The sequence below is a fragment of the Podarcis gaigeae genome (assembly GCF_964106915.1).
Source record: "Podarcis gaigeae genome assembly, chromosome: 8".
Taxonomy (NCBI): Eukaryota; Metazoa; Chordata; class Lepidosauria; order Squamata; family Lacertidae; genus Podarcis; species Podarcis gaigeae.
In genome coordinates this window covers 50936059-51008147 of record NC_139684.1, presented here as the reverse complement: position 1 = coordinate 51008147, position 72089 = coordinate 50936059, and the positions used below count along the sequence as shown (strand labels likewise).

Sequence of the window (72089 nt, the reverse complement as noted above, 5' to 3'; positions counted from 1 at the left end):
TATTTCTTTCAGGGTCTTGACAGCCAAGCTCTTAAGTTTAGCAGAAAATGTTGTCTAGCTTTCTCTCATTTTCTTCTGGAACTGGGTGAAAGATCACCCAAATCGCTGCTGTTTTCTCCTGGCACCTTGCCTGGCTTTGCATGTGGGACTTTGCCACTGATGCCCTATAGGGAGGGCACTCGGGGCAAAGTATCCCATCAGTTCACTGTCCCAACTAGAACTTAAATACTAATATTGACTTTGGAGATTGCATACAGTTGGCTGCTTCTGGGGGACTGGAGAAATAAACTGGAAGAGCCGTTCAAGCTCAATCGCCCAATATATTTCTCATATTTTAGCATACAGGATCTACACATTGTAGGAAAGTGGATACAATCAGGTTAAGTGATTCAAATGACATCAGTGACTAGAGATGCTTTTCAACAGCCAAGGTTGTCAATGTCGAAAGAAAGTATTTCTTCACACTGTGCATAGTTAAACTATGGAATTCACCCCCAAAGGAGGCTGCAATGGCCACCAACATAGATAGCTTCAAAAGAGGTTTGGACAAATTCATGGAGGAGAGGGTTCTCAGTGGCTGCAAGCTATGATCTACCACCATTGTCAGCTGCAGTATGCCTCTGAATGCCTGCTGTTGGGAATCACAACTGGGGAGAATGCTGTAGCGCTCAGTTCAAGATTATGGGCTTCCCACAGGCTGTCCACCATGAGAACAGGATGCTGGGCTAGATGCACCGTTAGCATGATCCAGCAGGCTTATCTTAAGGTCTTAAGGCTGGTTCACCAGTGCAACCCAATCTGAGGACAGCATACTGGCCTCAGTTACACACATACTTGTTACTACTGTAATGCTTTCAATGTAGGGTGGCCCTTAAAGGCAGTTCAGAAGCCTCAGCTAATGAACACACAAAATATAGTCACTAGAATGCTTGTGGGGACTGGGTAATAATAATAATAATAATAATAATAATAATAATAATAATAATAATAATATTTTGTTTATACCCTGCCCATCTGGTTGGGTTTCCCCAGCCACTCTGGGGATATTAAAATATTAATATTAAAATATTAAAAATACATTAAAACATCAGTCATTAAAAGCTTCCCTAGTTTGATTTTTTTAAAAAAAGTTAAAACAAAGGAATTGTTTGCTCAAGCATTTACTAGAACTCCCTCTTACCTGCTCAGTGGCTCCCTGTATGCTGTTTTATTGTATTTTCAATGGGATTTTAATGTATTTGATCTTATGTTGTACACTGCCTTGATGCCCGGGAGAAAGGCAGTATGTATATATTTAAAAATAAAATAAAATATTGGTTGTTTCCAATGTTAGTCATAGAGTCGACTTATTGAATTTAATGGCTGAGTCACTTAGGTCCATTTATTTATTTATTTATTTATATAGAATATTTATTAAGATTTTTTAAAAAAATATCACAATAAAAATGAAAAAAAAAGAAAATAACAAAAATACAAAATAAAAATAATTAAAAACACACAGATTTTCCATTTACTACTTTTCCTTTAACTTATTTCCCGGACCTCCTCATACCTCCCTTTTTTGTATTCCACTTCGAATTGTTGGTTCAGCAAATCCTTACCCTTAGATTTTTACCTGTTTATAACCTTTTTTTTCATATCTCTTAAAACATTACATTAATGGACTTAGGTCCATTAATTTAACTAGATACTATCCATCAAAGTAGTTCTGTTATGGCAAGGGTTTCCATTTGTACCAATGGAACCTTCCCTCCCCTTCCCCTCCCCACATCCTAGCCCCAGATTTGATGTGCAAAAGGGGTTGGAGGGTGATCCAGAACAGATTTAGGGATGGGGAGGGGAAAACAAGGAAAAGTTCCATTTTGTAGTCAAAAGTCCTTGCACTAATGGAACTCTTTCATTGGATGCTGCTCAGTGGGTCTACTCTGGGTAAAACAGTGCTGGATGCAATTCTAAACAGATATAATCAGAGATCCCTGGCACATTCTACTGCGTTTTCCACTTCATCTATCCAATATTTTATTGTTTGCAGATGTGCACCATTTTTGGTTACAGTGCTTCTAGCTGCCTCTGTTCAAAGCAGAGACAAAGAAGCTCATCATTTGCCGTTGAAAAGGGGCAACACCCTTTCCTCCAGATAATTTGAAAGACTGTTTAACCCTCCAGCCCTTCTTTTGAGGAGAGAGAGAAAGGAAAACAAAAAACTTCCTGGATTTTGTCAGGAACATGTTGTTTTATGGACTTAAACGTGTTCAATCACACCTTCGGAGCAACACGTTTTGGGCAGCAGCAAGTTCGCACCACTCTTGAGAATTGCATCATTCACTTGGCTTGGTCTCCTGACTAATTAAAATATAGATGGTGGTTAATCCTCAAGTTAGCTAGCAAGAAACACACCTTGGGTACCTTGGGGCCTGAATCGGTGTTGGAAATGCCATGAAAGAATTAGTGCAGCCATCCTGAACCTGATGCCCTCCAGAAGTCTTGGACTACAAACTCCCAGGACAGAGCCAGGCAGAGAGGCCTGGAGGGGTGGATTTGGCACCTGGGCCCGAGCTCTCACTACCCATGTTTTAAAGGTAAATGGACCCCATGACCGACTCGGGGGTTGTGGTGCTCATCTCACTTGATTGGCCGAGGGAGCTGGTGTACAGCTTCCAGGTCATGTGGCCAGCATGACTAAGCCGCTTCTGGTGAACCAGAGCAGCACACGGAAACGCTGTTTACCTTCCCGCCGGAGTGGTACCTATTTATCTACTTGCACTTTGACGTGCTTTCAAACTGCTAGGTGGGCAGGAGCAGAGACCGAACAACAGGAGCTCACCCCGTCGCGGGGATTCGAACCTCCGATCTTCTGATCAGCAAGTCCTAGGCTCTGTGTTTCAACCCACAGTGTCACCCGCGTCCCACCCATGTTTTAAGCAATTGCAAATCAGAAATCAAAGCCTGTCTGTGATAAGTGCTAATCTCAGCATGCTTTTTTGTTTTGTTTATTTTGCAGGACTGCAATGATACGTTTCTCATAAGGCCCACCGAATAAGAGTTTGGTAAAACGCCTTTGGCCTGCTAAGCATCTATAGTGTTCACCTTATTCTCCCTGATGGCAGGGTTGACCCTGCTTGGTACCTACCTGGTCCACCTGCATGGTAGGACATGCCCTGCTTCTCAGTTTGTCAACCAAGAGTGCCATGTCTTTCCTGGCGCCAATACCTCATTTGTTGTTCAGAGAGGGGCAGGGAAAATCCAACATACACTTTGAAATCCAACCGCCTAATCAAAGGTCAGTCCTGGAATGCCGTTGGAAAGATGTGTTCTTTTCCTTATCGCAAGCTGCTTGTTTATAAATACAAGAGTTCAAGGCAATGCAGTCCTGAGAACTACAAGTTATCTTAACACACCTGCCCTTATAGGGAATTGAATTAGTTTTGATGCCCTCCTCCTTATTGTTTTAATAAAGTCAGGTGGCACTCATAGCAGTAAATCAGATGAACATCACAGGGCCACCTTCCTTCCTAACTAGGAGATGTGCTGAAGTTAATTTACTAACATTGCCGAAAGAGCTGGCACATGCATCCCTCACTATTATGCAACAGCTTGATAAGAGTTATTGATTAACTGTAGAAGGTAGAGCCAGGTGCTTCTTATTAATGCTATTTTTTGCTAGTGACATGAGATGATTTCATGGCTTGGCATGCTTTCATGGTAAGGAATGAACTCTTGGTCCTTTGCCTATTTCCTTCAATAGCCAGGGTCAGCCAGTCAGTGGAATGGAACATTTGGTTAGAACAGCCTTCGTGAATGTTCAATTAGAGTAGCCTTTGCCAACCTGGGGCCCTCCAAATATTTGGAACTATGTTACGTACTGAGTTGAATAGGATCCAAACTGCAGCAGTCTGATTGGTCCTAGAACAATAGGATTCAGAATGCAGCAGTCTGATTGGTTCTAGAACAATGCAGCAGTATGATTAGTTGGCAGGAACCACCCAATCATGCTCCAGATAGCAGTGAATCCACAACCTGATTGGCTTACAGTAGAATTCCGGAATTAGCCAATCATGTGCAGCCCATTGTGTAAATAATGTATATAAAGCAGATACTTTGAGGGGACATTCATTCATTCCTCCTCACCACTATGAGCTGAATAAAGAGCATGAAATCACTTTGCGACTCTGAGTATATTTCAGACTACAATTCCTATCAGCCCCAGCCAGCATGACTGCTTGGAGGTATAGCACAAAAACATCTGGAGATGGTACCAAGTTTCTGAAAACTGAATGTGGACACATCAGATACAAATAAATAAATATATTAGTATCCACCCTCCTTTTAAGAACAGGAGAGCCTGGTGGATCAGGCTAAAGGCCCACCTAGCCCCACACTCTGTTTTCACAGTGGGCAACATTACTCTCTCCATTTAGCATTCCCAGGATCTCTACCTCTGCCAGTGGAGCTAGAACACTATTCTCCACGGTTTTGCTTAATTCTCTTTCAAAGCCAATCATGTTGGTGGCTGTCACTACCTCTTGTGGGAGCAAATTGCACAGTTTAATTCTGTGCTGTGCCTAGTTTTACTTTTGAATTCTGCTTGTTTGTTTGCTTGCTTGCTACATTTCAATGCCACCCACTAACTGAGGTCTCATCCACACTTCTGCATGTCCTGTGTCTAGGAAGCACAGGTCGAAGAAGAAGAAGAAGAAGAAGAGGAGTTTGGATTTGATATCCCACTTTATCACTACCCGAAGCAGTCTCAAAGTGGCTAACAATCTCCTTTTCCCCTCCTCCCCCACAACAAACACTGTGAGGTGAGTGGGGCTGAGAGACTTCAGAGAAGTGTGACTAGCCCAAGGTCACCCAGCAGCTGCATGTGGAGGAGCGGAGATGCGAACCCAGTTCACCAGATTACGAGACTACCGCTCTTAACCACTACACCACACTGGCTCCCCCAAGCAGTTTTCCGCTTGGCCCACACTTTCTAGGCACTGATCCAAGCCATTTCCCATTGCCCTGCTCCCTTTCCAGTAAAAATACATTCTTTAGTGCTAAATTGGAGCAAATGTTAACCTGGAGAAAACTTAGTTCCGCCCATCCTACCCGAGGAAAACCATGGTAGGAATTGTGGATACAAAACAGAATCAGAAAAACATTAACATCTTATAAACCAGCCATAGACAAAAAGCACAAAATGATGACAATCTAAAGGTCAGTATAAACAGTGTAAAACCAGAAAAGGGAAAAGAAGTTGCTGTAATAACTGAAAAAAAACCATTTAAAAATCAGTTTTAGCTATAATAAATTGTCAATTAACAAATGACTTTTGTATATCCTGTGCTATTCATTAATCAACATCTTCAGGCATATTTACAGATTTTTAAAAAGTTGTAATTGCTTCCCTTATCTTCTCTTTGACTGTCTAATCTACTAATAAACTTACATATAATCACCACCATTTATATTTCCTGCATTCTGCTAAGACAAACTTACAAATCGTATAGTCATGATCAAAGAGTTCCTGATTTCACATACTTAAATTATCTTTGTTGACACAAAAATATAATCTTTCCTTGAATATGATCTGTAGATCTGCAAATAACATATATCATCCATTGCAGCTAGATAGGGCTGAATCGTTTAATCACTCCTGACACAGTGACTCAGCAGAATGTTGTGAGTGAATGAGCTACTTCTCTGCACTTGTTGCTTCCTAAACTAGGTGGTTTAGGAAGTAGTGTGCTCAGAACAGGATGCTAAAACTAGGTTGTTAAAAGAGCGGAAGCAGAGAGAATGACAGCAAGGCCATTCCCATCTCTCTTCCAGTGATGCAGCAGTAAATTTTGAAGTGTGGAATCTCATCGCCAGAGCCGCCAGAGCCAGGGCCCCAAAGGGAATCCAAAAATACACACAGCTATAGGAGTAAGTGTCACTAATTTCAGTGGTGCTTATTTCTGACTGCATGGGTTCAGCTTGTCAAAACACATGGAGCTTCAATAAAACATGTTTAGTAAGCTAAAATGCAGTCTTTAGATTTGAATTACACATGCCCAGAGGTGTTAGCCTATAAACTGCTAGCATGAAGTGGCAACCTCATCAAAGAAAAGGAAAGACGTACCCAGCTTCTGTTTCATTATTTATTTTCTTCATTCTCTGACTTTCTCTATGCTGAATTGTACAAACAATAGTAAAGCATGAAAACTTTGTTATCCCCTTAATTGCGTGCCATGAGAAAGAGTTATCCTAGGACTCAGCTAGATTGGTAGAGAATAAATGTTTTATGGAAGTGAGAGCTGGACCATAAAGAAGGCTGATCGCCGAAGAATTGATGCTTTTGAATTATGGTGCTGGAGGAGAGTCTTGAGAGTCCCATGGACTGCAAGGAGATCAAACCTCTCCATTCTTAAGGAAATCAGCCCTGAGTGCTCACTGGAAGGACAGATCGTGAAGCTGAGGCTCCAATACTTTGGCCACCTCATGAGAAGAGAAGACTCCCTGGAAAAGACCCTGATGTTGGGAAACATGGAGGGCACAAGGAGAAGGGGACGACAGAGGACGAGATGTTCTCGAAGCTACAAACATGAGTCTGACCAAACTGCGGCAGGCAGTGGAAGACAGGAGCGCCTAGTGTGCTCTGGTCCATGGAGTCACATAGAGTCGGACCCAACTAAATCACAACAACAACAAAAACAAAAATGTGTTGTATATGCAATATAACACTGTGACACCAGATGGCACTGTGGAGTCCAATCTTTCTCTACCAGATTTCCCTGTATGAGTTTACAATGTGTTTCACTGAATCGCTTCTTTGATCCAGTCCTAGTGCTCTAAGAGTTGACAATCATCAGACTTGCTATGGAAAAAATCCTGGAACTGTGTCCTCCTTACCCCAGTTCCTGATCCACTGCCCTGTTCCATCCTTGGACACACTCATAGAAGAGATGTTGTGCTCTTACCCCTAAATGAGGTTTCAGTATCATGCAGAAGGCAGCACGTGAAAGGGATCTGCATCCTTCCTTTTCTGAGCATGCATCAAGGCCCCTTTGCCTTCTCCAGTTTGCTTTGCCTGACACTTGCTGCATTTTTCAGAGATGGTGGCGTCATGCCAGCCATGATCTTATCTGCAACTCTCATCCTGAGATATGACTTATGACTGCTGCAAGGTCACTTTGAGAAAACACGAACATGGATACAATCTCCTTGACTGCTATTAACCCTGGCTAGTCTGGGCATCGTGGAACAAAGGTTTTCTTGCCTCCATGCATAAACTAGCTCAACAGCCCCAAACTGTGAATAGCCCTCAATTTAAACCCTTAATACTGAAGTCTTCTTGACTGTGTACTAAAGGAGACTGACGCACTTGCTGCCTTTTTTAATTCTTTCTGTACATAAGGAGAGCCCTGCTGGATCAGACCAAAGGCCCATCTCATTCAGCATCCTGTTCTCACAGAGGTCAACCAGATGCGACACCACTCTCTCTACTTGCCATTTGCAGCAACCAGAATTCAGATGCAACCTGCTCCCAGCAGTGGAGGCGGAACATAGCCATTGTGGTTGCTGCCATTGATAGGCTGAATTTTTAAGTGGCCGTCGCTACTTCCTGTGGAAGCAAATCCCAGAGTTTAACTAAGAAGTCCTTTCCGTCATCTGTCCTCAATTTTCCAACATTCAGCTTCATTGGATAACTCTGCAGTCTAGTGTTAGGAGAGAAGGGAGAATGTCTACTTGTGTCTCTCTTTCTCTCCCTGTTCAAATCCTCCACCACTAACTCTTTTTTCCTGTGGTGCATTTGGCTGGATCCCTGGTTCCCCGTCCCAAACAAAGAGCTAGAAAAATAAATACTAAATAAATAAATAAATTTTTTATTTATATCCTGCCCTCCCCAGCCAGAACTAGGCTCAGGGTGGCTAACATCAAAATATATAATACATTAAGACATAAAATTCAGCAATAGACTGAAATACAGCTTAAAATCAGCTTAAAATCAAAATAAGATCAGTAAGCCTGCTGTGATTGTCTACATTATGAAGTTCCCGGTGGAAAATGTCATTGTGCGGCCAGTTGCTGCAGGGGAACTGTTGCAGTTCCCCAAGGTTTCTTGCCAGCCACCTCTAGGATCCCAATCTATTGTCCCTCTTCCCAAATGCAAAAGTATGCCTCTTCTACTAAGTCTTTAATAATAATAATAATAATAATAATAATAATAATAATAATTTTTATTTATACCCCGTCCTCCCCAGCCAAGGCTGGGCTCAAGGCGGCTAACAAGCAATAATAAAAACAAGTTGAATGAATACAATTTAAAAACAAGATTAAAATACAACATTAAAATATTGAAACATTAAAATATTAAAATGCAGCCTCATCACAGGAGGAGAAAGGAAAAAGGAAAAAGAAAGAGGGGGAGGGAATCAAATTGGCTCCAAGCCAAAGGCCAGGTGGAACAACTCTGTCTTACAGACCCTGCGGAAAGAAATCAGATCCTGCAGGGCCCTGGTATCATAAGGTAGAGTGTTCCACCAGGCCGGAGCCAGTGTTGAAAAGGCCCTGGCTCTGGTTGAAGCTAATCTAACTTCCTTAGGGCCCAGGACCACTAGGGTGTTGCTATTTATGGACCTTGAGGCTCTCCATGGGGCATACCGGCTGAGGCGGTCCCGTAGGTATGAGGGTCCTAGGCCATAGCATTTATCCAATGCTCTCAAGGTAATGCAACAACATTCCATTCCTGGGGAGTGCACACCTACACAGTTAAGAGTAATCTCTAGGTGTTCAGCCTGCAGCAACACATCAGAAGCGATGGTGATCTTTATGGCCATTCACATAAGTAGCATGTCAGAGGAGACAATGCGGATCCAGCTGGTCGCTGCTGGAAGGGTTGCCTTTGAACATATAGCCTGGTGGGACAGTGTTGCAGAGGAGGGAGAGCTGAAGCAGGTAGTCGTTAACAATGTTCTGTGAGACTGGAGGTTTGCAATCACTTCAACCAGCTTTTGGAGTGGAAGAGCTAGAAGCACTGATAAACTAGTAACTGTGACAAGAGTATTCCTGCTCCATGTGGGCAAAATATGAGCATATTTCACATTCCCCACTTCCCTGGCAGTTAGGAAGTTCCACTTCTGCTTTATATGGTTAATTTTCTTCTGAGGACTTATCCACACTTAACTTTCCTTGGTGCCTTCCAAGCATGATCCACACTTTAAAACTCCCCTCTTTTTTGCTCATGAGCTTTCCTTGTGAAAGCCCACTCTTTAAAGCTGGATTGGAGCAAATGGCAATCCACAGGAAACTCGAATTGCTGTTTGCTCCAATTCAACTTTAAAGAGAGTTTTCACGGGAAAAACTCTGGAGCAAAAGAAAAGGGCATTCGGACACAGAGTTTTAAAGCACACAGTAAGTGTGCGTAAACCCTAAGAGAAAGGGGAACTAAGAAACTGGGGATTTGTGATGTTTATATATATACACAGACTGAGCAGGTGGTAATCAAGTGGGCACACAAACTAGCAGTACTAGTTCCAAAACAGCAACAGTCCTCTGAAATAAACAATATGCCGTTGCCACTTCCCAAGAGTGGCAAGAATCTTGTAAGAATCAGGCACAATGTCCTCCAAACAAAGTTAAAACTTCCTCTTTTCTTCTCTCTTGATGCATATGTGGTGCCACTCATAGCCAGCTAGGAGAGAAGGTCACATCATATTCCAGTAGGTAGATAGAATGCTACCTTCCCTCCTAACTGGCTTTGACTACACATTAATTAGCAGTCGCTATATGTATTATGTCACTCTGCAAAGCACTATCTATACCGATAGCGCCATACATTTGTATCTAAATAAAAATCACATGTAACTGTGTACAGCTGCAACTGGATTCAATGAGGGGTGGACATACTAGGTTTATTTCCATTTGTTTGCCCCAAGTCCATTTGGTTCCATTTCCACATTAATCTGTCAGTTTCTTTTTTAAAAAATCTGAATGAAAAATTGTGTGTAAATACATATTTAATTTTTAATTGTACTCATTTGTTGTCCCCATATATATTTTTCTAAACACTGCTTTGCATGCAGAAGGTCCCAAGTTCAATCCCCAGCATCTCCAGATGGGGCTGGGGAAGAATCCTGCCTGAAACTCAAGAAAGCCACTGCCATTGATTGTGCTAGATGGCTCAATGGTCTGGTTTAGAATCAGACAGCTCCCTATGTTCTTATATTTTCTCTCAAAATACGAATTTCTAAGCATAGTTCAACAAAGTTATGGTGTGAGTTCTGCTCACACAACAGAACCTCTCCTCCAACTGCAACTGTCCCCCCCCCTCCAAAGCTGCTCGGGGGTTTGTGGGTGTGTATCTGTGTGTCTATCTATCTATCTATCTATCTATCTATCTATCTATCTATCTAATCTATGTATATCTATATCTATCTATCTATCTATCTATCTATATCTATCTATCTATCATCTATCTATGTATCATCTATCATCTATCATCATCTATCTATCTATATCTATCTATCTATCATCTATCTATCATCTATCTATCATCTATCTATCTATCATCTATATCTATCTATCATCTATCTATCCATCTATCCATCTATCTATCATCTATCTATCTATCTATCTATCTAGCTATCTAGCTATCTAGCTATCTAGCTATCTAGCTATCTAGCTATCTATCTATCTAATCACTGTGTCAGAAAATTTAGGACATTCAAAAGCCAGTGTGTAGCTAACCTTGCATTCACCTCTCCTCTTCAACCTCACTCAGTCTTAGCACGATGAGGGCATGGCCAAAACTTGGCTCTTCGAAGTTGTACTGCTCTGAGGCATAAGCACAGCTCCCCTCCACCCACATCAAGATGGATTTCATTTAGATACTGGAACAAAAACAAAGTCAGAACATTGTATAAATAAGTCATGGGTGGGATAATACCAAATGACAGACGGTTTTGTTCTTACAAGCAAGCAATGGCAAGCCGCTCCTATACACAATGTCATGACTGCGATGATGGAAATTATGTAAGGTTCCTTAGAAATGTAAGGTTCCTTAGAAATTATGTAATGATCCCTTGGAAATGCAAGAGGTTGATTCCACCACAACGTGGCTGGTCAGGGTAGGCAGAAACAGCAAAAATACTGGAGAGAGCATTAGGGGATCTTTGATCATTCCCATTGTACAGGATCTGCTGGAATCGGTACCCAGAAACCTTTGGGCCTGCTCCCCTCCTTGTGGCCTGGTAGGGCCCTGTACTGGTGTGTGTGCTCTGCTCTGCTGCTACCGCACCCGCATGAAAAAAGCCTGGGCCAGCACTGTGAGCAGCAAGGGTGCCATCTGGCTCCAGGTGCCATTTTGATTTCCCAGAATGCAGATCGGCCTTGAGGCATTGTGGGAAATTAAAATGAGCCCCTGCTATTTTGGAGCATTGTGGGAAATGGGAAATGTCAATTACCTGGAGATGCTTAGAGCGCCTCTGCCTCAAAGGCTGATTTAGGGCCTTTGAATTAAGCTATTTATTTTGGGATCAAAATTTGAGTAGGTGTTTTCCCCTCACCTACTCAAGGGTGAAGTTGATTGAACAAACAAATGAAGTTAAAACAACATCCATGGAATGCTCTTGCAAGCCAACTATCAGATTAATATTGCATGCAGCATCGGAGACTATCATACATGGATGGCTGCATCTCTTGCGGGTCAGCTATCGGAAACAACTAAACTAAATATTAAAAGAGATAAAATAGGTGAGGATAAGAGGCAAGCATTTATTTATTTTTACAAATACCCACGGGAAAATAATAGTTGCAACAGTACATTTAGATCAAATCACCTCTTCCTACAGATTACAATGATATTCTGCAGTTATGGACCACAGGTATGAAATTTACAGCATGTAATGCCTTAAGAGAGAATATTATGAAAATGATCTACAGGTGGTACATGACACCAGTCAAGCTTGCAAAAATTTACCATTTGCCCGATAATAAATGTTGGAAATGTAAAGAAAATGAAGGTGCATTCTTTCACCTTTGGTGGACATGCCCAGGAATTAAGGCTTTCTGGGAGATGATATATAATGAAATGAAAAGGGTATTGAAATATACCTTCCTGAAGAAACCAGAGGCCTTTCTCCTGGGCATGGTCGGCCAATTGGTGTTAAAGAAGGATAGGGATTTTTTTATGTATGCCACAACAGCAGCAAGAATACTCATTGCAAAGTATTGTAAGACACAAGATCTACCCACCCTGGAAGAATGGCAGATGAAAGTTATGGACTATATGGAACTGGCGGAAATGACTGGCAGTATCCGAGACCAGGGAGAAGAGTCGGTGGAAGAAGATTAGAAGAAATTTAAAGACTACTTAGATAAATACTGTAAAATTAAGGAATGTTAGAATGATGTCGGAATGCAGTTAAGTGGTTTTGGCAGTAATGTTATAAAAGAGTATGTAAAAATGGATTGTTATTAGGTGAGAAGGTAAAGTTACAATACATTAAGGTAAAGGATTAAGATAAAAACAAAGAGGGAAAGGATTTGCTGAATTAACTAATTGAACTGGAATACAAAAAAGGGAGGCGTGAGGAGGTCAGGGAAACAAGTAAATGAAATATAAGATATGAAAAGATTGATTGGTTTTTAACTGTTTTCTTTTTTTGTATTTTGTATTTTTTCTTTGTATTTTTGTATTTTTTTTTCTTCCTCTTTTTTACTTTGTAACCTCTTTCTTTCTGTAAAACTTTAATAAATATCTTTTTTAAAAAAACAGATTACAATGATATTCTGGTTGACCAAATAATCCTGCAATTATTAAAATTTTCTCTCGACAGAATCTCAACATGTGAAAACATTCCATTACATAGATGGTCTCTGTACTCCGTTTAACCAAGTTTTAATACCGGACCTATTTCAAATGTAAATTTAGGATTTACGATTCAGTACATGCTATATTGAAGGATGGTTGGCTGGTTCTTTTTCCGTATTAAGAGCACAATTTTTACTCAGCGCTGGCTCTGCTATTAGGCAGAGTGAAGCATCTGCCTCCAGCGGCTGATGCTGGGTAGTGGCAATGAAGCATTGGAGGGCAGAGCTGTATGTGCCACATGGCTGGCCCAGCTCCCCCTAAGAAACTGGGTCTATAAGTCCCAAATCACCAGTTCCCAATGGGCCAGAGTCCTCTAGCCTGTCCCAGTTGCCACCTTCCATCCTGCCAGGCTCCTCCTCCGGATGAGACTCTGCCACATCTGCAAACTTTCCTGGTCCTCCCCCTCCCCATTGGGCTGCTCCCTCCAAGCCATCTCCATGGGGCCATGGCAGTGACCCTAATTAGGCCTGTGGGCTAGAGGTTCCCCACATGTGTGGCATTAGACTTCCTTTTCAGTTTAGGATGCACAGGCAGGTGTGGAAGATGTGGCATGATGGGAGGGATGTGTGATGTGAACAAAAACACACAGGCATAACCCTCAGCCCCTTCATATCCATGAGATAAGCTGAGCCTCACACCCATGGAAATCACAAAGAAATTTGAAAGCACTGTGCAAATGTGCTAGGAAGAGAAAATAAAGCTTTTGTGAAATCTGAGGACAGGCTTCAGTACAGCATGACCTCAGAACCAGCTCTGTGAGGCCTCATCTAGATTAAATGTACTGGACAGGCACACAATGACAGGTGTGCCGTACCACTTTCTGACTGCATTCTTGGCCCAACGCCAGACAAACCTGTTTTCCTCAACAAATGCTGAATTGGGTCCAAATTCTCTTTCTCCTCCTTTTAAAAACAGTAAATTAACTTGCACAATTTCAGCTTTTGCATTTATTTATTTTTATTTTTATTTTAAATATAGGTTATTACTGGACATAAAATGACCTTTGCGATCTCCATGAGCTGAGGTTACTCATGCCTTTGATATCTAGAGCTTAGGTCTCACCAAGATGGTAAACTTTGGGATGGGGCTGCACCATCTGAAACTGCAGGTGAGGGGTTGTGGCAGTGGATGCTACTTCATGCAGTGAAAATCCCCTGCACATAGGAAATGAGCAATGTCAGGCAGAAAAGGGCAACCACAATTATTGGGAGGTTAGAGCAACTGCCCTAGGAGGGAAGGCTCTTTTGCTTTACGGAGGGAAAGTCAAGGAAGGTGGTGGTGGAGGAGACCTCCGTGTGTAAATTTTTGCATGGTGTGGAGAAAGTGGAGAGAGAATCCCTGTCCTGCTGTACTTTAATACTAGAACCTGGGGGATCATCCAATGAAGCTGGATTTTGGAAGATTCAGGACAGACAAAAGGAAAGACTTCTTCACGCAGCTCACAGTTGCTACCACCAGGAGCAGCAATGGCCATCAACTTGAATGACCTTAAAGTGGAATCAGGCAAATCTGTGGTGGAAAGATATCAATGGCTGTTAGTCATGATGCCTACATATTTCCTCTAGTATCAGAGGTGGAACGCCTTTGAATACTAGTTGCTGCAGAACACAAGAGCTACTTTTACCCAGAACCTTTAGAAAAGCAAAATATGTACATGTCTCTTTCTTCTCTTTCTGTCTCTTGAGGCGGAGAGAGGTTAACTTTCCCAACCTTTGCTTTTACACGCATGTGCATCACAGACAAGACAAGCTGGAACTGCAACAAAATGCTGTACTGTGGAGTTGCAACACATGCCAACTAGGCAAAATCACTCAAAGGGACTGTGGAGCAAGGCCAGTGGGTGGGGTGAGGCTTAGGGAAAGAAGATGGCTAAGAGAGAGTCTTGAGGGTGGGGGCAGGCAGCCTGCCCTGTTTTGCCACCTGAGGCGAAACAGGAAGGTGCTGCCCTGCACTTGAACCACATACGCCCCTTGCCAGCCCCACCAAAGCCTCCTGGGGGGGGGGGGGCACAGCTGCAACTTCCAGGCCACTTGAGAGCCCCATGATATTGTGTAGAGGCCTCTGCACAGGGCTCTTGCCAGATTTTGCAGGGCTCTCACAAGATCTTGCTGGAACCCAGAAACTGCAGTAGTCGCTTCTCCTTGCAACTGCGTTTTAAACTACCAATGTGTGTATAGCCAAACTGTCAAGACTAATGTTCAGCCCAAATCTACCCCCTTATTTCTGGAGGCCATTAGATCTCTGTGGCTAGTTGAAGAGTGTGCTAGGGCCCCATTCAGCCTTCTCATTACCAGGCATGATGTTTAACAATAGTAGCTTTATTATAATTATTCCTTACATAACACTGTCAACGTAAATGGAGCTTTTTAAAGCTCTGTGAGCAAATAGGACAGGCATCTGCTGAAAACAGTTTGCAATCTAGATTTTGATGCTTGGGGAGATGATGGAGGGGAGAAGGGGGAGAAATGAGTGTCACAGTGGATAACAGACAGAAAATGCCATTCCCCGGGTGCGGATGGGGGCTCAGATTGTGATGTGGATTAAATTATTAAATCAATGGCTTTGCAGAAAGGGAGGGAACTGAAGAAAGAGAAGCAAAGCTTCCAGAGTGAAATCTCCCAAAACAGAGATAAATTTGTGTATCAGCTATTGAATGTAAGCTGTTTGAGGCAAAGGCCTGCCATTCCTCTCTCCCACAAATATAACTCTGCAAAGTGCAATGTACATTGGTAGTGCTGTATAAACAAGTCAAAGTCAAAGTCCTTTGAAAGTGTTTACACTTGAGAATGAAAGCAAACATACCAACAATGATATTCAATTTTGTAGCTCTATAAGGTGAAATGCAGCCAATGAACTGCAAATAATACAACGTTTCCATCTTTACATATAATCTTCTGGAGAAGGATATTTGCCCTGATCCACAAGGGAGATACATGCACAAAGGAAACTTCTGGTGTGTAGATGATGCAGATACTTACCATGTATCTTAGCGCTCATCTGAGCCTCATTGAATAGGCTGGATGGTACTTTTAAATGAATATGAGAGGTGCCTCTAGCAGCTCCACATACAAGCACATTGTGCTAACCCAAATAGGATGTTGCCTGAGTTGTCCAAGGTGGCAATTAGGACTCTGTTCTTCATTGATCCCTTTCCTATCTGCATGGCAATTTCCTATGCTGGGAAACACTTGTTGTGCCCTATTGAAGTTATGCGATAGTGCTCCACATGGATTTATTTTGTTCTCTCTGCTGTTCTGCATTGCATCAGGGATCAGGAACCTCAGGCCCATGGGCCAAATGTGGCCACCTAGACCTCTCTATCTGGCCCTTGGGATTCTGCACAGGCCACACCCAGACCTCAGACCTCCCTGGCCCTGCTCAGTGCCTTCCTCTGGCAATTTTACCTGCTGGAAATGGGTCCATGAACTCTGATAATACACCTTGCTTGCCTGGATAAAGGATGAAGAATGGTGTGCATCTGGGCACAGCCACCACTGGCAAATGGCCCCCAGGAGAGACTGTGGCCCTTGGTGTGAAGCAGGTTATCCACCCTGATCAACAGAAAACTTTTGAGTGAGATCATTCAGCTTTTTGGAATCACATATAACCTATAACTTGATGTAACCCAAGTTTATTGCAGGCTTGGTGAGGGAGGTGGCCTGTTGAGAATCCCAAGTCAAACAGACAGGCTTGGGTGGCCATATTTGGTCCCTGGGCCTGAGGTTTCCTACCCCTGCAGTAATGGATTGGATGAGGCCATTAAACTGAGGTTAAATTTAGAAAGGTCAGAGGCGCTGCTGGTGGGTGGTTCAGACAGGCTGGTGGTACAGATGGTGGTAGGTGGTGGTCAGCCTCTTCTGGACAGGGATTGTACTCCCATTTAAACTGGATTTGTTTTTATAGCTTGGAAGTGCTGTGTCAGATTGTGAGGGTAACCTTGGTGCAAATCCCCACTTCTCCATGACACTCAATAGGGGCCCCAACAGCGTTCTTCACAAATCTACCTAATGAGACTCAGGCAAGATAAAGAGATGGGAAAAGAGGACACCATGTTGTCTGTTATTTGCTCCTTGAAGGAAAAGTGAGATCAAAAGTTGATAAACAAATAAACCTTGGAAGGTCCATGGTTTCTACCCTTGGGGAACATTTATCCTCCAGGGCCAGCTAGTCAATTGTTAACAGAGCCAGGAATAGGGAGGGCTTTAAGGTGAATGTGGCAGACCCACCACATCACTCCATCTAAGTTTAGAATCAAAGAACCATAGAAATGTGGAGTTGGAAGGTACCCTAAGGATCATCTAGTCCAATCCTCTGCAATGCAGGACTTTTTGCTCTGTAGAGATATGCTAAAAGAGAGAGAGGAAACAAACACCCTTATTGGAAATAATGCCTTGTTGAAGTACAAAGATCATGAAAAACTGACCTACACAGCTGCAGTCATTGAGGAAAGCCAGCTTTGGCAAAAGCACCATCTTCCTCAGGGCCACAGAAGCAGGTAATGCAGCAAGCCAGGCAAAGAACTTCAGAAGCACCACCAAAGCACCCAGCTAGCTAGGCTATTCAGGGGAAAGGGGGGATACTTGGAAATACTTGCTTGGATCAGAGCATCACGGGGTGAGGAGCTCCTATATAAGCTCACAGAATGAATTGCTCTCACCTAGGGATAGATGATGTCGATTTTGGTTTCTCACAGTTTCTCATTTTTTCGGTGTGAAGTTCAGCTTTCCATAATTCTGCTTCAGTTTGTGAAGATTCTTTTTTTAAAAGCTCTCCATGAAAATTCATCAGCATTTTAGTTTTTCTTCAGATCTATGCATCTTTTGTTGGCAATTACAATAGGCACATTTTTATTTTATTTTTGCAAAGCAATGTATCACAGTACAATGTGTCACTGCCTGTTATTTTCACTAATGTATATATTTGTATGCACATTTCACTCTGGTAGACACACTTGTGTACATAATACTTGGCTGGTTGACTGCATTGCAAAATCTGGAGAAGCATGACTTCCGAAAGATGGTTGTGTATGGTTTCAGAAAGCTTCCAAAACATGGGTTCACGTGTTGTTTCGGAAAGTGCTAATTTGGTAGGTTTGCCTTTAAATGCGAACTGAATTGGGCTACTCCTCCACCCCTATTTTCATTCTGCCTCTGCTTGACTGACCTGAGGGCATTGACAACAACTCTGCCTCAGTGAAGCAGGAACATTTTGCTTTTTCATAATAATAGAAAAGGTTTCCTAATCTTGTTATGTCACTGAGTGCTCCACCCTTTTGTACTGTGCCATGATTAGGATTTCAAGGAACTTGGCTTTGCCATGAAAGGAGGCAAGCAAGTTATGTAAGACATCAGAGTCTGGTTTCTTGGTTAGGGATGACGGAGCAACACTTGCTCCCATGACAACCATGTAACCAGACACCTAGCGGCAGGGAGCTGGACAAAAGCTTCTTCAGAAATCTTTGGGGTGCGGCTCAAAGATGGAGCTCCGAGGTCAGCTGAGTACTCCCTTTTGTGTTTTGTTTTCCTAGCAGCAGCACTGATGCTTGCTAAATCCAAAGCATGATAAAGCTTGTATACAGAGAAGAGCCTTTTCTGCCTCAAAATAAGGAGAAGTGGTGGAGGTAAAGAATTCACCGCAACCATGCAAATACTGAAGCAGTAGCATGTCTGGGACCATGCAAGGACTTTCTTTCAATCAGGAAACTGGCCCACCTAGCTCAATATTGTCTACACTGACTGGCAGTAGGGATTTCAGGCTGGAGTTTCTCCCAGCTGTATCTAGAGATGCTGGGAACTAGGCCTGGGACCTCCTGTATGCAAAGCTGATACTTTACCACTCAGCTGCTTCCCTAGTAGGCACCAAGTTCAGTCCTCTAACACCTTGCCATCATTTGCATTGGGACTTGAGAGAATCTGGTCTTAGAAAAAGATGTCAGCAAAAAGAATTCAACCTGTTTACTTTAAAATACAAGACCAGAACATTTCATTTCAACTCTCCCATTTGTTTGGCTTTCCACGGTGACCTCGTTCTCACTGAGGTTGTCGGCTTCTGTCTAAGCTGTACACCTTTGTGCTAATGATGGAGGCTCCAATGACTGAACATGGTTCAGTTTAATAATAATAATAATAATAATAATAATAATAATAATAATAATTCCCTAAACTTCTCTAAACAGGGCTGCCTTCTGGTGTCTTCTGAAAGTCAGATAGTTGTTTATTTCCTTGACATCTGATGGGAGGGCGTTCCACAAGGCAGGTGCCACTACTGAGAAGGCCCTCTGTCTGGTTCCCGGTAACCTCACTTCTCGCACTGAGGGAAATCCCCAGAAGACCCTTGGAGCTGGACCTCAGTGTCTGGGCAGAACGATGGGGGTGGAGACGCTTCTTCAGATATACTGGGCCGAGGCCGTTTAGGGCTTTAAAGGTCAGCACCAACACTTTGACTTGTGCTTGGAAATGTACTGGGAGCCAATGTAGGTCTTTCAAGACCAGTGTTATATGGTCTTGACAGCCACTCCCAGTCACCAGTCTAGCTGCCGCATTCTGGATTAATTGTAGTTTCCAGGTCACCTTCAAAGGTAGCCCCACATAGAGGGCATTGCAGCAGTCCAAGCAGGAGATAACTAGAGCATGCACCACTCTGGCGAGGCAGTCCGTGGGCAGGTAGGGTCTCAGCCTGCATACCAAATGGAGCTGATAGACAGCTGCCCTGGACACAGAATTGACCTGCACCTCCATGTACAGCTGTGACTCCAAAATGATTCCCAGGCTGTGCACCTGGTCCTTCAGGGGCACAGTTACTCTATTCAGAACCAGAGAGTCCCCCACACCAGCCCTGTCCCCAAAACACAGCAGACTCAGTTTCCCCCAGAGCAAACAACACCCACTTGGTCAGCAGCAAGACTGCCTACATGTTACCCATATAGATGATATATAGATATATAGACACACCCCTAACATGGTTAAAATCCTATTCATTTTTTGATAGCATCTTTCTTTCTTTTTTTTACAACACCTGAACACAAGGGCTAATGAAAGGGCAGGCAGATTAGTCCATTGAGAAAAGGAGAAAGAAAAAGGAAACAAAACTGACAGTCTTTCACTGCCGCCCAGTGGTAAAAAAAAAATACAGCACAATTTAAAGAGTTGCTTGCAAACAATAATTGAAGTTAATGGGGTTGTGTGGGCTCATTGGAATGAATGGGCATTACTCACTCAGAGCCATCATTTTCAATGGGCTTCCTTTGATTTCAGGCTACTTTCCCTTTGCACCTCATCCACACTGAAGCGATCCTCAAGCTGACCAAAGCTACTTCAGCGTAGAGGGCTTGGTGTCACTTTACAGAGGGTTGGACTGGCCCCCTTGGTGACTGCTAGGCCAATATCTGTGTTCTCTTACACCCATTGTTTGTTTTGATTTTTCATTATCTAAAGGGTAACTGATTCACCATTTCCTTTCCTCTACAGCAGGTCAGTGCCTTGTCACTGCCTGCCACCCCAGCTAAGGAAGGCACGTTTCAGATAGTTAACTCTTTATCGACAAGTGAAGTACTTATAACAGCTTCCATAGTGCTCTGGATACACACATGCATGCATGCTTCTAGCGTCTAGCCAGCTGTCCACAGGTCTAGGGCCTGTGGAGCAGTTGCAGCAACAGTGGGGCCCTGCCCCTCTTCCAGCTTAGATACCCTCCTCTGACAGGTCGCACCCATGACCTGAGACTTCTCCTGCATGGAAGTCACTGCTGCTCTTCTCTCTTCAAGCTCCTCCTGGTTCTAGGAGACAGCAGGGCAGGAGAAGGTAGGGAGTTGACTGCTCCTTCTCTTGCCTGAATAGCTTCTTCTTCCTCCACCACATCCCGTGTGGCTTCCTCCATCTCAGACTGCCCTGACTCTTCCTCCTCCCTCTGGCCTGGCTCCTGCCTTGCAGGTGGCACCAAGCCCCATAAATCACTGGGCCCCTCTCCTGGGTCACACTCCTGGCCCCCTAACACCCCCACATACCGTTTTTTTCCATGTATAGGATGCCCCCATGTATAAGACACCCCTACTTTGGGGGAACGCAAATTTAGAAAATGGGCCTATGCACTATCCGTATATAAGACACCCCCAGATTTTTAACCTTATTTTAAAGTTAAAAAAAAAATACATGGAAATGTATGGTACTCTTTAGAGCCCTGCCAGTATCCCACTGGAGCTGTCTGGCCGGTGTCAAGTACAGGGGGCAATGCATTACCCCCAAACTGAATGAGCTGCTCACATGATGGGTTTTAGCCAGGTAGTGGGGGGACCTGTGGGCCTCCAGACATTACTGGACTCAACTCCCATCAGATCATGAGGATGGCACATGGTCAGGGATGATGATGGGAGTTGGAGTCCAGCATTGTCTGCATATCATCTGGAGGACCACTGGTGCCCAACTCCTGATCTAAACTAATCTAAAAAGCATCTAGTCTAAACAAAAAAGAGTAGTGTGTAGGGGAAAAGAAGAGGGGAGGCATGCAGGGATAGGGTGAAGTCACAAGAGGGCTCTGCAGCCCAACAGCTGAGGGTCAAGGCAGACTTCAAAGCTAGGCTCACATTATTCTGTTGCTCCAATGATGAGCTGGGCTTCCTTTTTTCTGAACCAAGACAACAAGTATGGGGAACTTGAGACCACTTGATGCAAGTGGGGCACTGTGGGCGTGTGCCACAGCTCAGCCAGGTTTTTACTGCTGGCATACAATTCTTCCACCCTGATAGTATGGCAACAGAAAAGAGAGCATGCAGAGCTCTGAAAGACTACAGAAAGACTGCTGCCTGGGCCAACCCTGCCATTCAGTGGGGTGAAGAGACCAACTTCAGGTGGCACCACAAGGGAGGGAATAGGTGAAGGCAGGAACTGGTGTCTCTCTGGGGAAACAAGGGCTCCAAGACTCGGAGCATTTTTAAAAATAGAAGTCAGTCTCTAGCCCTCCTAGAATGAAAATTATCTAGCAAAATGTCCTTCTAAGTGTGAAATGAGTCACAGACCCTCCAAGTACCCCTATTTTCCAAGGATAGTCCCAGATTTGCAGAAACCTTCCCAGTTTCTGATTCAATCCAGGTATGTACTGCTTTCCTCAGGACGTCCCTATTTTCATTGGAGAAATATTGGAGAGTATGGAGTTATCTGACCCTCCCCCCCCCCCACCAAAGCCAAGGAGATAAACAACTATACAACCTGTTGAAGACATTTGAAGGCAGCCCTGTATAGGGAACTGTTTTAATGTTTTATTGTGTTATATGTTGGAAGTTGTCCATAGTGGCTGGGGCAACACAGTCAGATAGGCAGGGTAGAAATAATGAAATGATGGTGATGCAGGAGGAATAGGATGCCCCTATTTTCATCAGATCTGGAAGTTTTGGAGTCAGCCTGGTGGCTCCTGGATTTCGGAGCTTTTAACCAATGAATAAAGTTAGAGCTGTGATTGATGAGAGAGGTGTTTAGACACCAGATGATAGGAATCATTGAGGTCCTACAAAGCTGGCAGACCCCGGACCTGAGCAGGGTTCCAGTGGCTTGGGAGACAGTTAAAAAAGGGGTAGGGGAGGAGATCTCAGGACCTGGGTCACCCCCTGCCAATGCCCCCTGTTTGGTGAAGCATTTGGAAGAAGGAGAAGATTGTTAGTGCAATCAGTCTAATGCTTATTATTGTCAGATCGCAGCCTGTGTCAAGTTAGGAAGTGAGGATCGTTCTAAATCTCAGGGATATTATGGCTTTCAGTTGTCACTCAGGATAGGTCTTGGCCCTTTTGCAGGTATTTTCTGCCTGATGTCTGCATCTCCTTCCTCTCTAATTCTCTGCCCCCTGACAGCCACAAAGTGCTCTGATTCACCCAGCCTGACCTGTAGCAATTCAGGGCTTTCTGCATTCAACTCATCCAATGCCCCAGTTCCTCCACATATGCCATATTTGGCTCTGATCGTAGCCAAATCCAGTGCATAAAAGAAGATAAATAATTCCAATGTTCTCCATTCTTGCAAGATCCTGTTCCAAAGGAACTCATGCAAGGCTTGTGGCTGTGTTTTGCAACCTCACATGCTACTATGCTCAGACCATTTTCTGTAAATGTTTTCTAATCCTGTGGTCAAGCAAGAGCTACCATACTGCAGAAACCGGGGGGGGGGGGGGAGGAGAGACACAGAGAAATATAAAACTTTTCAGATTGCATCACCTAGTCAGTCTTCTTCTCTGTTTAGTGATGTCACTCTAGGGGGGAGCTGGATCTTAGTACTACACAGGGCCCCATCGAAATCTGAGAGTCCAAAGTCCACAACTGGTACTGATCACCAACTGTAACAATGAATATTTTATTTGGGTCCTTCCTTGTTACGCTGAGTTAATTTCTTACTTCTTGCCCTCCCTAAATATCTTGATCCTGTTATCTATAAAGCAAACCCTACTCCTGTTTCTTGGAGGAGGGAACCTAGATGGCTTGAAAGGGAATCTGCTTCTCCACTACACAGAGGCGTAGGAAGGGGGGAGCAGTGGGTGCGGTCCGCCCCAGGTGTCATGACTGAGGGAGGTGGCAAAATGGCGGGCGAGTGGGTGGCACACCTTGCGCCTGGTGGCAACAGCTCTTCTGACCTGGCGGCAGAGAGCAGCCCTCCTCAGCCATGGTGAGGCGCACCTGGCTGCAGCAGCTCTGTTGCTGCGTCATGTCTGACTTGGCTGCAGAGAGCAGGAGGAGAGTGAGCAGCAGCTTCTCTGCCTCTCTCTTACCCTGAACTGTGGCACGTGGGAGGGCACCCTCCGTGCCCTGCCCCCCCCCCTCAGGAACGCACACACCCTGGGCAGCGTGGGCATATGCTCCACCGCTGCCACTACACACCAACAACTTTACATTTGTTCTTTTTCCTGGGGTGTGTAATGGACAGATACGCCTACTCCTTGAAGGTTTCCAAGGTTTCCAATCAAGACTGTGGTGCTCCGCTTTTCAGATTATGTTTGGATCACCGCCACAAACTACAGCAGAGACTCTAAGACACAGTAGCTGTTCCCACACTGCTACCATGGCTCTCTTCAGCTGGCTGCTGGTTATCTCCTTGCTATTGTATGGTTTCTGGAAGAATATCCATCCAAAACAATTTCCCCCTGGACCACGGCCTCTGCCATTCACTGGAGACTTGCTGCAGATCAATATGCAGAATCCCTTGAAGGGATTCGAAAAGGTAAGGTTCCTTTTTCTCCACCACCACCACCACCATTATCTAACAAAAGAGCTGATGGAGAACAAAGGAAGGTTGACTACCATTTGCAGGAGTAAGTGCAATTGGAAGAAAGGGCACAGCAGGAGGGTGTGCCTGGAGCTCACTTTTTTGCTTGGGACTAAATATTTACTTTCCACTGGGCACAGGGAAAGTCACTTGGAAGCTATAGCAGGTGGCATTTTACTACCTGCTAAGTTACATATCAATTTGACTCAAGGAAATAACTGAGCATCTGTCTGCAATGAAAGTGTGTATGTGTTTTGTAAGGTTTTTGACAGAAGATGGGTACAGTTTGTGGGGGGATGGCTTCACAAGCCAATTTAGGACATATACCAGGTCTAAATAGTCCCATTGTGGGCTGAAGGCTTCCAAGCATTGATACAGTGGAAGGCTTTATATCCCTCTTATCTTCTTTATTTGGGACGCGGGTGGCGCTGTGGGTAACACCTCAGTGCCTAGGACTTGTTGATCGTAAGGTCGGCGGTTCGAATCCCCACAGCGGGGTGAGCTCCCATTGTTCGGTCCCAGCTCCTGCCCACCTAGAAGTTCGAAAGCATTTTCACAGCATTTTTTGTATGTGTGTGGGTTCTACCTATGTATCCTTCAAGAGGAGGAGAGAAAAGTAACTCACCATTTCATTTCCCCTTATCTCATGATGAACAAGTTAATGAGAAGGGAGCTCAGAGGCTTTGCGGGTGCCAAGGAAAGACCACACGGGCACCATTGCCAACCACAGCATTAATGCTTCCTTCTGTAGTTTTCTTGTGTTTCCTGTGTTTCTCTTTTCTTTTTCTTTTTGCAGGGAACCACAGTGCTAACCAATATTGCTTCTGCCCTTAATGATGAGTCTCAGCAGAAGTACCCATTTGAGTTCAACCCCTCCAACTTCCTGAGCAAAAATGAGAGTTTATAAAACAAGAAACCTTTCTCAGCCGGTAAATTATTTCTCTCTTTCTAATTTCTAATCACTTCTTCAGCAATGGCAGAAAAATGTGTCCCAATGATCACATAGGTCACCTTTGGGACACCCTGTACCTGCATCTATGAAAGACCTGGAACATGTTTATTTACAGGATTTTCACACTGTCTGTTAACAATAAATTGCTCCCACAGGAGGCAGTGATATTCATCAACTTGACTGGCTTTAAAAGAGGATTAGACAAATTCATGGAGGCGAGAACTATGAATGACTGCTAGCCATAATGGCTATGCTCTCCCTCCACTGATGGAGGCAGCAATGCTTTACCACTACCCGAAGGAGTCTCAAAGCGGCTAACGTTCTCCTTTCCCTTCCTCTCCCACAGCAAACACTCTGTGAGGTGAATGGGGCTGAGAGACTTCAGAGAAGTGTGACTGGCCCAAGGTCACCCAGCAGCTGCATGTGGAGGAGCGGGGAATTGAACCCAGTTCACCAGATTACGAGTCCACCACTCCTAACCACTACACTACACTGGTGTAGTGCTCTTGTGCTCATTTCCTGCTTGTGGGTTTGCCACAGGCATGTGGTTGACCACTGTGAGAACAGTATGCTGGACTAGATGGGAAACTGACCTAATCCAGCAGGCTCTTCTTATTGTTCTTCAGTTATCTGGGCAATGTATATTTCAGCGTACACACACACACACACCATAAAACGTAAAAATACACTATGAATGGAGGGGACCCCACTTCAAGGAAACCAATGTTATGTTTTTATTGTACACCACATACACTGCAGTATTAAATGGGATATAAATTATTAAAATAAAATAAAAAATTGAATCAAGTATGCAATAGAGGAAACAGAATGTCTGAAGACTAAAAAGTGGACAACCATGAGTTTTCATTTCTTCAGGTGAATGAACATGTCAGTTGGCACATGATAGCCAGACAAAACTGCACTCCCAAGCCAGCCCTGTTTTGTTTTTGTTGCTTGTTTATTTGTGCTATATTTTTCCACATGCACCTTGGTTTGACAAGGCTTCCAAGGTGGCTCACAAAAAATACAAAATAAAGAATTATTTTAAAATGCTACAATTGATATCACAATTAAATCAAAATTCTTTCCATTTATTTATTATTCACTTGTAGATTTATGAAGTGCTTCATAACCCAAAGTCCTCAAAATGGTTGACAATTTGATAAAAATAAGATAAAAAGATAAAAGGTTACAGTTTCAGTAAAACTGAAACTAAAAGCAATAAAACCAGTTCCACAGTTGTGCAAACAATATTCCATAAAATGAGTGGGTCATGCTTCAGTAACAGTCTTATGAAAAATAAATAAATAAATAAATAAATAAATAAATAAATATCCTTCCAGTAGCACCTTAGAGACCAACTAAGTTTGTTACTGGTATGAGCTTTTGTGCGAAAGCAAATACCAATAACAAACTTAAGTGGTCTCTAAGGTGCTACTGGAAGGATTTTTATTTATTTTGTTTCAACTACAGCAGACCAACATGGCTACCTACCTGTAACTTAAATAAAAAATGTATTCAGTAACTGCCTAAATATGCTAGGCACTTGTCTAATTTCAGATGGTAAATGGTTCCAGCAGGATGGGTCTGCAACACTAAAAATCTTATTTCTAGTACAAACTACGGTAAGTATCCATCTGGGGCATATGGTATTCTCCACAGTGCCCCATCTGAGCAGTGCAGTTGCCAGGCATGGATATATGGGGAGGGGGGAGTGGCCCTTTAGGTAACCTTGTCCCAAGTTGTTTAGGGATTTAAATTCTAAAGGCAAAAGTGGTAGTTTCTCTATTTATCTGACATACCTGATGAAGACAGTTATACAATTCACAAAAATCAAGGGTGAAGGACATCTGGCTCACAAGCCAAAGGTGGCCTGCCTGGAGTCTCAATTTGGCCTGGGAGACTAGTTACCCAAACCATGCCCACCTGCCCCACACCTGACATAATATGAAACACCAGGGGTGGGGTGGCTCTAAAGGAACAATTGGGAGTTTAATGTGAGCTCCTAGTCATTCAGCTTCTGGAGCAAGGTATGCTCCCATCTTGAAAATAAAGTCAAAGAGCAATGTGGAGCTGTTTGCAAAGGGGCTTTTAAACAGCCCCAAACTGCACTTTGTAGCCCCTAAAATTGCAGCTTCAAAGGGCAGTGTCATTCAACACCATTGTGGTGTCAGGCAATTGGTAGGTAGGCAGCTCTGTCGTCTAGTCAAATTCGGCACACCAAGGCTTGGGGACATAAGAATCTGGCTGAAGGGCCAGAAAAGTTTCCACACCCCTGTGATAAACATTGGTGCTCATAGACCTCACTAGTCCTCATCTTTCCATTTTCCGGCCTGAGAGTCTGCTTAGGAGAGAATCTGGCTCAGATGGAGCTGTTCCTCTTCTTCACCACTATTCTGCAAAGCTTCCAGCTATCACAGCCAGACAAGTCAAGAGCACTCGACTTGACAGCCCACTTTGGCCTCACACTGTCCCCATCTCGCTTTAAGGTGTCATTAAAACGTCACCAGCAAAACGAACAGCTCTAAGTGAGATTTGGAGCCTTATTCCTTATAAGCAAGGGTCATCACAGTTCAGAATCACAACGTAAGCAGAGTACATTGAAATACTAAATTAAAAAGTGCAAATAAAAATAGTTGGATGACAAGGGATGATCCGGGGTGCTGTAGCAACCAATTTCTTCCATCATTAGAGGGCTGAACTAGAATGAACTTTGTGCCTCTTTCCAATTCTGGGATTCCTCTCCAGAAAATTGGCAGAGCAGAATGCATTAATTTCTCAGAACAGAATCTAGTTTTTGTATGCCTTCATATATCACAAGATTTCCATAAGAGCTATGCTTGTCCTCACTTCCTTTCTCTAGAATAGGGCTTCTTAACCCTGGCTGTACCATTGAAACTCCTATTGCCCTGCCTAATGACTTGGGATTTGGAGTGAAGTCATGCTATCCAGAGTGGCCCTAGCCTCAGTTTGAGAATTTAGGTTTGGACAAATTTTATTTGTAAAATACTTAATATACAAAGCTCATATAATTTCAATACTGTTCTCATGAGTCTGCAGTTATTCCTCCCCCCCCCCCCCCCGCCGCAAACAATTGCATGTATAAGCCTGTATCTGGGATTTTGATGCAAAGGCTATTCTGACTTTTGATTCTGCTCCCTTGCACACAAAAATGAAGAGGCTATGTAAGAGCAAATATATCTCATGATATTATACCTCATTTTCTTTGACTCTGAGTAATGTTTATCCATGTGACATAGTTCTTCCATTTCAAGCTGTGGTTGTGAAAGTCTCCTGCCACATGTTGCAAGTATTTCTTAAGAAAAAAACACCGCAAAAAGCAGAAAAGTCCCTTGGCTGATTTGCATTAGAAGAAAGGGAAATGCCCAGTTTCTGTAAAACACACATGCTGCTTACATTCTTTCCACAGGACATATAGAGCAGTTCACTCTACTATCACCTCTATGGAAATGATTAACTTCTGGATACTGCACTTTGCTAAGCAATATATTTATTGCATAACTGAAGAAAAGAGGGGAAGTACTTGAGTCTGAAAAGAGACTTCCCAATTTGCATTTTATTTGTAAGCCAGGTGGGGTGAGGCTTTTGTTTCCTATAAAAATACAAAGGAACAGAATGTACATAACATTATCTGATGGATCAGCAATTATCAGGCAAAAGGGATTCTTTTTAGGAGCAGGGGGAAAATTCCCAAGTTGCATGAACAACAGTCTTCTGCTCTGTCCAGAGTAGGTGACAGCATGGGTTTTTTCCAGTAGAGGGGTGGGCAAAACTTTTATTATTCACCCACTCCGTTTTGCAGCTGATCATGACGAAAGATTTTTTTATTTCAATATGACTCAGTTTATTTTATTTTTATTTATGGAAAAGAAAATAATTAAAAACTGAACATCCCCCCTCCCTTTCCCAAACCCAAAGGCAAAGTTTAGATGTAAACAAGAATAGTAAAGTCAATGCAAGCACTGAAGTGCATAGAAACTGAAAGCTGCTAGTACAGTATCAATAGGTAGGAGACTGTTAACACAATCATATATTATGGAATGCAGCAGATACAGTCTGTTCTGGAGATACTTTGTTTGTGTGCTGTATGAATGGCCACCTGTCTGCCATGAGGGAATCAAGTGTTTTACCCTCTAGCCAAGTTTCACCTCAGTTTTTCAGAGTGCTAGGTCCCAAATTATGTTATACCATTTTTGTGTATTTAAACCCTTTGCTTCTTTCCAATTTCTAGCTTTCCGTATTCTTGCTGTCATTAATAAGTAACCAATGAAATGAGTTATCCAAGCAGGGTAGACCTGGATACAACTAAGTCCTACTCAGAGTAGACCTAAATTAGCCATTGTCTATTAGTTTCAGTGGGTCTACTTTGAGTAGGATTAGTGCACAACAGAACTCTCCCCACTTGGGAGAGAAACTAGAATTCAGAGAGAGACTGACTGCAAGACTGGAAGTAGAACATAGGTGGGGAACCTCAGACGCAGCAGCTAAATATGGCCTTCCAAACCTCTATTTGGCTCTCAGAACTCTCTGCAGGCCACATGCCTCTCCCTTCACACTCCATTCAGGCCTTGCTGCACATCTCCCATGAGTGGTTTTGCTTGGCTGGAATGGGTCTCCTCTGCTTTTCTGAATGGAGGGCAATATTGTGTGGGTGTGGGTGTGCACGCGCAGAAATTGGTGTACTATGCAAAGATAACATTTATATTCATTGCTTACTTTTGGCTCAGGCTGGCTTGTTAACAATAACATGTGATGTAGCTTTCAGGTGTATGATAACCTTTGTGGCTGTATTGGCAGCTATTGTTACATCTTGTTAACGAAGATGTAACAATAGCTTTGTATTGTTACATCTCTGGTTAACGAAGTCTGATGAAGGCATTCAAGCAACAGTTCAAAACTGTTCCAGGCGTGTTTTGCAACAGGGAATTTCATTACTGTGAGCAGTTTCTGAGCTCTGGGTGCAGTACTATGCCTAAGATTTCAGATTAAAACTGCCACTGCTGGAAGGAAAGGAGGACCTTTTTCCACCTCCCCACTTCCAGCCACTCTCTGGCTGGAGAAGGAACCCTCCTAAGAATATTGGAAGGGGGCAGGGGAAGTAGGGCTTTGTTTTTTGCAGTCTTTACATGAAGACTAGACCATGTGAAAAATGAACATAAGATTTTAGCTGCAGTTCATTCATTTTCAGCTTTGCATTCTTGTTATAAAAAGTGCGCCTATTACAATCCCATCTACCTGAAGTTAAAAAAGGAACAGACCTGGAAATTTTGATCACGAGTCTCCTGTACCATGTCCATTTCAGCCACTTGAGAACCAGTTAAAACCATGAACCTCTTTAAAAGTCTGAATACATGAGGTCAGGCTCACTGGCTACCTCTTTTGGTCATGGCGGCTGAAAAACAGTGCCAAAACTTGCCAACAACCTATGGTTGGTTCCCCACCTGAGAACCATTTGCCATTTCTCCTAGGTGCTGGAAGAAGCCTTTTGTGGATGCCAGCAAATTGGATTTCTTGCATACCTCATACATGTAAAGTTTTCTTTTCACTCTACATGCTAGAGGATGCACAACTACAACCAAAGCTTTTGAGTTCCCCCTTGGCAGAAGGGCACATTTCACATCATCCATGCCTAAAGGTAAAGGTAAAGGTACCCCTGCCCGTACGGGCCAGTCTTGACAGACTCTGGGGTTGTGCGCCCATCTCACTTAAGAGGCCAGGGGCCAGCGCTGTCCGGAGACACTTCCGGGTCACGTGGCCAGCGTGACATCGCTGCTCTGGCGAGCCAGAGCCGCACACGGAAACGCCGTTTACCTTCCCGCTGGTAAGCGGTCCCTATTTATCTACTTGCACCCGGAGGTGCTTTCGAACTGCTAGGTTGGCAGGCGCTGGGACTGAGCAGCGGGAGCGCACCCCGCCACAGGGATTCGAACCGCCGACCTTTCGATCGGCAAGTCCTAGGCGCTGAGGCTTTAACCCACAGCGCCACCTGCGTCCTTCATCATCCATGCCTAGGGCTGTCCAGATGCTATTTCCACTCTTTCTACAAAATGAACAAGATCAGTAAGGGCCCTTGTGCTTGGATGCTTCACTTCCATCCTCCGTCTATGCATCACACTATATGCTGAAAGTCACATCCAAACTGGGATGTCCCACAATCATTTTATCACTGGATATGCCTTCCACATACAGCCTGGGGTGTGGGGTGGGAACAAGTGAAGTCACGTGGATCTCCAAGCAATGTGATTTCTTATCCATTCATATGTCACTGAAAACCAAGCAATATTTTAGTGTACTACATTTTGCTTAGCTGCAGTGAAATAAGTAGGGCTTCCTGCTAGGTGGGTGAGTTTTATTGAAATGGAATGACACTAAAATATGTTTCAGTTCTCAGTCATTCAGATTTATTCAACCTTCTATGGAATGAGAATTTAAAAATGTGATTAGTTACCAAAAAGCATGATAGAAAAGATATTTCCAGTCAGTTGTCTGCAAACAAAACAGAACACTAGAAAATCAGCATGGGTGGATTTTCTATGCATGATACTTTGTATTCTCTCTCCCCCCCCCCAGCCCAGTAGCATGCTTTCCATCAATCTCAACTGTCATGTCTTCATAAGTGAATGAGAAGGCTAAAGTAACTGATACCTTAAAACCCAAGGAATCCAAAGATGGTTGAATCCCAACAAAGAATTTAAAATGCATTATTAAACAAGTGCAGCTGGCTCATAGTCAACATAATAAAGTATGAAGAATGCTATAAACTCCACCAGTGGACACACTTTGTGTATCACTGCATGTAGAATCCCCCAGGTATCTATGCATCACTTCTTAAGTTAGCCAGAAAGTACATCCACAGAAGACTGCTGTAAAATAAGAAACATAAATGTATGATACTACATTCAAGTCATTCCAGTAGGACTCTCAATCTGGGAACAATTCTGCTGGAGAACAAATCAAAGTGCTGAAGTATGAATGAATGAACATTTAATAATGTTCATTATTAAAACTTTGGCATGGTACCCCTTTTCAAAGGACACGTCTTCTCAGTATTCTGAAAACAGGCCATGTTTCATAAGCACTAAACAAGAGGAGAGTCTCCTGTACCCTTAATTAAACATGGATTTCCTTGGGGGCATCTCTGTTGTGAATAAAGAAAACCAATGCAGTGGCAGGCTATCCTTGGCAGATATACCCCACATGTCTGAATTATAGTGACTGAAGATGGCAGCACACATGTTCTCACACACAATTAGAGGCATCTATTTGATTCTCAACTACTCTGAAGATGAGGCTTCTTTTTAAAAAAAGAAAGGCTACAAACTAAGTTCAATTCTAATACCAGAAAGAATCTGGCCAGCAAACTTTTTGCAGCAGTCCTCCCCTAAACCTGTTGACTGTCGGAGTCTGCACCATTAATCGTCCTCATTTTGGTGCCGATATTTCAAATGCACAACTAGCATGACAATGCCAGTGAGGATGCAGGCCGAACCACAAACAAGATAAGCAATGCCCAAGAAAGGATTCTTTCCCCCCATCCAGGAAAGTGTGCTGAAAATGACCTTCTTGCCACCATTGAAAGAGAGGACAGGGTAATTGTAGGTGACATTGAGCTGGTACGTGCCACGGGGCAACCCCACAGAGAAATTCCCCTGGCGGATGCGGGCGTACAGCTTGCGGAAAGTGGGCAGGGCGGCGATGCGCATCCACACAATGAAGTCCTCATTGACAAAGCCTGTGTTGTTTGGGCCTGTGTTGTTGCCCAAGTCGTAGACTGGGTAGGGCCAGTTGGGAGGCTTGGTGGTGTTCTTGAATGCCAGTGCCAGGCTCCCATTGACCAATTCGGGGTTCCGGAACTTGACGTTGGTGTCGGTCCACCAGGAGATGCCTCTCTTGTCCAGGGGCACAGAGACCATGGAGCCATTGCGAAGCACTTGGTAGAGGGCGAAGGTGTCATTGAAGAGGCTGTTGGCGATGTTCCCACAGGGTGCAATGGGGAGCTTGTGGTTCTTTTGGTAAGGCTGACACTCTGTGACGGGATTGGTCAGCGCCCAGGAGTCCCCGCTGAGCTGCGCGTTGTCGCGGGAGATGCTGTAGCGCCGGTTGTTTTGGTAATAGTTGGAGAGCTGGTAGTAGAGGCAGACGGGCGCCGGGTAATCCATGGGCAGCTCAAAGCGCAGCACGCAGGTGCAAGGTGCATGGCGGGTGGGGCTGCTGGTGAGGTTGGCGCAGCGAGAGCAACTGGAGCCTGGCGCGCCGGTGTAGTCGAGCTCCAGCTCGTGGATGTCCTCCGAGGAGAAGTGGAGCCCCAAGCCCAGGGCCAAGAAGGCCGCGCCCAAGCAGAAGAAGAGCGGCAGCACCGTGCCGGCCGACAGCAGAGGCTGCCAGGCCGGGAGTCGCTGCTGAGTGAAGGCCGTGTTGTCCGGCTTGTTTTGCGCCGTCGGGCCGCGGTCCGCCGGGGCGTGGCCGCCGCTCACGTCGTACGAGCCCGAGGCCATGCGGTCGTCGGGGTGGTCGACCTCAGCAGAAGCGGCAGGCAGGCTCGGCGGGAGCCTGACCTGCTTGTGAGGGGAGTAATTGCGCGCCAGCCTCTCCCGCGGCCACCCGGCGATGGGCTGGCAGGGAGGAATGCGCGCTCGGCCCTTCGCCGGCCAGTCAGTCCGTCTCTTCCGCTAGTCCAGGCAGCAGCGGGTGGCCTCGGTCTGCCTGCGACACCGCCCCGCAGGTGAGCGGGGCCACGCCCCCAGGGACGCACAGGTGAGGGGGGCGCGCGACCGCGCGTACTCCGAGCTTCCACCCAAACGCCTTTGCGCGTGCCCTTGCTAAAGCGCGCGAGACGGCCCTTCAGCCTACCCAAGCCCAAGTAGCGGGGCTTGGTGGACCCCGGGTTCCGTTCCCGCGCTTTTCTCTTCTTCTCAAGCTCCGCCCCTGGCGTCGGGCCAAGGGAGAGACGTCGCGCGGGCGCCTTCTTACGCACCTGTGGTGATCTGGCCCGCTGGAAAGTCTGGGCGGGGCGGCGGCGGCAGGTACTGCTTCCCCAGCCCAACCCTGCCAACTTCCACCTTCGTGGCCCCGCCCCGTCGGGACTGAGGTGCTGACGCTGCTCAGGTAAGAAGGCGCGCTTTCGGCTGCGCTCCTGCACCTTGTTGGGACTCAGGAGGCATGGCGGCCACGCGCGGTCCGTCCCCGCCCCCCCCCCCAAGAGGAATATTTATATTCATTTTGAAGAATTTCATCTTAAGGAGAGCATATTGATATTTTGAATAAACGAACACTTAAAATAACTCACACCTAAGCTAAAAAGGTGTGAGCTAAAAAGCTGCTGAATATACTTTCCATATGTTTATAAACCACCTTTCTTCATCATGAAACCCAAGTTGGCATACATATGCTTTACAGACACTGACCAGACCCAAACCTGCTTAGGTTTACCTAAATGGTGACTTCACCTGCCTTCAGACCAGCCAGTAGAGGGACCTGTGGCCTTCTTCATGCAAGGTTGATAAATGCTACCTGTAGCAGACAGAAGGCAGTGTTCCCATGTTGCCACCCACAAAGCTTTTTGCCATGACTGAATCTGCTTGGTGAATAAGTTGCTGCTACTGAGAGTTATTCATTTCTAAAGCATTGCTTTTGCAATATAGGAAGCAGTCTCAAGTCAAACCATTGACCCATCTCATTCCATATTATCAGCGTCAAGGATGAGCAAACTTCAGACTTATTGGATCTTCTTTGGGGAATTTCTACTAGAACTCATATTCTGCTAACCAGAGCCATGTGCAAAAGACACAAAAAGAATGAAAGAACAGTGTGCCTTTGAGTCTCAGGATTGCTTTTCGGTACTAGAACTGAATTTAGCTCACAGTACTTTTACACAAAAGTCTACTCTTGGTTTCTCATGTCAGCAACCTGATTCAGGTGGAGAAAAGTTGTTTTGTTGTTGCTATCATTTAGCAATTGCAATCCCTTGCCAATCTCCTGCAAAGCAGCCAGAGATCAGCCAGTAGGTTTCAGCCAGGAGCTCTTTCTCAGCCTTGCATGGAGATACAGTGTTACCTCGGGTTAAGAGCTTAATTCATTCTGGAGGCCCATTCTTAACCTGAAACTGTTCTTAACTTGAGGTACCACTTTAGCTAATGGGGCCTCCCACTGCTGCCACGTGATTTCTGTTCTCATCCTGAAGCAAAGTTCTTAACCTGAGGTACTATTTCTGGGTTAGCAGAGTCTGTAACCTGAAGCGTCTGTAACCCAAGGTACCACTGTACTTGGGTTTGGATGTGGAGCCCTTTGCAGACACAGATGCAAAGCACACACTCTACCGCTGAGCAACATCTTCACTGTTTACCCTTGTCTACCCAGCCAGTTGGATATGTGAGTCTTGCAGGGTTCTCTCTCCCTCTTTCTCCCAAAGTTGGTGTCATGTGTAAATTTTGCTACAGATGGAGAAGCCATGTCTCACAAAGAATACAGAATATTTAGGGTTGGGTCTGTTGTCATGTTTCCTTTTGCTGATCTTTAAAAACTTCCTCTTTGAGTTAATGCCCTTGGAAACTTTGCAACAGAATAGGTTATATGCAGTTTTGCTTGGGTGAGTTGAGAGTTCAGTAAACAGAAAGCTAGATTCCTGTTTTTAACTCTTGTCAGGGAATTACCTTTTTAAAAGAATGATATGGAGAACTCGTGTCACTAACTTTTGTATGAACTTACAGAATCACTTCAAAAACCCATTGTGTGAATGGAGAACAGTTTGCTGGAATTGGCTCGTGTTACTTGACCCGTTCCTACACCCTTTATGCCCAGATAGAACAGAAAGTTTTCAGTCCTGTACAGTATGTGCCTGTTTGGAAATGCCACCTTAGCTTGGAATAACTCACATTGAAGCCAGTGAGGTGTAGTGGTTAGTGTGTTAGACTAGGACCTGGCAGACCAGGGTTCAAATCCCCATTCAGCCATTAAGCTCACTGGGTGACTTTGAGCCTTGGGCCTGTTCGTTTCTCAGCCTAACCTACCTCAAAGGTAGGAAGAAAAAATGGAAGCAGGTGAACCATGTGCAGCCATGTGATTCCTGTAGAGGGCAGCATTCCTACAACAAAAGTTCTGGTCTTGTTTGTAGTGAGGAGCTGTTGTGGCAGTGGTGGACTTCGGGCTCTCAAATTTCAGCATGCCCTGTGTGATACTAAAATCCATCTCTTGGGCTCTATTCTACAGCATTGTTTTCACATACCCTGCAGGGTAGCACCCAGTGTTACCACACTAGTCGTACCACCCTATCGTACCACCCTAAAACCACTTCTGGTTGCAAGAGGGCTAGCAGCATTTCCCCTCCTTGCTTTTCATTTTAAAGTGGTGTGCCTTTTGCTTTTCTATAAAAGTGGAGGAAGAATATCACTCCAGACTACATCATGCCAGTTCTAAATTCCAGGAGCATTAGATCATTTTGAGTTAATTACCACAGAAGGTGAATGAAAGGTCACTAAACAATGAAATCATTTGGGGCTTTTCCTATCAACAGATTGCTTGCAAGCATAATTACAAAATTGCATTGTTTCCTCAGAAGAATGTGCATTTACACAGGGAAAGGCTGTAGCACCGTAGCTATATGGTTTATAAAATTTCCTACAGAATCTGCAAGGTCTAGTGGTTATTCTCAAGCAAATGTGTTTAGCATCAGGACAGCAGAAGCAAGCTCCATTCTATTCTTGTAGTCATGAAGGTACTAAGTGAGCCATCATGGTGTAAGGGGTTAGAGTGTGGGCCTAGGACCTAGGAGACATGGGGTTAAAATCCCCATTCAGCTCTGAAGCTCACTGTGTGGTCTTGGGCCCAGTCACTTTCTCTCAGCCTAACCTATCTCATAGGGTTACTGTGAGGGTAAAAGTGTGGGTTATTAGCCAATATTAGTCCTGTTCAGAGAAGACCCATGGAAGTTGATGGACTTGACTAACTTAAAATACATTGATTTCAATGGCAAATCCATCAACTTCCATGGGTCTTCTCTGACAATGGAGGAGTGTGACTTTGTGGGAGAAGTCAAACTGTTGGAAGGTTGCAGCATGGTTGTAGAGGCAGATATGAGAGAGACATGTTTTATTGCAGGCAGATGAAGGCATCCATTTGTGCTGCTTCAGATGTACCATGGCATTTCAAATCTAGGGTGTATAGGGCCAGGTTTGAAAGTCCAGTCACTGTGCCTGAGCTCGGATTGTTATAAGAGAATTCACTAGTCCTTTCTCCATTTTCTCTCTTCTTTTCACTTCCCGCAGTCAGTAAATAAGAATATTCTCTCATTCATGTTATCTGCTATATACCCTACATACCATTTGCTCTTTCCTTTGGGTTTTTTTTTTTAAGTTTTTTCTATATTCTAAAATTAGACAGTTAAATTTAATAGTGGTTTTGGGAAAGTCCCTTTCATCATTGTCACTTGCTCTGCCAAGAGCTGAAAGTGATACTTACTTGCCTTGGGCAGTTTAGCATTGTCTGGAAAGCACCCTAGAACCACCACTTCACTTTGGGTCAGTTTAAAAACATAAGCAGAATATATTAGGATCAGACTTAAGGTCCTGACATTATAGAGGTGTGTATAATTATGCACAGTGTGGGGAAAATAGAGTCTCTCATAATGATGGAAGCTGGGATCATCCAAGGAATCTCAGTGTTGGAAGATTCAGAAGAAACAAAAGGAAGTCCTTGGAGCAACTTGAAGTCTCCCTTCTTTCTCCACCCTTTTAACCTCCAAACCCAGAGCCTCTGGCAATCATTACTAACAGGCAGAGATACAAGTCAAAAACATTACAGTACTCTGAACTGGCCCCAGGAAGAACACAAAAACTGATAGCCAGTGCTGACAACCTCCTTTTAATATGCTAGCATTTTAGGCATGTAATCTTAATGTTGCTAAATAATGGCATGAAATTGGAACCGTGGAAGGTGTTCCTAGCGTGTTGATTAAGGCTATATAGGATGATGTGTACTAAGGCAGGGCTGGGGAATCTCAAGCCCAGGAGCCAAATGCAGCCCTTAATGCCTCCCTGTCCAGACCCCTTGTCTCTCCATAGCCCCACCACCTTTGTCATTCCTGCTCTACCCCAGGTGTGGGGAATCTTTGGTCCTCCAGGTGTCTCTGAGCTTCAACTCTCATGTAGTTGCACACTTCTCTCTACTTTTCTCTCTCTCTCTCTCTCTCTCTCTCTCTCTCTCTGTGTGTGTGTGTGTGTGTGTAATCTCCGACTTTTGCAGGGCTGGGATGTAGTCATGCCCATTGCTCCACCCACTTTTTCTTCTAGCACTGCCCGCCACTGGCATGCAGCCCCCATGAAGAATGTGACCTACAAATTGAAAAGGGCTCATTCCAGAATTGTGAGCTGTCAAAGAAGCTGGTGAACCACTACTGTGTCTTCATTTTCCCTTATGAGAGTATCACAGCTCTTGCATTTATAGAAACCAGGGAAAAGTCTGGGAGTCCTAGTGCTTCTCATGAATCATCAGTGCTTCTTAAATCATCAAAGACTTCATCTTGGAACTAGGTACGCCTGACACTTGATGTGCCGAGGGTGTGGACGTTAACAAAGGGTTGTGGATGTTAATGAAGGGGTGTGGACATTAACAAGGCCCGTGTTCTTCCGAGGAGATGGGAAGTATGTGTTTCCACATCTAGATGACTTTGAATATTTTGACTAAACGCAGCAATGGACAGGCTTTGCTTCATAATGTTAATAAAGTGCTTCAGGGTGGTCAAAGTATGCTATCTGTATTACCATGCTGTTGACTGTACAGCAGCACTGTAAGGTTGGCTGATGTTGTTATTCCTGTTTTGCAGATGGGGGGCTAAGGTTGAGGGAGAGTGGCTTGCCTAAGCGAGTTTATAGTAGAAGTGAAGTATGAACTGGGAATGTTCTGATTCATAACTGCATCATTAGGCTACAGTAGCATAGCGTTTGTTTTTTGAATTTATATAGTGCCCTTCTGTGACCACTTGTAAAAAGCTTTGCAGTTTGTGAGCTCATAGTTTTTGAGCACTTAATGGGTACAGTACAAAAGGACAAAGGAATGGGGAGCGAAGAGGAAAACACACAAATCCAAGTTCATGTGAGTCTGCCATATATGCACCACAGCATTGCAAGGACTCTCTGGGGTCTTTTGCTGAAATCCTCTGGCAAGCAATTATGGGAATTAATCTTGCAACCTTCTGCATGCAGAGCCTATACTTTGCCATTGAGTTTCATAATGACTATGTGGAAGGGCCACTGCAAAGAGTCCACACTGGGCTGGGAGGAGCCTATCCCACTAAACCAGCCCAGGGGGCTTCACTGTCTTGCTTTCCCTCTGATGGAGCCAGGTGCAATGGATGCTGATGGAGGCAGTTCTGGGAGGGGAGGTGCTAAACAGGTGGTCCTGCCAAGTCAGCCAAGAGCCACCACTGTTTTCCTTCTCCCTCTTAATTTACATTCGGAGGGCTCAGGCCTTGAACTAAACATGACTGCATGGGTGCAAAGCTCTTTTTTTCTTTTTTTCTTTTTTGCATAAAGCATTCGCAAGGGGCAGCTCAAATGGGCAGAAGCTGAACATGGTTCATATTTCGCTACTGCATAGTATCAGATCAGACTGCAGATTGTGGTGCATGTAAATGAATGGTACTCCATAGTAATCACACACTACTATGCATGCAAAAACTAACATGTCATGGAAGAAACTGTAGGCAAGGCTTCTGAGCAATACACTTGGCTAGCCTGATGTCCTCCAGATGTTTTGAACTACAACTCCCATTGGTCCCATTGACCAATGAAGCTGTGGGCACCATGTTGGAGGAGGCTGCTGTTGGCTGTAGTGCACCTAAATGGCATGAGCTCACAGCTGCCGATGGGAAGCATACCTGTGAATAGGTGAAGGTGGCAGCTCTTCCAGGCCTCAAAACAACTCATCATCATTTTAATTGCTCAGTGCATCATTTCATGCTCATCTTCTCTGTGCAGAGGCAAATAACAAAGATCAACAAGGCATTGTAGCATAGGTCTGTCCTCAGTCTCTGTCAGAGCCAGACAAATGAAGGTGCTGCCCAACCTGAATAACCAGAATGACACAGAAAGAGTTCACCAGAACACCTTCCTAGCATTCCCACAGACTTTCTGAACAGTGATGTGCAATGGTTGTGGTATTTGGTAGCCTACATGCTGCTTATTTGCAATGTTTTGCCACCTGATACTCTGACTCATTTATTTCGTACTCATAAATACATTGCTCATCCACAATATTATCCTTTCTGAATGTTGTTGATGGGACCAACTCAATTAATCTATACCCCACACTGGCATTTGCATAACATTTTCTTTCACTGAAACTCATACCTATTGATATTTTTTTTCCAAACCTGGGCACCTTTTTTAAAAGTATATTTTCTTCAAACTTTCAAGAGTCAATGAACCCACAAAAGGCTGAATCCTTTATTAAAGATGTAACACCTGACAGTTGGGTTTTTTTAAAGGAATTGCAGTCTTATCTGCAAAGCAATGCGTTGCTGTTTGGTTTCTGGTGTCCTGGCCAGATCCCATGTTGAGATATAATATTTTGTTACATTTCTGTTCTTCAGTCACGTTGCTGTTCTTCAGTCAGTCAAGCCATTTTGCACACAGCAGGCTTGTATTTAACAACTCACCTGGTAGTTGACAATGAATTCAATGCAGGAGAGTGAATGGGTTGGTGGAGGAGAGATAGATCATAGGAATGTAGGAAACTGCTTTAAAATGAGTGAGACCATTGACTTAGCTTTGTCTTCACTGCTCAGCAGCAGCTCTCCAAGAACATTTTTTCTTCAATAGTAATAATAATTATTATTATTATTATTTATACTCTGCTCATCTGTTTGGGTTTCCTCAGCCACTCTTTATGCTTCTGAAGCCAGTGCAGGAAAAGCTGGTGCATAGAAAATGAATACAACGGTGCAGCTTACTCTGTACATTCCATAGAATTAAATGATGAAGCTGTTGCTGCGAGCTAGCCTGCAAGTGGCCAGCCAGCAATTTCAGCCTTCAGGTGGGACTTCATACTAGGGCTGGGCAGGAGGTAGATCAGGGCTTACTGGTAGATATTTGGGTGAAACCCCATCAGCTGCCCCCGGGTGCCAAATGTTTACCAGGCTTGGCTACCTCCTTTATTTCATTGGCAATCCAGAGTTACTAGTACAGTGGTACCTTGGTACTCGAACGGCTTGGCTCCCAAACGCCACAAACCTGGAAGAAAGTGTTCCGGTTTGTGAACATTTTTCAGAAGCCGAACATCCAACACGGCTTCCACTTGAATGCAGGAAGCTGCTGCAGCCAGTCAAAAGCTGCACCTTGGTTTTTGAATGGTTTCAGGAGTCGAACGGTCTCCCGGAACAGATTAAGTTTGAGAACCAAGGTACCACTGTAGTCACATTCTTTCAGTGCTATGCCTTTGAATTATTATTATTATTATTACTAATAATAATAATTTATTTATAACCCACATCTGGGGCTTCCAACACACTCTAGGCGGCTTCCAACACATATAAAAACATAATAAAACATCAAACATTAATAGTAACAATCTGATCCAATATAAAAAAGTCATAATAACTTTAAAATAAACAACTTATACCAAATAAAACAATATTCAATAATACATTTTAATCCAATAGTAAACACATCAGCAAATAATAATTAAACAGTTTACACTTATCAATCACAATAAAGAATTGCTAATCTATAATCAATAAAAGTAACAGCAAGACACAGAGCATAAATTACCTGGTGGCCAGCAGAAAGTCTCTCTCCCCTCCAGAAATGGAAAGAAAACATTTTTTAAAAAAAATGCAACAACCAAGGGAGTGGAGTAAGAGTTTGTGTCCTTTTTCTTTCCCCTGTCCTTTCTGTTCTTCTCTGCCATTCTGTAATTGTCTCTATTCTCATACCCTTGGTAATTGAGTGGCATGTAGGTCAGGTTTACATTTAATGCTGCTGCTTGTAATGTTCACTTCTACCCAATTTTTTTTTTTAAAAAATTCAAGCGATTGGGGGGGGGGGCAAGTTTGCCTTGATACGCTTGATGTGTGGAGTTTTTTCCTCACATCCTACCATAGTACTGTCTGAAATCCATTTTGTTTTTTAAACTGTTGCCTTTTATCGTTGTATTGTTTTATATTATGCTAATGTTTAATTGCATATTATTAACATTATTGTAAGCCACATTTATATAAAAAAGACCTAAATAAATTATTATTTTACAGCATTGTGGTTAAAGGTATTGAGGTATTGTCTGAATTAACTAATCAGGGTTTATTACTGACAAAGAAACCAGAATCCTCCCTTCTTGCATGTTGTATGAATTTTTGCTAAATGTGTTTTGCAGAATGTCAGAAGGAAGGCAGACACGGTTGAAAATGAAGTCATCTGTGGGCACGGAAGAGTTACAATTGTAACTTAGCCTGGGGGGGGGAATTGGCCTCTGTCAGCAGCCAATAAAGGAGGAGTTTGTGCATCTGACTCATAATCAGCAGAGCACAAGAGTGTGTTGCAGAAGTGTGCTGGGTTGGAGATACTCTCTTCTCTTCTCCAGAGCAGTTGACCACTATTAAGCCTGCGCATTCACTGCTCACATTCTTTGAGGTAAGTTTTAATGCTCTCTTTGCAAGTGTTCTCTTCACACCCTACCCCACCCCATATGGCTGAAGAAATTGGGTTTTTTACGGAATGGTGTTTTGCCTTGTTTTAGTGGGAGGTTGTTAAAGCAGGGGGCATCCCACAACAGGAGGTGACAATGGGATCTGCTGAAGGCTTTGTTTTGTTGTACCAACTAGTACTAGAATGAGTCTGCAAATTTTCGTGACTGTTGAAGGTACTTTTGAAGCATAATTGACAAACAAAAATAAAATTCTGTAACATGAGACAAGTTCTCAAATGTCCCCCAATGCTTGCTGGTCAGATGATAGTTAAACACTTCGTGTTCCATAACATGCTGTTTCCCCCACCTCAGTGCATAGCAATGGTATGGGGGGGGGAATAAAACCCGGCCTAATGAGAAGGGGTCCCATAAGAATTATTTATATGTTTATATCTTTAAGAAGTCACTTTTCCGGCCCTTTCACTTTTAGTCCGATTTGAAACTAAGTCTTTATTCTGTAAACAATGCTGAAATGGATTGCACAACATGTCTTTTTGACTGCTATCTGATACACACTTATGAATTGGGCTGATACAACCCACTGAACTAAATGGGATTTACATGAAAAGGATTGTGCTATCACGGGCTGATTTTATTACATTTCTCAATTAATTAAATCCATTGTTTGTGACATAATGCCATGCCTTGGATGGGTGCAGTTTGCAGAATCAGATCCTCAACTTTTCTTCTGGGGGCAAGTTGCATAGTTGCTGGTTTTAAACAAGCTAAACATCCTTGCAATGCATTTTACATTAGTAGGTGAACAAGTTCTGTTTCCCACTGACAATTCCTTTTGAAGAGAAATGCCAAGTGATGGCTTAGAATAGATACAATGTGAAAGTGAAAGCAAACTTTGGCCCGCTAAACCATATTTTGGTCAGGGTTGAGGTCTTGGGTCAGCTCAGATACAGTTTTTATTTCAGCCCTATCACCAGAGCTGCTAGTTACACTTTCTCTTCTTAGTTTGTATTTGTTCTGCTCCACACACATTCCACATTGGGGGCAAATCAAGACGTTTGTGGACTTTTCCCTGTTTCCAGCTTGCCTTATGAACTTTTATGGATTTCAGTACAGAAAGGTCGGTTCTGAAGAGATATTTAAAGAAAGCAAGAAAGGTAGCATCATAGAGGTGATCTGGGAGGAAGTCCCAAGCAAGGAAGAAAGGGTGGAGCTGTTAGAAGGGATCAGGAGCTCTTTGGATTGTGGAGCAAGTGATGCAGAAACCATGGACAGGGGTGTATTTAGATATAATAACAAAGAGATAAATTGGTGGCAAAGACATAGTGGACTTCAAAGTTAAGGACATAGAGCTAGTGCTGTATCTGGGAACAGCCAAGAAGAGAGTTTGGCATGACCAGGATAATGAGAGAGTTTAATGATTTGGATAGCAGAGTTCAGGTTAGATGTGAGGAGGCCAGAGTGAAGATTACAGTATTCTACAAGAGAGGTGGCTGGAGCATGCACCAGGGCTTTTGACAAAGGGTTATATTTTTCCTGTGTTGTAATGGAAGATGCAGCATGTTTGGCTACAGACTGAATGCGCGGATAAAAGATAGGAGTGAAAGCCAAGGCTATGTGCTTCTTCAGCAGAGCAAAATAGATTAAAAGAACAACGACAGTCTTTGGCTTTGCCAATTTCACTGCATCTTTTTCTTTTTCTTTTTTAAAAACCCCCAACTATGGCTAGAAATATTTCATAAGCAAGTCACATTTTAAAATAGCCTTAGTTCCGAGAAGATATGAGGAATTAGGTGGAGTGATGAAAACTGCTCCACTCTTGCTTACTCAACCAAATGGTAGGGGTCCAGGGGAGATAGGGGAAACAGGGTTGTGGGGGTTCAAACTAGGACTTAACCTTGCAAGCTCTCAGGGATAGTTATGCAGTCAGGATCTTTGTGTGCACTGGAGCATAAAGCCTTGGATTATTTTCCTTTTATCCATTTGAAATCCTTGTATGTTGTAGGATGCTATCTCTGGCTAAATCGTACAGGAAGGAAAATCATTGTCAGGTTCTCAAATGTTAAAGCTGGAAATGTAACAAGCCAAAGGACAATCAACCAGTTGTGTGTGAGCATGATTGAATTCTGTGGCTATTTTTGTGACAGCAAAGCTTGATTGTGCCTGTGACAACAATGGGCTGCAGAACTTGTGGCTCCCAGATGTTGTCAGACTTCAACACCTATCAGCCCCAGCCATCATGGCCAGTGGTCTTAGATGATGGGAGGTGCAGTCTAACAACATTTGGAGAGTTTCCCATCCCTCTTCTAGTCTGGGAAAGCTGATGCTGCAATACATCTCTTCTTCTTTAAAATGCCACAAGACTCTTCATTGCAACAGACTAGCAAGGCTATGTGACTGGAATTAATACTGCTTGCACAGAGGTAAAAGCCTAGTTTGGAACACTGGTTTCCATGGTCATGTAAATAAACACAATGACAAAGATTGTACCAAAAAGTTCGTAAACTGAAGAAGACCATCCAAGCTGTACAAATTGGAAGTATAGAGACATCTTGATTTAATGATGTGATCTAGGCAGGTAAACTACCTGCGGGTGGCGCTGTGGGTAAAAGCCTCAGTGCCTAGGGCTTGCCGATCGAAAGGTCGGCGGTTCGAATCCCCGCGGCGGGGTGCGCTCCCGCTGCTCGGTCCCAGCGCCTGCCAACCTAGCAGTTCGAAAGCACGTCAAGGTGCAAGTAGATAAATAGGGACCGCTTACTAGCGGGAAGGTAAACGGCGTTTCCGTGTGCAGCTCTGGCTCGCCAGAGCAGCGATGTCACACTGGCCACGTGACCCGGAAGTGTCTCCGGACAGCGCTGGCCCCTGGCCTCTTAAGTGAGATGGGCGCACAACCCCAGAGTCTGTCAAGACTGGCCCGTACGGGCAGGGGTACCTTTACCTTTACCTTTAGGCAGGTAAACTAGGATTATACTTGCAGAGCTCAGAAATGAACACAGCTTTTCCATGTTCCCGTGTGGTATCTCTCCCCCCTCCCTCCTGCAGAAAGCACGCGGTTCAATCAATGAGGCCTTATCATTTCCATGTAGAAAACTGATATTGTATGTGTGGATAAATCCAATGTGAAAAGTGTACACATGTCTGTTGTGCTACAAGTATATGCCATGGGGATTTGTCTTCATTTGAGGCTTTCTGATGCACATGTATAGCATGAAATACGGTATACATGGGATACAAAACATACACTTCTCTATGTATCTTTGTAGGACATTTTGCTTCGTGTGAAGCAGCTTTTCAGAGCTGCCTTATATATCTGTCTAACATGCTGCTTGAAACAGGGTGCACCCTAGGGCGTATCCTCTGCAATCCTCTGCAATATACAAGGATTCCCTGGCAGATTTGTCAATATGGAAAAGATTTTGAATGGTGCATAGACCTGTTGTGCCTGAATGTTGCTTGTGCAACCCTAAAATATACTCAATATCCTTCTGTTGTATTGCTTTTTATTTTATTGTAAATAGCATGTTTTATTGCTGTGAGTCACCTTGAGCTATTACATATGGAAAGATAGGATACAAATGTAAATAGTAGCCGAGGAAGATCTGCCACTGACCGTTGATGCTCATTCCCATTCATGAATAGGTGAACTTTGCAAAGCTTCCAAGGAGACCCTCAGTTCACCCAACAGCGCTTGAAAGCCACAGTCCTAAATTCTCTATTTTGAAGAATATTTAATTTCAGCCTGGCTTTCCTAACTCACTCAGCGATGTCTGCATATAATGCACTTAGGGATTAATGCTGCTTAAGTCCCTTTCTATTTTTGGAGCACACGACCTCATTTATTGATGCTATCTCTTATCCAGCTCCAGAGGTATTGCGTAGGAGTTTGCTGTCCCATAACATGTGGTGCTCCTCTGATTCATGCACCTGTTTCTACATTCCTAATTTGTAAGGGATGACTCTCCTGCTCTAGTTCCATGACAACAAGTTCCATGAGAATTATGGACCAAGATGTATGCTGCCGAGGATGAGGTGTCCCTGGCTTGCCCTTCTGTTAATGCAGAGTTGGTCATCTAATAATCACAAGAGCAAATTATGGCAGGCTTGGCCAGCCTGCCTCCCTCAACATAGCCCCCTTCAGTTTACAATACCAGAAACAAAAAAAATCATGCTGCTTCAACTAAGAGCCTCAAGCTACATATGATAATTCTCCTGACACTGGAGTTCAACGGTTTGCACTCTTGGGAGTAATTCAGGACTTTTTGTATTGCAGTGTGATATGCTGGCAGTAGTGTTCTTTTAAAAACAAGCAATCAGAACAAAATGCTTCACTTCTCTGTTTCAGTCCTTTTCTAAACATCGCAAAATGTCAAACCTGATGCCCATCCTTTCCCAGAAAGATCTGGAGAGTATTTGTCTAACTAGGACGGGATTTGGCTTTGCTCTCAAAGCCTTCCATGCACCTTCGAATATAGATGTCTCCTTGAAGTTGTTGACTAGTCAGGAAACAACAGAGAGGTGGGTTTCCTGTTTGTTTGTTTGTTTGTTTGTTTGTTTGTTTCATTCCTAGAATGGGTGGTGACTTCTGCTGCTGCATTGGAAATAAGCGTGAATTGCACAGAAGCAGAATACTCTACAGTGGTGGGAATGCACACAAATATGTAATATTGAGAAAGTGAAAGGAAGTAGATATGGTTAGGTATGGATTACTGGTACAAGGTTACAACATAGGAGGCTGTAGCATCACTCAAGGATTTCAGACTAGAGTTTCCAATTCACACCTGGATATGCCAACTTGAGACCTTCTGCAAGCCAAGAATATGCTCTACCTCTAGGCTAAGGGGAAACTTAAAAATTAAAGTTACTGTCAGAATTCATGACAGCCACATGCCAGTGAGAGGGGCAGGGAGCCAGAGGCAAAAGTGAGTGGAGCAACACAGAGATGTATGGTAGGCTGCATCCAGTCAGAATTTCTGTACACACAAACATGCACTCACCTCTCCATCCTCCATCCGTGAGAGTCCAAGAGCACATTCCAACTGGGCAGAAGCACTTGAGGAGGGGGCGGAGCAGTGCCAGCAAGAGGCGTGGCCTACACAGGGGGTATAGCCTGAGCAGAGTTCCAAGAGCCAAGTAGAGCAGCTTCGAGAGCCACCTTTGGCACTTGGGCCCAAGGTCTGCCACCCTTCACTTACAATATGGAAAGGATTTAGAAACCGGTTGAGGGTGGGTCCCAAATACTGATTGTAGATTACCTTCAGTATTTGCTCCAGGGGTTGTTAGGGCACCCCTAATGGAGTCATCCTTTACCTGTGTGATTATTTACAGATAGGTAGCCGTGTTGGTCTGCCATAGTCAAAACAAAAAAAAATCCTTCCAGTAGCACCTTAAAGACCAACTAAGTTAGTTCTTGGTATGAGCTTTCGTGTGCATGCACACTTCTTCAGATACACTGAAACAGAAGTCACCAGACCCTTCTATATAGTGAGAAGGTGGGGAGGGGTATTACTCAGAAGGGTGGTGGGAATGGGTGATTGGCAGATAGCTGTGATGAGCCTGTTGACGACTCTTAACGACTGCAATAGGTCTTACAGGAAGACCCCTTGCTTTTTCCTGTAAGACCTATTGCAGTCGTTAAGAGTCGTCAACAGGCTCATCACATCTATCTGCCAATCACCCATTCCCACCACCCTTTTGAGTAATACCCCTCCCCACCTTCTCACTATATAGAAGGGTCTGAACTTCTGTTTCAGTGTATCTGAAGAAGTGTGCATGCACACGAAAGCTCATACCAAGAACTAACTTAGTTGGTCTTTAAGGTGCTACTGGAAGGAATTTTTTCTGTGTGATTATATTCAGGCACTATAAATTAACAGTGCACTTTCAGTACATCCCATACTGTAAACTTTCCCTGCCTCTCAGCCCCTAAGGCTAATAGAAGCCCTGCTGCCAAGCGTCCAGAGGTGACCTAGTAACCACAGCACCCCTGGTTCAGGCAAAAATGTGGAATTAATAGTTAACTGTAGACTTCTGAGTTTAACTGCTGTGCACCACAAAGGTACTTTTGACAAGTACTTTTGCAGTAATGAATTAATATTCTCTCACTGAATTCATCAATAAAATATTCATTGCATAACTGCTGTCTTTTGATCCTTATCATGTCTGCAGAGATTTAAAGGCACTTCTTCAAGAGGTAGCCAGCATACATTGCATACAGTGCAACAGGCTCATGCCTCCTGTTGGGATCTACCAGTTCCAAGGAGTCCTTGGAGTGGCCACTGAATGGATGCATAATGGATCTCTCAATTTGCTCATTCATGAGGTATGTAAGAGGCAGTGGAGTCTTTTTGTCAAGCCCTCCTTTAGCGGTTCCAAAGTATACTTTGTGAGTTTCTACTGAGCCCCTTTATGTTGCTTGTACAGGGTATAATTCATTTCTGCCTGCATTTGTCTTCAGCAACATGACACCCCATTATCTTTGCAGATAGGGTATTGTAACAGGGAAGGAGAGGGGTTTTTAAAAAAAAAAAAAAAAAGTTGGCGGCAAATTCCATCATTTAATTGTTCATTCTGTAAAGGAACACTTTGGTACTGGTCATTCTGAATTAACCACCAATAAGAGCAAGGTTTAGGTTGCCTTGGTTGTGGGCTGGGGAGTGAACAATTGGGATATGGAAGGGGTATGTTTTGGACTGGAACCTCTAGGTTCTTCTCCAGCAGGCATTTTAGGCTGCAATTCTGTATACACATTCAACCTGGAGGTCCGTCCCACTTGTCTCAGAAAAAAGCATGTATAGAATTGCATGGCCAACTGTGTTTTTTGGGGAGGGGCATAACATTATTTGCTGCTTGCTACAGAAGAATCTCAAAATGACTTGACACCACAAAATGCAGAGCAATGCAGCATTTAAAACCAAACATACTAAACTAATCCTCTACTAATTATTAAATAGTAAAGGAACACATCTTCTGCACACAACGTTAGCATAATCACCAAAAAATATCTGGCTAAAATTTGTTCAGGACCCACAGTGATATTTACTTTGAATTGGGTTGGAAATGCATGTTTTAAATTGGGGTATGGGTAGAGAAAGAGAGTCTGGTACTTTGCAGATGTAGCTGGACTCCTATCAGCCCAAACCAGAATAAATTATGCTCAGGGAGGATCAGAGTTGCAGTCCATTTAACATCTGAAGGATGCTACACTGGCAATCCCATTTTTAAATAGTGCATTAGGTAATATTGATACTAGTAAAGTAGTGATAGAGCTGAACACTGACATAATGGCTTTGTGAACCTGTTTTTTGTTTAGCATGAACTCTACCCAGAACTGCCTTTTCCACTCTGTGTAAGAATCCTAGCAGATGTGACAGAGGGCCTAAGTTATCTACACAGTTTGAAGCCTCCTGTCCTTCACCACAGCCTGAAACCTTCAAATGTCCTACTAGATCTGCAGTACAGAGCTAAGGTGGGTCTGTTTAAACATTTACTGGCACACTCTAGATGTACTGGACTACAACTCCCATCAGCCTTAGCCAGCACTGGAGTGTTGGCTGGGGTTGATGGGAGTTGTAGTCCATAGCATCTGGGGAGCACTGCATAGGAGAGGGCTGGGTCAGTTAATAGCATATCCTATTTCTTAAACTTCACTTCTTTCTTTCAGATATCAGACTATGGCCTAGCCACCTGGAGAAGGCAGCAACTAATATCTGTCTTACAGAACTGTAACAACAGAAGCTGTTGGGATTTGCTTTATCTCTCCCCAGAAATACTTCAAGGGGGTAGCTTCTCACAAGAAGATGATGTTTACAGGTGAGTTTTTATTTCAAAAACAGAATCTCATCCCTTGATGGACTAAAGGCTGTGCCACTCGGTCTGAGAAATGGTCTCCTCAGCACCGAGTCTTGCATCTGTTCAACACAATGTGACCTTTTGAATTTATTCAGGTGGTTTAATTTGCTAAATTACTGCTGCTGTATAATGTTCTGGCTTTTAAATGAAACTGCTGCTTTTGCCTATACAGTCATACCTCATGTTACGTCCGCTTCATGTTATGTTCTTCCAGGTTACGTCCCACAGCTACCCGGAAGTACCAGAAAGTGTTACTTCTGGGTTTCTCCACTCACGCATGTGCGGCTACCCAGAAGTACCAGAAAGTGTTACTTCCGGGTTTCGCCGCTCATGCATGCGCAGAAGCGCAAAATGATGTCACATGCATGCACAGAAGCAGTGAATCGCAACCCACGCATGCGCAGATGCGCCACTGCAGGTTGCACTCTTTTCATGCTGTGAACGGGCCTCCAGAACGGATCCCGTTCGCAACCAGATACCACTGTACCTTGCTTGTGCTTACATTCCTATTATTTTTCTTTTTAAAAGTTATTGTAAGACTGAAGGTTTTCCATTGAAGTTGGAATGAAGGGGCATTAAACATCTCAGTCCTGCAGTCCTGTGCATTTACTTGAGAATGATGAGAATTGAGTTCAATGGGACATTTCAGAGTAGACATGCAAAGGCTTGCACTCAATAAAAAGAAAGAAAGAAATCAGATGGAGCCTGACAATATGTGGTTTAATATCATCATCATCGTCATCATCAACAACTGTATATATCACTTACTTCTAAGCATTCTCTGGGTTAGCTAGAAGATCATAGTAATATTTTCTGTGCAATACCAAGATACAATTTCCTAATACTGGCTACTTGTTTGAATAACCTTTCTGTTTTTGTGGAAGGGCTGAGTGATAAGGCAGCGTCCTGGAGCCCTTCCCAAGCTTTCGTGCAGATGTATACTTTAGATAAACTGGAACTACTGGTCTTTTTAGTCATAGGTGTTTTTTCTTTTCTTTTTTCTTTTGCTTTCCATTTCCGGATTCAGGGCTGTTAGCTTTTTCTTTCTTGACCACAGAAGAGTTTTACTGTTACATTCTGGGGAAACGCAGGTGTAGACCAACACTTGTGGAAACTCAAGTTTTGAAAACAATTGAAATAATTATTTGGTCAATGATGAAAAATGGATTTTTCCATGAAGCTTGTGAACCAACTAGTATGGGTAGCAGATATTCCAAAGTAACAGACGTTTTTCTTTCCATATTTGTGCCTAGTTTTGGAATGATGTGCTGGGAAATCTTAGTCAGACAGAAGCCATTGAAAGGTAGGCAGCTGCATGTATGCCTTTCATTGTATTTTCCTCCTAGCTTCTTCCCCTAATATAAAAGAAGTGCTGTTTAATTTAACCTCCTCCTATCTGGTTTGGTCCCTTCCTAAATGCAATCATACTGGAATATTTTTCTGCTGGCTATCATTTGAAAAAAGAGCAGCTTCAAATGCCTTCTGAGTCTTTTAAGGGCCATGGCTACTGCTGCTTTTTATTCTTCCCTGATGGTTACAAATCTGCATCAAACATCTATAAGATACATTTCTATCCTGGGGCTTAACCACACTTACCTTTTGCTGCACTCTTTCCAGGCAGAGGTCTGTCATTAATACTCTGTGTCCGAGTGCAGCTTTGCCCTGAGCTTTCCCCACGAAAACACACTCTTTAAAGCTGAATCGGAGCAAATGTCAGTTCAGGTTTTCTGTGGCTTGACTTTTGCTCCAGTTTTAAAGAGCTTTAAAGAGCAGGTTTTTGCAGGAAAAGCTCTGGGGCAAAAAAAAGGGGGGGAGTGGTGCTTGTACACAGAGCTTTAAATCCTGAACTATGCCTAGAAAGAGGTAAGTGTGGATAAGCCCCTAGTGGACTTGCCTGCTTTAACGAAAAAGAAAAATTAGTGGACATAACTAATTAAGTCCTTCAGTTCTGTGGGTGTGCTCTGTGTAGAACTTCAGTTGGATGCAACCCACAGACTTCTGCATCTTCATAATCTGGGGGGTGGCTGAAGGATCCTCTAGTGAGTCTGCCAACTCCTGACACATATATTATAATTCCTTTACTAAGTATATGTGTCACAGGGCTGGGCAGAACAGTCTATTTCTGGTTGGTGTCAGTTTTGCATGTCTGTGCTCATTTGATGCAATTTTATTTTCTCTCTCTGCAGAACAATGGCAATTCGTTCATTTGTAGATTGGCTGAGTTTTGTTGGATTGATTGGGGCATTGATTTGTGTCTCACTTATGTTTTATGACTCGATTATGCTGTTCTACTATTGCTGAGTTGTTTCCAGTGATTTGTGGTTTTATTGAGTCATTGCGCAGTATGGTTTATTTTTGCCTACTCAACCATGTGTATTACTTGGAGAATATTTATTGTTGGGTGACTTATAAATTGGTCTGTGCATAAACCTAACAATGCAGGTAGCTTTCAGGAGAGATCTGGCATTTGGGTACAGCCAACACCAGCTAAGGAAGCATGCATTGCATGTTTTTAAAATAGTCAGGCAAAGGGAGTAGCAAACAATTAGCCACTCCTCTCCAGAGATTCACCAGAGTTCCGTCCAATACCCAGTGAGGGTTAGAATCTAGCAGAGGTTTCTATTGCTGAACTAGTCAGACAAGTTTCTCTGTAAGACAACAACCATAAATGGTCACCTAAGGGTTCTCATCAGCATCTCAAACAAATTAGCCCTAGAACCTCTGGAGTCTCTCACCACTCAGAGATTGGGGTGGCATGTACAATATGCTATGACCAATATACCCTATACTACACCATCCTATGCATGTTTATGTAGAAGTAAATCTTGCAGGGTTCAATAGGACTTCCAGGTCAGGGATTCCATGCATCACTACTTCTTAACACATTTGACTTGGGTAGCTACCAAATTGCTCTACCTGTTTGTTCTTTGTGGCTTCCATTCTTGCCTGGCACTAGCAGTCAACTAGGTGGGGTTAGCTGCATTCCCATTCCAGGAATAGGAGGCACAACTGAAGCATCTTTTCACAGTCTTGATTCTCTTCAAACATTGTGCAAGTAGCATCTTCTTCTAGTATTGGGGCCAAAGCTAACAAAATGAAGGATACTGTATTGACAAACTGGAACATGTGCAGAGGTGGGAAACCAAGATGATAAAGGTACTGGAAGGAATTCCTTCCTACTCTGAATGGAAAATAAAGGTATATGCTGCCCTCTTGTGGCTGTTGTTTTCTTGCTTTCTTTGGTTACATGGAAATTTGATCCTGAGAGTGAACTGATTTGCCATGCAAATTACAGGCTGTTGATATAAGTTTTGCGTGCACACACACACAAAAAATTATTTTCCTACTTCAGGCAAGAAGTCTTTGATGGAAGCTGTGACAGGAGTCTGCAGTGGCTTGCGCCCTGGGATTGAACCAGAGTTCGTACCAAACAGTCTGCCACATAGCAACAAGCTGCTACAGCTCATGGCTCTCTGCTGGCACCAAGAGCCCAGCTACAGACCACATGCTACAGGTAACATCTATTGTTGCTCACCACTGGCAAACCATCGGGCTACCATTTCATAGGTCAGATCTGAATATGAGTGTGTCAGCTGAGGAAAAGCAGAGACAGCAATAAAGCATAAACCTTGTTGATTCTGCTCTTTACCTCAGTTGTTCTCTGTCTCATGGAGAGCTCATCTGTTTCCCTGCACTTTCTAAGCACAGGCCCACACTTTCCCAGTCTATGTATGAGCACTTTTTCTTTTTGCCCTGCGACTTTCCCCAGGGAAACCTGCTCTTTAATGCTGAGTTGGAACAAACAGCAGTTTGGGTTTCCCATGCAATTCTTTTCAGCAGTAAAAAGTGGGTTTTGGCAGGGAAAGTCCTGGGCAGGGGGAAAAAAGAAGAAGCACTTGCACACAGAGCTTTAAAGTACAAACCTATGCCTAAAAGCCAAGGCCAGATTTAGGTTTGATGAGGCCCTAAGCTACTGAAGGTAATGGGGCCCTTTATATGTCCAGCTGTCCTTTGTCAACAACAAATTGTCACTGTTTTTTGTGTTGAATATATGCTATATAGTAATTTATGGACCTAATAGGTATCTAAAGCCATTTGCACATAACAAATTGGAGCCTACACAACACAAAATACTGTTGCTGTATGTAGGTTTTATTTTATTTGTTTTTTCTCTTATATTTTGGAAATGTACATCCAGTTTCTTTTCCTTTACATTTTTTGGGGGGGCCCAGTAGAGTGGGGCCCTAAGCTATAGCATGTTTAGCTTGCTCGTAAATCCGGCACTGCTAAAAGCACAGCAAAGAAGGAAGCCTGGATGAGCCCTTACCCTGAAAGGCTTGCCTCTGGCTATGGCTTTGTTTGTCAGAGGGTCTATGGGGAGGAGGTGATCTTTTTAGGAATTTGTGGTCTCAGCTATTTAGTACTTCAAACACCAACATGAATTGAATATGGCCTGGAAATGAACTGACAATCAGGGCAGCTGTTTTAAAACAAGGGTTATGTGAGTTCCAAATTGAACCACAGCTGATAATCTGTCTGCTGCACGGTGTGTAAATATGGTGTTTCTACAGGATGTCTGGGTGCAAGACTGTGTAATTGGAAGCCAGCTCAGATGCTGCAGCACCTATGTGAGCAAAGGTTACATGTCAAGGGGTTTTTGGTCTCTTAAATGCTAGCATATGGGGGGGGGGAGGAGGGAGAGAGAAGGAGGAGATGTAAGCCAGCAACTGGTTCTGACCAGTGATAGTACAAAGATTTGCCTACAGGCACATAAATGCTGTTTTATTTGTTTTTTCTTCTACAGAATGCTCAATACTTCTAAGGGAAATTCTTGGCACATTTAGGAAGGAGATGATTTCCGACGCAATATACAACTTGATTCAAGCAAAGGTGAGTCATTTGTAGAAATAGTGATCTCGTTTCTCCCAATAATGGCCCCTATGTAGCCAAACGAAAACTACTCACACTTAAGTAAAATACCATCACCAGACTCTGCGGAATTCTGAAGTATGCAAAACTGTAAAATAATAATAATAATAATAATAATAATAATAATAATAATAATAATAACAACAACAACAACAACAACAACAACAACAAAACAACTATCAGGTAGACTCCCTCTTAAAACCAACTGAATAAGTATTGAGCATGCTTGGCAGGCAGGAATCGCTGAGCTGACTGCTGGAGGAAAATAGAAATTTTCTATTGGAATTGGAATAAAGTATGAAGTCCCAATGATTTCAGTGGGAGCAGTGGCGTAGCGTGGGGGGTGCAGGGGGGCCGGCCGCACCGGGCGCAACATCTGGGGGTTAGGGGGCGCAAATCCACGGGTTAGGGGGCACAAATTACTTGCCTTGCCCCGGGTGCTGACAACCCACGCTACACCACTGAGTGGGAGAGTTATGCATGTGTGTACTCTCTGTAGCATGTTAGGTTTTTTAAAATGCCCAAACTAACCAGAAGTATGGTTAAACCAATTGGCAGGTATACTATGAGGTAACAGTGCCATTCAGATACCCTTTGTGCACCTGGATGCCTCGAAGAACACCCAGTGCTATTGAGAAAGGTGATCCCAAATCTCCAGGCTCTCTCTGTTGCACATGACTAGCAGGTTGTTCAATGAGTTCCAGGGCAAACATCCTGATGGCTTAGAGCACTGGGAATATATAAGCAAGGAAGAAGAGGTTTGCTTCTCCAAAAATGTAAACAAATTTGGATGAGCTTTTCAGTAAACTTACCTATACTGACAAAGACACTGGTTATGAAACTAAGAGCAGCAGTTAATCTGATGAAAGCAGGGAACGTTGAGATATTTAGTATTAAGCAATTCCAGGGGGGCCTTTTCCAGAATTGATGTGATGTACCTGTACTTCCTCTTAACTCTGTTTCATGCCGTATTCCTCTCTTCCAGGACTGTGCAATAGATTCTGCCAAAGGTCCAGTTTCTCATGCACTTAAAACACATGCGTGCAACTTAGAGGTGAGCATTGGAAGCAGCTCAATACTACATCAGACCAAGTGGTGTATCTAGTTTGTTGTTGCCTGCGCTGCCTGGTAGAGGCTTTCCTGGGTTTCAGACAAGGGCCATTTTTTTTGTAGAAGGGTCAAGGTGTTGGTTTCCAGATGTGTTGCAGTATTTTGAGCAGGCTACTAATGTGGGCTGTCTCTGACCTGGATGTCATTGTGCAAGGATGGAAAGGGAATGGGGTTTTTCCCACTTTATTTTTACACATTTTTCAAATTACATAAAACATATTACATCCATCCATCTTACCATAGTAAGTAAGGACTTCCCTACTTATCTTTCAATGGCATCCTAGTCTATGTTCTATAACCACGATAATGTTTTGTAATCCGTGTATTCTTTTTTATCTTTTTTAAACCAAGACAGTGTTAAAAATAATAAGGAAAACAGGGTGAGAGAACTATATGTTATCTGCATAACATGTTACTAGAATCTATCTAGATTTATTTTTTATTCTTATCCTTATTCTAGTTTTATTTTTATTCTTATCCTTATTCATCTTAGCAAATTTCTGGGAGGTGCACTGTTGTGTCTCTACCACTCATTTTAGCATTACTTCTGCTGATTTCAATATGACACAAAACCACAACGCAGGTTTTTCTTTAAAATGAGAAAACCTTAGGCTTCTCAAACAAGTTCACTGCACTTTCCTCCTGTGTCCATCCACTTGGAAGCTCCATTGGACGTGATGCTTAGGAAAGAATGTTTTGAAGTTTGTAATTGCCACATTTGTTTTATTTTTATTTTTTTAAAAAAATGGTTGAGGAGGACGGCCTTCCTATTCCTTGTGATTCTGCAGAGACCCTTTTGATGGTCTCTGTATTACTGGAAGCTACAAAAATGGGATTAGATGGAGTCAGACTCCACCTTCTGTGGATTGAAAGGATCCTCCTGCCCATGGAAGTCTGCAGAGGGAAGGCTGGAATCAGCAAAAGTCACCACCTCCTCCAATCTGTGGGAGAGAAGTCTGGATCTAAGCTACAACTATTTTATTTATTCTGTCTTTAATTTATGCAGTGCTCTGGGTTCTGATGTCGAAAGCAAGTGCATTTACTAATATTATTATCCAAAGTAGATTTACTGTTTCTTGTTTGTTGCAGGTTATCTGTCCTCAGAACAACAACAGGCTCAACAAGGAAGTTACTCTAAAATCGCATAGCTTGTCTGACCTTCACCTTGAGCGGGGTGCAGGAAGGACAGGGAAGCACAGCAGCCAGACAGACTTGGCCAGCAACACTACTCAAAACAGAGCGCTAGAAAGAGGTAGCATTTTTATGAACTCCTAAATCTACCATACGTATGGGTAGGGATGGGGGGAGAAATTCAGCTTTGTTTGCATTTTAACGAGAAGCTACCTCAATTCACACGCAAACTGAAACAAAACTACAAGTTTTGTGATGTAGTTCTCCAGCCAAAAACTATGTACAAAAAAATGCATTCCGTAATGAAAGTAACGCAACAATGCATTATGTCACGGGGAATGGCTTGCCAGAAAATAAAATAAAATAATGTTTATATCAGTCCAAACTGCATACAGAAATGTGAATAGTGTCGGGAGAAATTGGTACTAAAGTTTTGTTTATTCTTATTTGTTTTTTTAGAATTTATATACCTCTTTATAACTGCAGGTCTCAGGACAGTTCATACATACAACACAAAAAACACAATGTGAGAGAGAGTCTGGAGAGGGGGCTTTAACCATTTACTCTCGCTGCAGTCCTGCTCAGAATCAGCCCCACTCCCATTCCTTGATTTTAAAAAAAGGAATAGGAAAAAAGGAAAATAATCGAATTGTGGTGTCCAACTCTTTGATATTGTTACATAATGAATTCACAAGATGTGCAATGCCTGTTACAGGAGGGGAGACACTCACTGGGCATTAGTCCCAGCACCCAGCTGAGCTGATGGGAGCAGGGCAGGGATCTTATTTCTTAAGAAACATGCCCTTTTTCCACTTATCATTTTAAAATCAAGCACACATTATCACCAATATCCTTAACAAACAAATTGTAGTAAATAGTAAGATGTGCATATAGACACACCAAATGAAGTTTGTATTATAACACCATCTAGCGCTTAATCATAAGCAAAATAAGGGAAAAAAGAGGTAAAGGTTGAAATAGGATCCAAGATTCAGATTCAAGTAGAATAAGAAGACGTATGCCTGAAGAATAATCATAAACAAAACTCATAAAATTGCCAAGAAAGGGTTATAACTAACCCCTACCACCTCACTATTCCAAAGTTCTATAAATTGTACCTTGTCCTGTTCAAATCCCTGTTTGTCTCTCTCCTTTTCGGAGTATCCCTGCTATGGGAAAATCCAGATTGAGGGAGGGGAAAGTGTGGGAAAGCAGTGATTTGGAAGGGAACACCATATGAACAATGGAGGATTAATGGAGGTACAGGAAGCTTCCTATCCACATTAAATGTCAGTGTGGAGGAGCCCCAGATCTCCTGGTCCACCTTGGCAAACAAAAGAGCTGCATTCAAAGAACAATTGGAGAGCTACATCTGTAGCGGTGGGGGCATGTCTTCTGCTTCCCAGCTCCATTGGTAGACTTGCAGTTAGATGCATTTCCAAAAACAATTTGAGAGCACAGGCCAGGCTGGTGGCTGGAAAGCAAGTACTAAAGCAGCACCTCCTATGTAGCTGTAACTCACAAGGATGGCTGCAACCTGCCTAATACATCCTTCCTAATACTGACATCTCCTCTTTAGTTGGCTCTGTTGATCTGAGAAAGGAGAAGTGTCTGTTGGCATGAGCAAACCCAATCAAGGTCTAGATACACAGGCAAAAGCCAGGTGTAACTGGAATCTGCCTGGCTTTGTCCTACTGCACTCACTGTTTTCCTGACAGGATCCCAACATTTCAGCAGGATGCAAAACAAGTCTGAACAAACAAGTCTAAAGTTTGAAGGTCACCTTAGAGTCACTTCCCATCTGATTTCTGCTCTGTTTTTAAGACAAGTAGGGAAGTGCCTGGGAAACAGGCAAAGAAGCTCATGTTTTGTAAATGTGCAAAAAAAAAAAAATGCATCCAGGAAACCTCACCAAAGCTTGCCCAAAGCCTCTGCAGACATTCCATACGCGTCACAGATCTTAAGGGTATGAATAGAAAATGTGCAAATCAGCTTTTATTCTGAAGTGGAACATTTCTTCCACACTATTAATATGACAGAAATGGTTTTGGGAACCAAAGTCATGATGTTCTTCTTATAGAGCTCAAAAAAATAACTATATTGACACTGAGGACCTTAAACTGAGTTACTTTCCACAGAGGAGCACAAAGTTTGGTATTAAGTGCATAATTTCACTTCCTAAGAATACCAGCTTTATTTTTTAAAAAAATAAATAAATAAAAGGCAAGTTTCTAGTCCTTATTGCTGGGAAAATGGGTGAAAATGCATTAGCAGTACCTGCAGACATATTTTTTTTTAAGCCCAGGGGGTGGCTAAAACGTTTGTGGTAGTCTAGGAACAGGGTAGTGATATTCCTTGTAGTTCCTTGTCCTTCCACATGACCATATAAAGCACATATACTAACAGCAAACTCAATTCTGCAAGTATAGATAATACTGAGCTACTGGATAATAAGGCAGCTTCCTATTAGGTACCAAATAAGCCCAATAAAAACCCACTGCAGCATTCTCTACAGTGTGTCGTTCTTCTTCTCTCTTTGTCCTCCTTTTCTCTGCGACCTATATAGCAGAAACAACCCCACTCCATGCCTCTGTTCTTCCAAGTCCTCCCCCCTGCAGTACACTTGGGCCTAATTCCAAACAGCCAGCATGGGTGGGGAGAGAACCAGCCTCAGAATCCCCCACACACAAACACACCCTGTCGCCCCATCACAGCAACAAACAGTTACTAAAGTATCTAGTGGCTTCTGTACATAAAACTCATGTACTGTCCATTATTCCCTCCCTGATTCACAACTCACACTATATATTTATATATATTTGGTATTTCTGTAGGTCATCTCTTCTGTGGCAGCAAAGAGTCAAGTCCTCCACATTCCTCTTCCCCTTTCCTTACTCCCGATTCAAGCCTACTTGTAAAAAGTCCTTCCACATTTTGCAAAGAGTCAGAGGGCTGGCAACCGCGGCTGCCGCGACTAGTGCAGGCACCTGATGACAGCCCTCCGTACAGCAACCTTCGGAACAATGGGCTTGAAAACCCAGTAACAGGTGAGATTTAAAAATGAAAGGGGTGCTGCATTTTGGGGGTCGGGGGAGATACGCTACCACCACTTTGAATATGGTACTAACTTACTGTGCTTTGTAACTGTATGGAGCCAGTGTGGTGTAGTGGTTAGGGTGTCAAACAAGAACCCCTGAGCCCAGCATTGAAATCCTCACTCAGTAAGGAAGGTTACCTTGGGCTGGTCGCTACTTCTCAGCCTAACCCACTTCACAGAGTTGTATGAAGTGGCGTTGGTTGGGAGCAGAGGAGTCATGAATAAAATATAGCCCGTTAGGTTTAGTTAGGAAAGCTCCCACAGCATTTGGAGGTGGGGGGTGTTAGTGGGGCTACAAATGGCTTGGCTATTACTTTTGTATTTGATGAAAAAAATGTTTTTTTTCTGTGGGCCCAGGTCCTTACTGCAAAGAGGGAAACTGCTCTATCCTAGCCTGTGGGCGAGAAACTATCTTGAGATGCATGACGGAAGGGCGCTTGAACCACCTCCTAGACGTTCTGCGGTCCCAGCAGCTCTTGTCCAGGACGGACTACGAAATGATCACTTCGTTCCCCACCTTGACTGGCCGGGCCCGCGCTTTGCTCGACACTTGCCTTGGCCTTGGGGAGAAGGCAGCCCAGACTGTGGTGGCTGTTCTGTCAGCCAGCAAGTGCAGCCCTTTCCTGCGAAGCATCCAGGCAAACACAGTAAATTAAATGATTTATCTCCCAGCATTTTGGAGAGTTGGTTAAAAAGGAAAAAAGTCTGCGAACTGATGATTTGCAGCGGCCTTGTTCCTTTGCGCCATCGTTACCCTGCGTCATGGATTAGAGTCTAGCATGACTTCTGCTCAGAGAACGTTCTCTTCTGAAAGAAGAAGCATGAGCTGGATGAAAAGGTCAAGCCACCCGCTGCCTGAAGCAGTAGCAGCTGCATCCTTTTAATACAGTCACCCAGTGATGGAATGATGGTGTGGCTGGTCAATTTTGGCTCTTGAGCTCCTTGCTCTTACTCGAAGAGGACAGACCACAGGACCCCTTGTTTTTCTGTCGTCTGAGAGCAGATTGCTGAAACTTGGCAAATAATGTTTAAAAAGGAAAGGGCATTTAAGGGCAGAGCTGCCCCTGTGAAGCAGAGAGAAAAGGCTGCCAGAGTGAGCAGAATTAAATACAATTGAGCCATCACCACAGCAGGCACCTTATTTAAAACAAAATTTCATTAATGGCGGAGTTTGAGGTAGGCTTTCAAGCAGTCAGTGAGGCATTTTGCTCAAGTGTTCTTGAACAAATTATTTTTGGTGCCTGCCCCTGAAATTTAGGTGGCGTGAATGTGGAGAACTTCTGAAGTGATGCTTTTGAACATGCCAGTGTGAAGACTGTTAGCATTCTGTTGCCAGCTGTGTCTGCTGATATCAGCAGGGGATGTTGTGTACTTGGCCGTGTGCAGAGGCCCAGAGGATGGTGAGGAAGGAAGGCATATGTAGGCACCTGGATCAACCTGCTACCAAACATAGGCAGGTATATATACAATTATTTAAATTATTTGAAACAATTACTCTCTACTACCTTTCGGTAAATTCCAGAATGGTGTACAATGTGCTATTATTAACAAAAATCAGGCAGTTTTTGAAACAAGCAGTAGCTGAGCGTGTAAAAATATGCACGCAAAGATGAATTAAAATAGCTTTCGAGAGGATCCCACATGGGTAAATGAGAGTCGCTATGCCCAGTGTGAAGAAAGGTAACAGGTTGGCACAAAAGTGACTAGAACCCATTCTTTGATTTGTGAAATTGGAGTCTGACTTGGGATGATTACTTTTTAAAAATACGTATGTGTGGACAGAGAGAGGAAATCTTCTGAACTTTTAATGGATGGCTTGTGCCTTTTGTAAAAAAATAAAAATAAAAATTGAGGCCATCTTATGTAAGATTGTGTTAGGAAACTACTCATAAATAAGCCTTATTGTTTGACCACAAAAATGTGTGTAAGCAGATAAACATCATGCAGCATGAATGACTTAAAACCATGCATTAACTGAATAAACATGTGATAAAACTGCTGTTTAAACTGTAGCTTAACTCTTTCTTTAAAGGTAATTTGCTTCCAAACGTTTTATGAAGCAAGCAACAAATGTAATGAATAACAATAGTAATAACAACAGGCTTAGCTTTTCAGCAGAGATTGTGACATGAGATCTTCATGAACATTGTTGTTAAAATGCACACACCACCTTTCTTCTGGGTATTACAGGCATTGCCATCCCCAAGGGTATAAGAAAATTCTTTTTATATGCAACCGCAGCCGCAAGAGTGCTCATTGCGACATATTGGAAAAATGACAAACTCCTTACCAGAGTGGAATGGTTACTCAAATTGACAAAATATGCAGAATTAGCCTCCCTTTCGGAAATAATCAGAGATAAACTCAGACAAGTGTTCATTCTAGAATGGGATAATTTCAAAAACTATTTGAAAAATAGCTGTAACTTAAACATGGTAGTTGCCTTTGAATGATTTCTGTAAATAATATATATGATGGAAAATGATATCGAAATTGTAAAAAGAATTTTTATAAATTAATAATGACAAATCAAAGCAAGATGTTTAATATAAAGGAAACATGGAGAGGATGGGAAGTCATGGGTTCGTGTAGAAAGCACATAGTTGAAACTGCATGTATCTTTTGTGATATTTTTACTGGATTGATGATAGTGAAGATGACTATATATTTGGAAAATGAATAATAAAGCATAAAAAAAATACACAGACCAACTTTCCACAGCAAATGCATCAACACAGGAAGTTGCCTTATACCAAGTCTATCAACTGTTCTTCCAGGATTTCAGCCTTTCCTGTCCCAACCTGTTGGAGATGCAGGGGTTGAATCTGGGACCTTCTGCATGCAAAATATCTGCTCTGCTACCAGCTATGCCCCCCCCCCCAATAATTGTTGAAGTAAACATATATTGCCGGGGGACATAATTCATAGCGCAGCACAAAACGTCCCAGGTTCAACAGTTCTGATCAGGGAGCCAGCCATCTAAACATGTAAAATTAAATATCAGCAAATAATCCTAATAAACATTTTTCACATGGCTGTGCTGGGGATTGAACCTGCGACCTTCTGCACGCAAAGCAGAAACTCTGCCACTGAGCTATGACCCTTCTCCAGACTAATGAAAGAAATTGGGAATGCCCGCCCCCCCTTTTCCTTTACATTTGAAAACAGCTGTAATTTTTCAGAGGCAAGCCAAGCGCAGCCCAACACCCTACTCCAGAGACCTGCTTACAAATGATCCAGGGAAGAAACAGCAGAGCTGTGTAATAATTAGCTAGCTCTGTTGAAATGTAAGTGTCAGTCTTTTCATCTTTTTCCCCCCCTAGTGGGACTCCTGCCTTTAACAACTGCCCCAAACCTTAATATTCAGCAAGTGAATACAGTGGTACCTCAGGTTACATACACTTCAGGTTACAGACTCTGCTAACCCAAAAATAGTACCTCGGGTTAAGAACTTTGCTTCAGGATGAGAACAGAAATTGCGCAGCAGCGGCGCAGCAGCAGCAGTGGGAGGCCCCATTAGCTAAAGTGGTGCTTCAGGTTAAGAACAGTTTCAGGTTAAGAACGGACCTCCAGAACGAATTGAGTTCTTAACCTGAGGTACCACTGTATTGGCACCACTTGGCAAAAATTCTCACCAGCTGCATTGAATCAGAGGCTCTGTACTAGAAATTTTAAGCAATCCTACTTGCAGGCATTGGAAGCGGCACATAAAACGTCAGAGCACCCAGCTGGCAAGTTATTGCTGGACGGATGCTGTAACAGACACAGTGCTCAGTTAAACTATGGAAGTCACTTCCACAGGGGGCAGCAGTGGCCACCAACTTGAGTGGCTTTTAAAGAAGATTAGACAAATTCATGGAGGAGAGAGCTATCAGTCACTACTAGCTACAATAGCTGTGCTCTGCCTCCACAGCTGAAAGCAGCAATGCTTCTGGATACCAGTTGCTGGGAACCACAGGAAGAGAGAGAGTTCCTGCGCTCATGTCCAGCTTGCCGGTTTCCTATAGGCATTTGGTTGGCCACTGTGAGAACAGGATGCTGGACTAGATGGGTCAGATCCAGCAGGCTCTTGTGCATAAATGGATGCCTAAATCTGCAATCCTATTTGCAGACATAGGGAGCTCCCTAGATAGATTAGTGTCCCCAAAGCGGCAAAGTACTGTGGGATCAATGCTATGTGTTAGAATGGATGCAAAAATGAGCCGTCCTACTTACAGGCAGGGGGAGCTCTACATGTACATCAGAGCAACCACTATCACTGGATCAGTGCTATATGGCAGAATGGATGCTTAATATCTTTCCTCTTGCTCAACAATTTGCCCCAGTTTAATGTTCTGCTTCTAAATTCCCTAAGGACAGCTAGGCATCATCACACTAGTGCCAAAACCATAACCTACATATTTCTGTTGAGACGGAACTTCTCAAGCTGCTCAAGAAACACTTTGCCCGCTCTTTGCCTTTTGCATGAACATGAAATGAATGGGTGGTCATTTCCCGCTAAGCAAAGGAAGGAGAGATTTTTAACACGCTTACACAAATTGCATAATCATGGAGGCATCTTCGTCTAGAGGTAGGGATGTTGGGAGTGGCTGCTATGAATGAGAACCTCTGAACAAACACAAGCAGGATCTAGAATTACAAGAGGCAAATACAGCTGACATGCTCTGCTCTTAGTCCTATAACAATTTGTCACTAACATTAAGGACTTGGAACTGAACTTGTAACTTCCCCCTGGTTTTTCTTTGGGCGGGGGAATGGGCAGTCAGGTAGCAGGGAAGGGTGTTTTTTTTAAAATTGCTTTCATATTCCAGATTTAAAATTGCTCCTCTTCCTCCAAAGGCCACAAGTTTGTAGTGAGGGGAGTTAAGGAGGCTGGGAATTGCCACTGAACAACCAGAATGCAAATGCAGAATATATCATTTAAGTAAAATAAATGTATTTAAATATTAGTAAGATACATTTTTTACATTTTGCATGATTTTAAAATAAGGATTTCAGACTTCTTGGTTTTTCTACTGTTTTTGCACTCCAAATGGTATGCTAGAAGGAAGATATAGGTAAGCAATTGAAGATATAGTAAGCAATTGGGAAGAGCAAGTGGGACTCACAACAAAAAAAAATTGGAGTACAGTATATCCTCACTTCACAAGTAGGGCAACCTCCTCTCCATCTCTCCTCTTCACCCAACCCTCAAGCTTTCAATTTTTCTTTCCTGACACACAGGAGTCTGTAGCTATTGGGTGTGCTCAGTCTTCACTGAGCTACTGCGTAGGGGTTTTCCCCATTTTAGGGTGGTGTACTTCTACAAATCTTGTGATTTGCCCAAGTGTAGCCTGTTATCTCCCACTGGTCCCATTTTGGCTATAACCCTGTTGACACTCAACCACCTGAATTTGCTATTAGAGGGAGTGATCTTACCTGTGTATCTCCTTATAAATAAGATAGGAAATTAAAATAAACTATAAGGCTATAAACTTTTTTAAAAAAACACATACCAAAAAACTGAAAATTCAGGGAAGGGACTTGACCCTCCCAGCTCTCCCCCATTATTCCTGCCCCCCCCCCCCCAGTTTTTAGCCCTGACTACCACTTGGAGTAACCACTTCCATCCAATGCCACATAATGTACAGTATTGTTTGGTATTCAAGTATATATACCACTCATGCAATTTTAATTATAATGTGCAAGATTGTAAAGAGGGATATTAAAGAAAGCACAGTACAAAATCCTGCTCTTTCTGGGGGGGGGGGATCCACTGTACTGTAGCATGAAGAGCTGCCAACAGTTCTCTGGCAACATGGCCTGTTATGAAACATCTGTCTGTGAAGTCCACATCTTGTTGAAGTCAACAGCCAAAACCAGAGGTCCCATAGATTGCTCTGTTTGGGCATAAAAACCTCCAGAGATCACTGAAAAGAAAGGAGGACACAGCCAAAAGGCCCAAACCAATTACTGCTTCTGCTGTTGCACCAACTTGCTCAAATCCCTTAGAGCAGAACATCTGTTAGCTACACAACTTCTGATCCAAATATGTAGTTCTACTCTCACAAACAGACCTGCTCTCCAGTTTTAGGTTAAGACCGCAAGGTCAATGAAACACTTGCTTGAGTCTGACATGCTATCTTGAAGTGCATTGGAAATTCAGCCTGTGTAGATTCTCTTGTGCTCCATCTGCAATGCAGGCAGTGAAAGGGTGAATGTACTTTCCCCCAGTTGAGAGACAGGCAAAGGTAGCAAGGGATGACCGTGAGCTGGGCTTGGTTCCATCTGGACAGGAACAGTGGTGCAGTCTGATAGTTTTAGACCAGGTGTGGGGAAACTTTGGCCTTCCAGATGTTGCTGAACAAAAGCCCTTCATTGCATTCAGCTGAGTAAGGGCCTGAACATCTCCCACCAAAGTGTCACTGCACATAAATTAAACATTTATGTAGCATATTTATTTTTAAAAAGCTTTTGGAAGTTTAATGCACAGTTTGCATTATCTTGTTGGAATCCTGAGAGCACTCCATGTAAGGTAAAAAGGTAAAGGTAAAGGTACCCCTGCCCGTACGGGCCAGTCGTGTCCGACTCTGGGGTTGCGCGCCCATCTCGCTTAAGAGGCCGGGGGCCAGCGCTGTCCGAGGACACTTCCAGGTCATGTGGCCAACGTGACGAAGCTGCTCTGGCGAGCCAGCACCAGCGCAGCACACGGAAACGCCGTTTACCTTCCCGCTAGAAAGTGGTACCTATTTATCTACTTGCACTTAAGGGTGCTTTCGAACTGCTAGGTGGGCAGGAGCTGGGACCGAACGACAGGAGCTCACCCCGCCGCGGGGATTCGAACCGCCGACCATACGATCAGCAAGTCCTAGGCGCTGAGGTTTTACCCACAGCGCCACCCGTGTTGGTAGATCAATATTATTATCTCCATATTGCAGGCGGAGAAGATGAGGCTGAGAAGAGTAGCCTCACCTGAAGAAGTGTGCATGCACACGAAAGCTCATACCAAGAACTGACTTAGTTGGTCTTTAAGGTGCTACTGGAAGGAATTTTTTTTGTTTTGACTATGGCAGACCAACACGGCTACCTATCTGTAACTGAAGCCTCACCTGACACCATCAAGCCAATTCATGGCAGAGGCAATAACTGAACCATGGAAAGTAGCAGCCTCCTGCACTTCAGAGACAGTTGCAGATGGAATTGCTTGTTGTTAAAAGCGAGCCTGAGTGTGGTTTGCGTTCTGAATCTTCCTTGTAAGCAAGGTCCAACTTACAATAGATTTCCTACTTTGGCCGAATACATGCCCCTTCTTTGCTGGATGCTGTTGGGCAGAGGCAAAGGCCAGGCTTAGTGTTTCAGCTTTGAATGGCATAGGCTGGAGGGGAGGGTCTTGGAGTTGGTTAGCAAACAAGAAGGAGACGGAGGGGCAGAACTCCAAGTGAGCTGGGGATGACAGACGGGGACAAAAAGACACAGAGGGTGGCATTTTGCTATCCTTTAAATCCAATGCTGCCCTGATGGGGGAAGCCAGCCCCTCTTGGGATGTGATTGGGAATTCAATCTTAATTCCAGCTATCTTAATGGGCATCATCCTCCACTGCACCAGTTTAAGGGACACAGGGCAGGGCACAGGGCACACTCAGCTCTGTCTCCCACTGCTCCCAGCCCCCACAACATCCACTGCCTCTCTTTACCTAATGGTAGAGCCAACCAGGCAGAGGGCCTTCTCTGTAGTGACGCCCGCCCTGTCGAATGCGCTCCCATATGTCAATGAAATAACTACAGTGGTACATCGGGTTACAGGCGCTTCAGGATACAGACACTTCAGGTTACAGACTCTGCTAACCCAGAAACAGTACCTCGGGTTAAGAACTTTGCTTCAGGATGAGAACAGAAATCACACAAATTAAGTTCTTAACCCGAGGTACCACTGTATCTGGCTTTTAGAAGACATCTGAAGGCAACCCTTTTAGGGTTCCCGTTTAGGGAAGTTTTAATGTTTTATCGCCTTATTATTATTATTATTATTATTATTATTATTATTATTATACAAAGCATATGCTTGTCCATTGACTTACAGCTCATCAACACGATTTTGCCACCATTGTTCCATAGTGAGCAATGCAAAAAGGGACACCTTTGTTACCCTGAGTAGCAGTTCAGGCTGGAAGATGACACTGTCAATCAGTTACCTTGGGTTACAAAGGTATCATTCATTTCCATACAGCTCTTTACTCATAAAAGCTGTTAATGCAGCATTGAGAGACCCATTGCCACTGATTTGAGAAGTGAGGGTATCAAACACACTTTCCTACCCAACAGGAACATGCCACAGTGCCAAAAGTTACATCAACTGAGTTTTAACACCTCTTGAGGTTTTTGAGAAAGTAGGTTGCTATATAAAAAAAACCCACAACCATGTTATAATCCGGTTAAGTCTCTTCCGATGCTGAGGTTCGTTTCACTGTTACAAACATTTCACTGTTACAACAATCTCTTCTGGGATTTGGGGTGAAGCCAGCCTCAGGCATAGTGAAGCAATTGGCTCTTTCTCCTTGTGGTGCCAAATCTTAGGAAGTGCCAAATATTTATTCAGCTGCCTGGATTGCGTAAAGTTCAATGGGAGCAGTTGGGATAAGCCAACAAGTCATGCCAATCTTCAAGCACACCACATCTTTGTGAGATTATTCTATATAGGTCATGTTCACACATGACTTTTCGACAGGGATGAGGAACCTCAACTTGCATGAGGGGTGTAGCAGGGGTGGGGCAGGGGACTGTGGCCAGACACCTCCATGCAGGCATTGGCTTCCACAGGGATCCCCATTCCATCCAGGCATGTCCTGCTGGGTCCTGTCCCTGGCTCTCCATCCTTCCCTGCCTGTGGCCTGGGGGGGGGGGTCTCACCCACCTAGGTTGCAGTGATACAGACCAGATTGGCCTCCTCATTCACAATCAGGTCATGGGTGAAGGAGAGCCAACCTGACATTCCGCAACAGCAGCCACAGCCCCGAGGGCTGACTGACAGGACAAGTGCAATTCCCCAGGTTGAAGGAGTGGCTGGCATACAGCACAGTCACTAACATGTGATAGCCGTGTGGCGTGTGAATTGGTTCAGGGGTGAGGAAAGCAAAAAGTTCAACAAAATCAGTCTGGCTTCAACACATTATCTGTAACCCACCTTAAAAGAAGGTTTTTATTTTTATTTTTAAAAAATGAGTTAGGAAATAACCAACAACATAAACAACCCTATTAGCTGGCACTGCACCCCACATAAGGACCCAGTTGCCACAACCCCAGCAGACCTGGTGTCAACTGGCTGGACCTGAAAATGTCACCCACCCCAGGCAGTGATGTTGCCCAGCCCTTTGGGGCAAGGAAAGGCATCTGAACACACCAAGGAACCAACCACTTCACTGCAAACCCGCACATTTCCTACTTACCGTTAATCATTTTCAGAATCTTTCCCACAACCTGACAAACTTGCTTGACTTGCCATTAGGCAATAGGATACAACTGGAGCTGCCTGAGAACAAACTAACCTGTGGCCTGTGGCAACTATGCGTAGCTGTAACATTTGGGTGCCTACGCTGGTTCTGGCAGGTTTGAGGGGGCCACAGATGAGATGCATTCTGGTCTGCCTCACAGTCTGGCCACTAAGCTTTTCTCCTTTCCACTGCTTCCTTTTCCTTAAAAATAAATAAGTCATGGTATCCTGGCAGCAGTGCTATTTGCCCTCCCTGTCACCCTGACTAACTGGCTGTGTGGGTTAAGTAGGTAGCAAGCAAGCAGGCAGGGTCGGTGGTGAGAGTTCAGATGTTTGCCAGGTGCACTGCAAAGCAAAACACTGCAAGAGCCAAATCCTCTGAGGGTCTCACTTCCTGCCAGAAAAAAACCACAAAAACTTAAGAATTTCAGGAGCTAGTGCTTGAATTATTTTTTTTCTTTCTCCCTCCCAATCTCTTTTCCTTTTGTCTCATGTCTCTTTGATTTTAACTCTCAGGGAATGGACTATTATTTCTAATCACTGGAACTCTGGGATTTTACTGTATACCCAGTGAAATTAATGGAGTTAAGTTAATCGTGCCCATTAATTTCAATGGGTTAACTCTGAGTAGAACTAACCTTGGCTACAATCAAAATGGAAGAGGAGAGTCAGGCTGTTTTGAAAGAACTGGGAGTTTATTAAACCTCTTGCAGAGGATTTTATACAGCAGTCAATGGTCAAGCAAAACCATGGAGAGGAACAGGAGGAGTAGGAACCAGGCACAAACACTCCTTCCACAATAAACTACTAGTATCTAAAGTTGCCAAAATACTCCCTGTTGTTTTCATTGTTGTAATGATCTAATAGTCTACTCTTCTGTAACCTTTCCATCACTGCAGAATATTAAACTAGATTTAAAGGTTGGCAGTGCCCCTTTCTTTAAAAACAGGCTTCAGGAAATGTACAATATAAACAAAATAATTTTTGTTCATAGCAAGCATACTTCTCTGCTTCTTCAGTTCCTTTTACCTCCTCTGAACAATTTTTTCTTTAAACAGTTTTTTCTCTAACTTGGAAAGCTCTTTATTGCGGATATAAACCTGCCCAGCTTTATTGTTGCTTATTTGGGTAAAGATTATAACTTTATTTGCCTTAAGATGTAATTTTGGGATGAATGGGCCTTCTCCTTTGCATAGGTCATTTTTCTTTACAATGGAATATTACTCCCAGCTGCGTTTAAACTGTGCACAAGATAACCATGTTTGTTGAAATTGCCTACTTATGGTTCTGACATATATCGTGAAAGAGGATCTCTTTTGACTGTTCTCCCTCCTTTGATAATGCAATAGTAAATTTTTAAATTGCTTTGGAAGATTTGAACCAAGGATGCCAAAATCTGGTTTGATTTTCTTTTTCCCCTTCCATCTTGTTCTGGACTGTAGTAATCACTGCATTTTAACTACAGTTCTAAGTGATGTTTTAATGTTATTTAATATGCTGTAATAAATAAATGTACCCCACCCTAGGACTACTGTGGTGAAGATGAGGTAACAAACTGATATCACTAAATAACTAAATATAAAGGAATTGAGGTAACTGAAGGTGCTGTCTTCTCATAGTCTGGGGTCCACAGAAGTATTGCACCTTAAACAGCAGGGACAGGTCACAGCAAGTCTAGACTAGTGCTGTGTCACATCCGGTAGTCCAGTCTAAGTAGGTAGGTAGGTACTGACAAAATCCGGACCACTGGACAAGTGGTGGCATGAACTCTGTCACAGATAGCTGCTTCTGAGGATTGATGAATGATGCTGGCCAGGTACCTCCTATTA

General features: G+C 43.4%; 2 protein-coding genes across 7 annotated transcripts; one reads left to right on the top strand and one right to left on the bottom strand.

The window, feature by feature from the left end:
- Positions 1–31426: 31426 nt before the first annotated feature.
- On the bottom strand, positions 31427–33543 carry TMEM30B (transmembrane protein 30B; the record flags this gene model as incomplete). The annotated part of the gene is made up of 1 exon (XM_083749977.1): positions 31427–33543. The coding sequence occupies one exon, from the start codon at positions 33541–33543 to the stop codon at positions 32461–32463; it is 1083 nt and encodes a 360-aa protein (XP_083606103.1). The 3' UTR covers positions 31427–32460.
- On the top strand, positions 33479–62801 carry LOC310849595 (receptor-interacting serine/threonine-protein kinase 2-like). 6 transcript variants are annotated; one of them, XM_083749933.1, is made up of 15 exons: positions 33525–33770; positions 34445–34629; positions 38332–38571; positions 42410–42666; positions 47022–47194; positions 48845–48998; positions 49989–50144; positions 50340–50488; positions 51781–51830; positions 53880–54041; positions 55332–55417; positions 56442–56510; positions 57656–57818; positions 60532–60744; positions 61152–62801. In XM_083749933.1, the coding sequence occupies exons 5-15, from the start codon at positions 47043–47045 to the stop codon at positions 61448–61450; spliced, it is 1653 nt and encodes a 550-aa protein (XP_083606059.1). In that variant the 5' UTR covers positions 33525–33770; positions 34445–34629; positions 38332–38571; positions 42410–42666; positions 47022–47042; the 3' UTR covers positions 61451–62801. The 6 variants fall into 6 exon arrangements, with proteins under 6 accessions (XP_083606062.1, XP_083606057.1, XP_083606059.1 ...); XM_083749932.1 differs by having other exon boundaries at positions 33571–34153; XM_083749931.1 differs by lacking the exon at positions 34445–34629 and having other exon boundaries at positions 33496–34153.
- The last annotated feature ends 9288 nt before the right edge of the window (positions 62802–72089 follow it).

Bases quoted from the DNA above. Each gene is read 5' to 3' on its own strand.
- LOC310849595 (XM_083749936.1), top strand. From the start codon at position 47,043: ATGTCAAACCTGATGCCCATCCTTTCCCAGAAAGATCTGGAGAGTATT. The intron at 57,819-60,531 runs GTAGCATTTTTA...GTATTTCTGTAG, and splicing joins AAACAGAGCGCTAGAAAGAG to GTCATCTCTTCTGTGGCAGC. The intron at 60,745-61,151 runs GTGAGATTTAAA...CTGTGGGCCCAG, and splicing joins GCTTGAAAACCCAGTAACAG to GTCCTTACTGCAAAGAGGGA.